This window comes from Anoplolepis gracilipes, chromosome 14 (assembly GCF_047496725.1).
Source record: "Anoplolepis gracilipes chromosome 14, ASM4749672v1, whole genome shotgun sequence".
Taxonomy (NCBI): Eukaryota; Metazoa; Arthropoda; class Insecta; order Hymenoptera; family Formicidae; genus Anoplolepis; species Anoplolepis gracilipes.
In genome coordinates, this window is record NC_132983.1 from 7,928,344 (window position 1) to 8,000,432 (window position 72,089).

Genomic DNA, 72,089 nt, shown 5'->3' on the forward strand with positions numbered 1-72,089 from the left:
ATGATGCCGCTCTCATTTCGATATATACCACCGATCGGTAATGAGTCACGCATAAAAACACCTCTAAAATACGGAATGCGCATACGTTTTGCTAGTTGAAGCAGTTGTATGTTGGTAGTTGCACCCTCTGGCATTTTTAGTGTCTCTTTTTTTTTTCTTCTTTCTCATTGAGACTCCTCGTCCGTATTTGTATGGCGCGAGATACAATCCGCGACCTTCCATGGCGCGATTGTGACGTAGCATCTCTTGAAACTGACGTTGCGTAGATTTTCCGTCGTTTACCATCTTCGCTACACCAGCCGCTCCACCAATCAGAGATCCGAGAGCACCCAACACTGGTAGAATCGGTAATACGCCTCCGCGTTTCGCTACCGGAAGTATTCGTTTTTTCCTAATCTTTTTCTTCGTCGACGACTTTTTCATCCCCATACCCATTTTCGTCTTTGCTTTCATGACCGTCCAAACGGCCGTGGCGGCTGCTCTTTCGCCAAAATTCGAATCTTTCGCGGTAATACGTTCTCGCGCCCTCGCAGCTAGTATACGATCCGCTACGTGTCGTTCGCCGAGGTCGTTGCTTCGCGAGTAAGCTAAATCGTGTTCACGACACGCGACATCCAATGGGTTGATGCCTCGATCACCTCTAGTCAATCGTTCTTGTAAACGAGTTCCCAGTCCGCAAAACTGATATCTAGGAATATGTAATTCGATAGGAAGTGCGTTTATCGCGCGATTCAACAGACCACAGCCTCTTACGGTTCCCGCTGACATTCGTAAGAATCTTTTATCATCGGCGCTGGACCGTCAATGTGCGTTTGTTGCCACGGTCGATTGTAATGTTCGAAACAGCGACGATAGGTCTGAACCTCCGAATCCGTCTTTATGTATTCCGGAAGTTTATCCCACAAACGCTCCATGTAACGACCAAACTGTTTCAATAACATAATCTTCGGTATATATCGTAACTGTTCTGAGGTAAGGTTGAGAATATCACAGTCATCCGACAGTGAAAGAAACATGTTTGATACTGAGCGGTTTCGATTTGATGCGCATCTATAAATAGGCTCTCCTCCTCTCACCCCCTCCTCAGAAAGTATTGTTAAGTCTGATTAGACAAGTCATGCGATTCGTGCTACAACCAACGGTAATTAAAATAACAAATTTTGACAATAGGCTAATGCCTGAAAAAGAAATACACAAACATGAAAAAATGTACCGAATACAATACGCGGTCTCATTTGCGGCCCTTCGAATTGTGGTAAAACTAACTTGTTGTTGATAAGCTTGATAGAAAATCCAAACGGCATACGCTTTGAAAATTTATACATAAGTTCAAAATCGCTTCAACAACCAAAATATTAATATTTGGAAAATTTACTATCATTGATAGATGAAATTGGTTACTTTACCTTCTCTAATAACAGCGATGTTATGCCATCAAGAGAGGCACTTCCGAATTCTGTTTTTATCTTTGATAACGTGGCATGCGACAAGCAAGATACGATAAGAGAGTACTTCTCAATGGGTCGACACTCAAGTGTCGATTGTTTCTATCTCTGTCAAATGTATGCCAAGATACCCAAGCATCTTATACACGACAATGCTAATCTGTTGATTTTATTTAAATAAGACTGTACAAACTTGCGACATGTGTACAACGATCATGTAAATACTGACATGTCTTACGATGATTTTAGCGCGTTGTGTCAAAAATGTTGGCAGCACAAGTATGGATTTCTAGTAATTGACAAAGACAGTTCAATGAGCAATGGACGCTACAGAAGAGGTTTTAATGAATTTGCGGTACCGTAAAACAGTCAGTTGCTATCGAAACATTGACAGAGCAACGTATACATAAAAAAAAAAAAAAAAAAAAAAAAAATAAAAAAAAAACATGAGTGATAACAGTGATCGTGAAAAGATTGCGCGAAAAATTGCACAGACGAGCGAGTCAATTCGCAAAAAATATCGCGCGTTAAAAACTGGCAAAATTGAGGAAGATGTAGCGTTGGAGAAACAGTTTAAGCCGATTAGCGAGCCTCTAAAACAGCTTGTTCAAAATACCGTCGATGTAGAATCCGACGTATCGAAAATCGAACCGTTTGGTATACTCGGAAAAGACCATGTTGAAAAGAAAAATTAAAGGTAAAAAACGATCAGGAATCTCATTGAATGATTTGAGCTCAAAGCAAAAACGATTAAACGTCTCATTAAATGATTTGCCGATAACTTCTACACCGAATCAAAGACGAACGATACCGAACACATCTACTCAGATAGAAATTGCGCAACCGCGTCAATTATCGTACGAGCAACCACCCGTCGACGAAATTTTTGAAACTACACCCGATTCGTTGGTTACAACGGTTCAACGTGAATTGCAAACGTCCAAAGGTGTAAACATATTTCGAGAGCATTTAGGTCCACTCGGACAAAAATATATACTAACTTTTATGAATCAAGATAGAGATAAAGCTATGGATTATGTGTATGGCATTAAGTTTTCTAACGATGGAATAATCCTCGATGATAAACATTTTGACGTAGACAAAAATGATAATATAATTATCAATGAAGTAAAATATACGGGAACGCCGGGTCTCTATGAATTAATTTTCAAAAAAATCCCCGACGATGAAATATACACCGAAGATGATTTGCTTAAATATAAAAATATATTACTAGCGACGAATGCGCATAAACGTGGGAACAAAGCACATAATCCAGTATTAGGGACTAAAGGATATAAGTATAAAAATGTAATTGCACCGTTATTTTCTAGCGGAAAAACTGGAAAAGGTATACTACTGCACGCTATGACTCTAAACGACAATAAGATCGACTACGTGCATTGGAACGATCCAAACGAGTTGGTAGATCATTTGCGATTACTGGATGCTTCGCGTCGAGCCGGTAACAATGCTCACGACAATGAAATGTCGATTATCGAAGAACTTCGCGAAGATGGTCTTATTATAAATTGAATGATGTCTCGACAAAACTAATCAGTCGATCAGCGTCGCGTGACACTTTACGAAGCGTCGGAAAAAAAATACCTATCAACAAATTTGGCTTATTTGATTCAAGAAATGACGCAACCGGCACAAACAGTTCTTGAGATAGATTGGTAAAAAGTTATGTGTACGAAAACGCTCTGTGTCGCGTCGTTACAGACTTCGATGGGAGGTCGCGTAAGATTCGCCGTGTAGCGCAACCTGAAGCTGACACCGATGCCGTCAACAAATTGTACGTGCAGTCCTGCGTTAAAAGATTAATGAATCGACAGAAAGAATCAGACGAGAAGCTTACTTCGCTTGAGAAGGACATGCGAGCATTACAGATTGCGCTAAACAAACTTTAACGCGGCTTTAACGGCTAACGCTAACTCAGAGACAGCTATCAACCTGAATGAGCATCAGTGAACGGGTTAGGACCGGCTATCGAACGGCTATCGAACAGCTACAAAGGATTATCGAACGGCTGCGAACAATTATCGAACAGCTACAAAGAATTACCGAACTGCTATCTAATTACAATGAGTGGTAGTGGTAGTGAACGACCTAGCAGCAGTAGTAACAACAGCCTCGAACGAGGCTATCAACATCTCAAGCAGGGCTGCGAACGAGGCTACGAACACGTTCTTAACGGCTACACTCAAGGTTACAAACAACTCAAGAACTCCTACGATCGTTCAAAAGACGTCTGTGAACGAGGCTACGAACGGGTCAAAAGCGGCTACGAACGAGTCAAAAATGACTGTGAAAAGGTTGCGAACGGGTCAAGAACGATTTTCGAATGGGTGAAGGACAGCGGTGAACAATGCAAGAACGGATTAAGAATGGGTCAGAAAACGCGAAAAAAAACGGTTATTAAAGGACGATAAACGAAAATGAATGATAAAAAAACAAACAACAAACAACCATCGAGAAAAACTGGCAAAGCAAAGAATCAACATAGTTTGGAGAGACGGCAGTTGGTAAACGAACTGCACGCGCCAGCGAGAAAAAATTTTCCGCGAAGACACGTAATAGTGCGGGGATACGATGATCTATGGCAAGCCGATATCGTCGAGATGCGTCCGTATGCTCGAGTCAACAAGGGATACAATTACATACTCACTGTTATCGATGTGTTGAGCAAGTATGCGTGGGTCGTACCGCTCAAGAGTAAAGGTGGAAGCGAGACGGCCGATGCGATTATAGAGATAATTCGAGACGATGCCAGATGCCCGAAAAATTTTCAAACCGATCAAGGAAAAGAATTTACAATGCAAATGTACAAAACCTCATGAAGAAACACAATATTAATCATTATTCAACATATTCCGTCATGAAAGCCTCGATCGTGGAAGGCTTCAATCGTACTTTGAAGAATAAAATGTGGAAAATGTTTACGCTCAATGGAAACTACAAGTGGATCGACGAACTATTGAGACTTGTTGAAGAGTACAACACGCAAAAACATCGCACTATCGGTATGAGACCTGTCGATGTTACTCCAGCCGTCGCGGAGAAACTTTTAAATACGGTGTACAGCAACGTAAAGATTGCGGCGCCGGCGAAATTTAAAATAGGCGATTTGGTGCGCGTGAGTAAATTCAAGACTTTATTCGAAAAAGGCTACACACCAAATTGGACCACCGAAGTGTTTGAAATTGTTAAGATACAGAAAACTAATTCCGTGACATATATATTAAAAGATTCGCGCGGAAATCCCGTCGCCGGTAGATTTTACGAATATGAACTACAACGCGTTGCTAATCCTGATATATATCTTGTGGAAAAGATATTTGAGGAAGAGGGGGGATGAAGTTTTTGTGAAATGGTTGGGATTCAATAGTTCACGGAATTCTTGGACATAAAAATAATGTATTGTAAAAAATAATGTATTGTAAAAATATTATATAAAGTTTACATATATATATATATATATATATATATATATATATATAATATTCAAATTTACACTTTTTACGACAGTATTCTGTAATGCCCCCATGGTAGCATATCGATACTTTTAGGTATTATATACCGTTTATCATCGTGTGGACTTAGAGCAATTTTTTTCTGCCACATGGTATATACTTTATGCATTTTTTATCTTATACTCGATTGCTGCCGCGTCATTTCAATTCCTTCGTTCAAACACTGCATGTAATCGTCAAATGTTATCGGTTTCGCGACGACGCTATTCTTGACATTTTTTACCTTTTTCGTATTCTTTTTACCATCTACTTTTAGCGCATACATTTTTGCTCTAAACCCGATAAATTCTGTCGTTATCATACCGTTGTTTTCATCCTTCATCAAACCCGGAACTTTTTTATTCATAAGCGGTATACCATACGCATTGTCTATCGCATAGTCGCTCGTGTCGAACTTGTCGATGTCTCGCTTCATATTCTCATACACGTCTTCGCACTCAATGTGATATATGAGACTATCCGTGTCGGTGTACATGACTTTACATTTTTCTTTATACATTGGAATCATGTAATCGTGATGAAATTCGTACAAACACATCTTGGATACATCAAGTATACACATACCTACATAGATTGGTTTGTAAAACTTCACCTCGAGTCTACGCAATTCCACAGCGATTAAATTTTCTGAGAAAACGCTCCGGCTATGAAAATTTGGTTTCGCGATCATTGCCTCTGCGCCGTACCTATCGTCCCATTTTGTTATAAGTTTAATATCTACGCGATTGCGCACATTTTCCATCGTTTTACCGAAAACTGCATTATTCATTAATTTGTATAAATTCTTTTCAAAATCATTTTTCGCCATTGTTCTAAATTGTGTGTTTAGTTCAATATCTGTACGTAACCATGGAGATTGCGCGAATTGTAATATGCGATGAATTTTTGTAACGCGAAGACCGTGTCGCGTACATTGCTGCAGATTGCGGTAGTGTATTACGTATCGTTTCTTATCGTATAAGGTTACGAGCAACTTGTTCTCTCGCTTGCCGGGTGGCTTGTCACGTGTCGGACAAAACGGTAAGTCAGTATTTGCGTCATGAAGATGTTGCGGGTACTCGAGATCGACTTCGAGGATATAGCTTGTAGGCGAATCGGACGCGATCGATGATAGATCAAAATTGTTTATATTGTCAACCCATTGAAAACTAGCGTAAGGCAAAGGTTGACACATTGCCCATCCGTATAAATTATTTACATCGAAATACATTAGATACGATGACGGTTTCAATGAGTCGTATGACTGCATGTACTTGTTATTAGCATGCGCATATCTGTTGGAATATTGGCTCAAACCACCGCGTATACCTCGTTCTATAAACATTACCATATCGATGTCAGTGAGCAATTCAAACTTAATGTTTGTATGCTTCAACATGGCATCCCACGTGTATCCGGGCAGAGTATAGTAATGTGCAGGGTTGAGCCCGTAACTCTTGATACAATTGTCACGAAAATTTTCAAAAACATCGGCTAATAACAAGACATCAATTTTTAAATATAGATCGCTATATTCGCCTAGCGTTCTAATGGAGAAATCAATTCCAAACAGTCTCGACGTGCGCGTAATCGCTCTCGGATACTGTGTCATCGATCAAGGAACTGTAAAATAATTCGCGCGGAGGTAAACATGTATCGTGCAATTTATCCACACAATCGATATATTTGTACGAAAAGACACTTTTTCGCGTTAACAAATCAAAGTCTTCTACACGTAAATTTTGATATTCAGATTGTAAAATTTTTAATTTATCTTTACTGAGAAAAGATGCTAATTGGTTGAGACTTGTTGTGAGAAATTTAAAAGAATCGATGAAGCGTAATTTAATGTAATTTCGTGATTTGTCTTCCGTAAGTTTAACATCTTTCGTAAATGAAATGTATCTTTCTTTAGTTATCGGAAGTAGATCGATTCTTCCTTCGAACGCTGTGGCTATTTCCTCGATTATAAAATGTGAATCGTAACTGGATAAATTGTGAAAAATAATTGGAATATAAAAGGATTCCTTATAATTTAGATTGCAATTTGAATGCGCGGAACCTCTGTACCGCCCAGTGAGGTGGTAATAATCGTGTACGCGCGTATCGTCTTCCACGAATGGTTTCTCACATATATGACATTGAGTAGCGCTATTAAACTTTTCCAATTCTTTACGCGTCAAATTTATCATGGGAAGATTTGTAGATAAAATTGTTTTCACGCGCGTTGCTAAATTTTTTAATTCTTCAGCAAACCATGCGACACATTTATTATCCCGACATGAATGATACGCGGATAACGATTTGTCGTACGAGCAATGTACATAATAAGCGATACTAAATACTTGATGCTGGTATACATTTTTTTCTGCTTCTTCTTCTTTGTCCGTCTTTCTCAAAACACATTCCAGGTCGGCATACACGACGAAAGGGATCTGCTTCTTCCTGTTATAGTTGTTAAAAGCGAACCACTTATCTTTATCGCTCGGTAATCGGATAGCGCAGTCATTCATCTTCCCGCAGTCTACAGTATGTGACTGTAGTTTCTTATTCGAATAAAAATAATGTAGACATCTATAAAAAAAAAATAGAAATAATAATTATATATATTTTAATATCTATAAAATAAGAATAATAATTATATATTTATTTTGAAGAAAAATTAATAATATTAAATATACATACCGATCGCAGATATATTTTTGCCCATTGTGTTTATTGAGTTGCGAACTCACGAGCCGGGATAAATTCTTGATCCACGCGAAATGTCCGATATCTTGCGCATCTTGAATGTAGAGCAAATTGGTGTGCTTGTTCCTCTTTTGCTCCGAAAGACGAATAGGAATAATATTTTCGTTTTCGATGGTATACACATTGATTGACATATTGTTGTTAATTTCAAACTTTTTAATTTGCTTAAGAGTCACTGGAAACTCAATGTCTTGAAGATTTAGCACATCCGTATAATGCGGGTACGATAATTCTCATTTAACCCTTCTTTCAGCGGGATACATAGCAGCAGTCACTGCCCATGCAAAACATGCATTGTCTTTGGATTGCACGTTAACTACCGCTCGCTTCATCATTCGCGGTAATATAATATGACATCCCGCACGGATAGGATTATATTTATTTGTATTTACAGTCAAATTAAGTATACGCGATAATGCCCACCCACTATCACGTTCTTGAAATTCTTCGAGAGATGCTAAAGTGGGCTCGATAAAACGTTGCTCGTACCATTCGCGTAAATCAGATGTACGAAAGAGTTCACAATTTTTTGTACTTACACTTTTATTGTCGTGCTTTTCACCCGCTACAAACTTACCGTTAAACACGGTATTCACTTTTACACTGCAATGTGTTTCGATAGCGTCGCACATGTTCGAGCACGATATCACTCGCATCTTCGAGAAACTGGCGAGGTTCGATATAATTGATATTGATTATCGCATCAGTCGATATACGGTTCTCGAACGCTGTATCAATTTCTCGCCAAAATAGTGCAGCTTGTTGCGCGCTGTGTCCGGCACCCGCGTGTACGAAACGTTTGCGCAACGCATTTTTCAGTCCTTCGAGTCGCGCGATCTTTGCAATCAACAATTGTTGATATCCGATCGATATTCGCGGTCGTTTAATTCGACTCTGCTCTTCCAACGACTTGATATAATCATCGCATCGCACCTCCCACGCAAAGTACTCCTCTACCGAATTTATCAAGGTGGATTGATGCGTTAAAACTTGCTCCATTTTTACATATAAGGTACACTCGCATAAGCTTCGACAATAATGGCGAGATGTGACTCTCTGTTCTGATTTATATCTAATCGTTATATTCTTTTCACGTTGCGAAAACGTTATTCTTTCGTGAAAACATCCGTCATTTCTATAATATCACGTCTCTTTATCTCAAACATATTTCGCGGTAATGTAATATAATATGACATCCTGTACGCACAGGATTATATTTATATTTATAGTCAAATTAAATATACATGATAATGCCTACCCACTATGCGAAACGTTATTCTTTAGGTAAACATCCGTACTGTCTGCGTTCTGTTTATGTTATCATTTAGCCAAAATTTTATCCGCACACGGCGCTCGAGAAAACACGTGGAGACGATTTTTAATAATTTTTAGCAGCCTTACATTGGCGCTTGCAAAATTACGTCAGAAATACTCCCCTCCTCATTACGTTTTGTGATATTAAAAAATTGCTCGCAGTACTTTGAATAGTTTAGTATCGCATCAGTTGTCCGTACATAAGGTTGTGCAAAAAAAATGTGCTCCACAAAAGAAACCAACAAGATGAATTTTTACATTCCGATTGAGAACGGTGAAATTCAATCAAAGAAAATGTAAGTTTCAATTATTTTTAATATTTTTTAATATATTTTAATATATTTTAATATATTTTAATATATTTTAATATTTTATATAGCGTTTCATCTCGTCATGCGGTTTGCATACTTGGGAAGAGGTATACCTTAACCCCGACATCTTACAAATATTTGGAGATTGGAATAAGCGTTAGAGCTATGTCGTATGTGGAATTGATACTTGGTGACAACCGAGGCAATCGAGTAGTATTGCCTATCTTACTCTGGCACTCATTAATGCAGAAACGTACAGACATTGAACGACATGTACAATCGACTGAAAGTCAGCCATTATGGATCTGCGATCTATCTATTCAAATGATTGTATTAAACGGATCGAGGATTGTTAAATTAACATTATCTAATAAGTCTTTGTATATGCAAACATTATTACATTTATTCGATTTTGAAGATTGTATCGATCATATGCATTCATGGTTGTGTCAAAATACACATCTTGTGAATGAAAAGTTTAAACAATTTTGTAACGTTTTGCAACGTAACGATATTACTAATGCATATGATGCTGTGAAAGCGATTCGCGAGAGTGATGTGTTCGATAGCGGATCACTCGTAGATTGCGAATTGTTGGCGTGTGCTATAAATGATATACTTTATGATACTTGTAACAAATAAAAAATAAAGAAATTATTATTAACATTAATGTTTCTCTTCATACTATTTTATTCTACGACTCTTCTTTCTCCTCCTCCTCCTCGCGCTATCTTAGTCTCAGTCAAACTAAGACGTTTACCTTTCATAGGATCATATGCACAGTATATTTAGAAAGAGATACTCTATTTAGAAAGAGATGAGATATGGGATCTTGTGTTATATATATTTGAGATAAATGCGCATGGCGCGTGGTTAGTTTTTTCTCTACGCTCTAAGAAAAAGCTTATTACGTGCTCCTGTCGCGAGTAAGTCTATACATTGTGCTCGTGTCACGAGTAAATCTGTACATTGTGCTTGTGTCTTTCAAATATGGATGAAAATAATGGAGATGATTATTTAATGATCATTTCTGACGAAGAGGAATCGGACAATGAAGTGCCACTCTTAGAACTATCTAGTGATGATGATGAAAATAATGATAATATTGGGAATATCGGTTTAGATGATATTGAAAATAATATAGACAATTCTGACGAAGAGAGATTGGACATTGAAGTACAACCCTTAGAGGACAGTGACTATGAGAGTGACGAAAGTGTTTTCGAGGAAAGAATCTATCGTGATATAGACTTACCGGAAATTAATTCGTATAATGAACTAAAAAGGATGTGCAGCATATATTTTTGTTATGCAACTACAGATGATACTTACTTCTGCGCATCATGTTTTATAAGAATGGCGTACCTTTTTGATGAGATTCGTGCTGTGCGGGAACACTCAATTAATATTTACTCATTAATTCTCAGACTATTTTGTAGCGAGTGTCGAAATCCGTTATATCAAATATTACCTTGTAATATGTGTCCGATTTGTATGATTTAAGACTTGTGTGTGAATACAACAAAAACTATTATTGTATAAAGTGTCGCACATACACCGAGGACTTATGTGTGAAAACAACAAAAACTATTATTGTTACGCATAGGTACGTGATGATGTTCCGGGGCCTGAGATTTCAAAGCGCGGTTTCCGCATGCGTTTGCGGATATATTCTATCTCCGCAGGCTATTCGGAGAGGAGCCCTTCGTAATGTAAGTATGCGCAAAATTTAAATATTTTTTAAAGTACTGATAAAAAATGTTCATTTCTGTTACAGACGCAGCTATGACGAGTTCCTCTGGCGCCTCGCTCCAACGGATTTTTAGTTTATAAATTTTATATTATAATTTTAATTCTTTTTTATATTTTACATTTTTAATTTTAAAACATACACACGCACACACACTCTTTATATGTAATACACATACACACTTTTTAAATAAACAAAATTTATATATATATTACTTATTTGCGCCTTCTTCATCTATCCCATCCTTCTTCCTCTATATTAGATAATAAGATATATAATAAGATAACATTTAATATTATAAAAATTAATATACAAAATTATCTTTTTCTCGCATACGCCTTAGCCTCCGTTTTACTTTTCCTTTGTTATCCTCCTTTCTCTCTATTCTTTATCTCGCACCCACATCTCTTTTCCTACCATCATGCTCTCCTTTTTCCTATCATTATGCACTCCCTTGTCATACACATACAGCGCCTTCCTTCTCACACGACATCATACTCTCCTTGTTCTACACTATATAGAACGCCTATAGCACCGTCTCCCTCTACCGCGTTGCGAACGCCTATAGCACCTTCTCCCTCTACCGCGTTGCGAACGTCTATAGCACCTTCTCTCTCTACCGCGTTGCGAACGCCTATCGCACTTTCTCCCTCTACCACGTTGCGAACGCCTATAGCACCTTCTCCCTCTACCGCGTTGCGACGCCTATAGCACCTTCTCCCTCTACCACGTTGCGAACGCCTATCGCACCGTCTCCCTCTACCGCGTTGCGAACGCATATCGTACCTTCTCCCTCTACCGCGTTGCGAACGCTTATCGCACCGTCTCCCTCTACCGCGTTGCAAACGCCTATCACACCGTCTCCCTTTACCACGTTGCGAACGTAATTATTTATTGCAAATATACATTATGGATAAATAGTGGGGTGAATATTTTATCTATAACAGTTGACATTCCTCTCTCTCACCATCAGACCTCCGCAGTCAGTCGGAGAGGACACTCCCTCCACGTGCGGAACCATATGTATGCCCCCCCCTCAATCAGGGGGGTATTTGGTCCACCCCCCCTCAATCAGGGGAGTATTTAGTACCCCCCCCCTCAGTACCGGGGGCGAGGTAACCTCGCCCCCGCTTACCTCATCCCCTCTCAGATCCCTGGATTAGAACTCTCTTTACCTATCTACTTATATATATTCTATATACCAAATGCCTTAAAATTAAATGTCAACAGTTCGAGTGCATATAGGAGATCGAAGATTAAAAAAGAGAGTAAATTAAAATCTTTTTAAAATAAAGTTAGAGGATTATAAATATATACGCAATACCGCAGAGTCTTTTACGTAGACCACAAGAAATTAACCAATCACAGTTGACCTTAGAGAGGAATATTGAATATCATTGATTAGACCTAACCTAACCCTTTATTGTAACCTGCTTACTTTAATTTATATTTAGTTTATGTTTATATTATTGCCTTTCTATTATGAATTAATTACAGTTGTTTATCAGAAGTCTACAAGCGAATAATTAATTACCATCTGGCACAATACGCCAGATATTCTAATTTCGTTAAACATCCCAGCATGGGATTTTGCGAATTTTTTCAAAACGAAGCAAAAACGAGCAAATCATTAAAAGATTTCTTTTCTTAATTTATCCTTCACGGTCCTAAAGTTTTAACATTTAATTTTGGGCACTCTTTACATTAGTTTCTACATATATATCGAAAAAAAGTATTTTTAAAATAAATATAAAAAATATATTTTGATTTTATTAAGAATTATTGATTAAGAGTTTATTTGTATGTACGTACATAAAAACCAGAATATTAAACAATACATTTTAAATGTCATCCGTAATACAAGAACGTGTAAGGGTTGAAATCAATACCGTGATGCAAAAGAACGGAGGGAAACTAACGATGAAAGCGTTGCAAAATTTATCATATTTAGAGAGATGTTTAAAGGAAGCGCTACGTTTGTATCCCAGCGTATTTACCATATTTCGGAAAGCTGTCGAAGATGTAAAATTACGTAATGCTTTAATTTTTTGCTCAATATATTTCTGGACATGTAACATACCACGAAGTATATATTATCGAATGTAAAATAAGTTTAAATGCTTTAACATTTTAAAAATACAATATTATGTACATTTTCTTAAAAGAAATCTTCATTTAGGTAAATTTCAATATTCTGTAATTTTATAATACGCTTTTCAGAATCATATGTCATACCTGCTGGAACGATCATGCATTTTCATATCTACGGAGTTCACAGAGATCCTAATTTTTGGCCAAATCCAGAAGTATTCGATCCGGATAGATTTTTGCCCGAGAGAATACAGAATCGTCATCCATATTCTTACATACCGTTCAACGCAGGACCGAGGAATTGTATAGGTAAATTGTTATTTTTGTTTCTGCTCGTGTCGATAATTTTTGATAGTGTCGATAAACTTTGAATTATATTATAGGTCAACGATTTGCACTGCTGGAGTTAAAGGCTACAATAGCATCTTTGGTGCACAATTTTTACTTGGAACCCGTAGATTATTTAAAAAATATGCAATTAAAGACGGATTTACTACTTTGTCCTTCTCGTACAGTTTATATGAAATTCATCCCAATTAAACGCAAATAGCCGTATAATTGACACGGATATTATATAAGTATAAGAACTTGATGAATTGCAAAAATGAAAATTATTACGCATATTATACGTTCAATATTATCAAGAAAATATACATTGTGTATGTAAGCAAGTTGCGCGATTTTTTGTTTCGGAACACACAAATGTATTCTTCATCTCTCCATACTTTTGCATGTACGCCTAAGATTTAATTAAAATTAAGAGACAAAAGTGAGTTTCAAGCAACGAATAACAAAACAGAATATGATTCTGAAGAATTTATACGAAATCAGCATTTAGTTCAAAATATTTTTAATTAATAAATTTTAATAACTCCAGAACTGATTAGATTTATAATAGATTTAATTAATACGTATATTTAATCGATAGCTCGATTAATACATCAAAAAATTTTTCCGATGGAAATAGAATAAGTATACAAATATTATACAAATTTATTCTTCTATTAGCATGTTTCAAGATATTGAAAATATTATATCCAATAAAGTGATCAAATAAATAAATGTGTATATTCTATGTTAAATATATTTTACTTTTAATTAAATTTTTATTACTTTTTGATATTTTTCTTCTCTCTATCTCCTTGACATCGTATCTTCAAATCTTTATATTTTCATTATATAAAATTTTTAATATTTCAGAAACATGTTAAAATTGTATAGTGCTCGTGTTTCTTTATTTCTATTGAACATAATTTTCAAAAGTTATAACATTATTTTTGCAGAAAGAAAAGCAAATTTAAACAATATTATATACATTTTAACACTACACTTTTGCACAACAATTTTTTTGACGCTGACTTGACATTTTGATTTATCATCGCATTGTTTTCAACGTCAGTCTTCTTTAATAATACGAACTTGACTTATCAAATTATAAATGCAAATGCAAACTTAGTTTAACAAACATTAGCTAAGATCCTTGTATTCCTATATGATATTTTGCTATCATTTCATTGCCAATGCAAGATAATGATTGTCGATACTAACCAGTGAACTTTGTTCTGGTTTAAATATGCGCACAGCAATATTAATAAATTAAGTCTGTTGATTAGATAAAAGAAAAAAATTTATTGCAATCAAAATTTTATTCTTCTCGTACTACTTATTGTATCAAAGTCGTATACGCTTATTAAGTAAAAGTCTATAATTTGTTTAAAAAAGGAGAGACAAAGTTTCTGTCAAAGAAAGTGACACAAGTGTTTCTCTCTTATTTTAATAAACTATAAATATGTTATCTAAATAAAAATAAGAAATATTACTTCTATATTAAAATAGAATTTTCAAGAAAAACAAGCACAAACGAGTATTGTTTGTAATTTTTTTTACAGATAATTCGTGGTGAGATACTAAATTGCCCAATGCACGTGTTGGACTTTCATATATTAAATCTTTGATTTACTGAAGCGATCGACAATATATACTTTTCTATGAAAATAAAAATTGGTTAAAAAAAATAAAATTGTTATGCTTGTGTATTGTTAATATCGATGTCAATATTTTTAATTTAAAAAAAATTTTAAACAATAACTGTGCAAGAATCTGGCGGTCGGATAGAGAATGACGAACGGCGTTGCGTCGGGATTAACGTCTCCTTTAATTAGATGTAAAGTTCTATACAGAGTCAATGCGCGTAAAATAAACTCCCGATAGATGGTCTTTATACAATTTAATTACGGTTGCTGTCGGTTTAACGAGACTGATAGACGCGAGTTTTCGCGGGTGCGACAGAAATTACCGCGATCTGCTAGTAACGGACTGCAGAAGGTAGTAAGAACTTCTGGATTTTCGCGATAAAATTGAGAAGTAGAATCACACACTATCACGTCGGAGCTCAAGATCAAGTGCGCGGAAATGGTCGCGCGAAGAGGTTTTATAGCAACAAAAGTTCGCGAAGATTCTTGAACTTTCTCGGCGTTTATTTTCTTGTCGGTTTAAATAATCAAAGTCATCTTTTGTCGACTGGTTGTTATTTGTTGTTGTTTGTCACCCCTTTGGGCGACCGTTTTTGATAAGATTGTCTTTCAATTTGCGTAGCGCTGGGACGCTGCGATTTGCGGAGCGTGATAGCAGAAGCGCGCGCTTATTCGTTGCGCAGCGCGGTGCGCGCGTCTTTACTATGGCGCGGCGATTACGATCGTTCTCTGGTGAGTTCGTTTTCGAACAATAACAAAATCATTTTAAATTTCAGATTATATTTTGAAATGGTTCCACAGATTTTACCTTCTCAAATAAAAATATGCATTAAAATAAATGCTTGATTTACACAGTTCAAATTGTTGTTATTTTTACATATATTATAAAGAATATATTCCTGAGTAATACAATGTTGAATTTTGTAACACTCTTTGGTTCTTGATATTTACGATTTTGAAGCTGTCATAATTTTGACAGCTCTGTATAAAAGATTATACCTCACGATTTTGTTTCTACTTAAATATATTGTATGGGAAATTGTTCTTCGAAAGTAATTATCAGTAAGAATAAAGTGAGAAAAAGCATTAGTTTAGAAGATATAACATTAAAGTTTCATAATTTTAATGCTGTTCCTTAGATATAAACTGATAATATAAACAGTGATGTTTTATCAATATTTTAGTAAACATGTGGGCGGTGATTTTAATATTAAAAATAGAAATATATTCAAGAACTGTATTTTTCTGTGATGGAAAGTATAGAGCGAGATGCAGGCGGAGTACCTTCCCTGTTCACATATTTACTTTATGAAAAATTTTGAAATATATATGTCAAGATTAATTGAGACTTAAATTTCTTTTTCCAAAAATATTATGTCAAAATTATATATTTTTAAAACAAACAGACGACACAAAATTCAAACGAGGAATGTAGCTTCTATAACATAATCTTTATAAAATAATCTTTAATCTAAATGGGATTATTTAACTTGCCTCTCAAGTATGAGACTGTGATTATTATTAACACGCCCTTGAACTAGAGATATTATAAGTATAAGCCTCAGATGTGCATTTTCAGTTCGCAAAGATTTGTTGTACTAGCACATGTATCCGCTTGAAAAGATTTGTAATTTCATTTAAAACATTTTAAACATTTGAGTGATGTTTCAATTGAACGTTGCTAGAGATAATCTATCAGGTAATTGAGTAGTACTTATTTATGTAAAGTAAAACTTTATAATATTTTATTTCAAAATTTGAATTATGGTTAATAATATAATTAGTGTAAGTACATGACTTTTATACATAATTCTTTGAATATCAAGTTGTTAATTTTGTTTAATTGTTATAATCGTATATTATATTATTTTTGCGTATATTTTTAACAATTAGATAAACAAAGGAAAAAACACTGTTAAACAATCGTGATAATTATATAATTTGTATATTGTATGAAAACACAATGTGTTTGTGTGTGTAACGTGATAATAAATTTGATAAAAATCACATAAAATTTTCGAATCAATTCCTTGTTTATGAGAAAGTGTGTGAGTGCTTAATTAAATAGCTCTGTTTATTACACATCAATTCTTTATCTTTGCTTAGCAGTAAAAATAAATTTAAAATAGATACGCACACACAATTTGTAGAACTGAACTTTAGACAGACATTATTATGTGATTGCTTAAGAGTATTTCTTACAGTTATAGAGTAAATAAAATTAATAATAATGCTAAAATAACTGATACATTTTTTTAGATAAGTAGATAAAAATAATACTTGATCTAATTTTGATACCATTAATCACTAATCAGGTTTTGCAATAGAATCTTAAAATATTATATCTTATAAATAAAAACATAATTATAAACAATAGCCAAAAAAATTTTTTTTTATTTACGCAAATGATTTCTTGTTTATTATAATAAATAATTCATCACACTATTTATAAATATTCAAAATTATAAAATATATAAGATTAATTCTAAGATTATTCTCTCTTTCTTTGTCACTCTCTTTCACTTTCTTTTTCTTTTTTTCTGTCTCTTTCTCTCTTTTTTTCTCTCCCTTTCTCTCTTATTGTTAGCATATTTAGAATATCAACGCAATTGTGACAGTTTTGCTGTGAAACAAATATTACTTTATTACAGGTGTGATTAAAAAATCATAAAAAAAGAAAGCTAAAAAAATAAAGCTAAATTAAACGATCAAGAATAATATTACTTCAGAAACCATGTTTATCACTATATTATTATTATTTATGTTTATTTTATTGGTGTATAATTATTATGTGCATCATGGAAAAGATGAACGACTTATTAATCTTATACCAGGACCACCGGGCCTTCCGATTCTTGGCAATGTATTGCAAGCCATTATTTCACGAGGCAAGTACAAAATTTTTAATCTATCTACATTAATTGACAAACACTCCGTCACTCATGCATGAAAGTAAAAGTTAAATTCATGAACTCTCTTGAAACGTACATCTTAGCACTTTTCTTTGCAATAACCATTTGCAATCTATTTTCTTAATTATCATTAGTCTGCTTTCAACGTATTGAGTAAAAGTAAAGTAACAATGAAAATAATTCCTCAAACGAAATTAAAATTAATTCCTCACCAATTTTATATTTATAATGTATTTTTCAGAAGAACAGATGAAATTGTTTATTAGATTATCCAATGACTATTATCCCATTAAGTAAAATCTGAGGTGTCTTCATACCTGTTGTGAGTATCCGTCAGCCAGATGATCTGGAGGTAATAAAAGAAATTCAATTCTCTATATTATAATTTAATTAAATTTAGAAATCTTATGTTTCACAAGAAGATTTTTGTTCATATAAAAAGTTTCCTAAAAGATGAAAGAGCAGAAGGTCGATATTTGATCGAGATTAAACGAAAATTTGAAGTACGATTAATAAATTATTTAGGTATCTAAGATTAAATAATATAATAAACTGATATTTCTCTCTTATCATATTTTCCATGATTTCAGACGATACTAAGCAGTATGAAACACATCGAAAAAAGTCGTGGATATGATTTCTTACATCCTTGGTTTGGAATAGGTTTTCTCGCAAGCACAGGTAATATAATGGCATTAACATATAAGTGTACATATTTTATTACTATAATCTGTTATTGATCTGTTTTCATCACAGAAATACAAATAAAATATTACAATATATATATATGTATATATATATATATATATATATATATATATATATATATAAATAAATGAAATCATTATCGTTCTTAATTTATATATATATGTATATATATATATATATATATATATATATATATATAGATATATATATAGATACAATAGATTATAATAGATACTGTCTAATTAATAGATTAGAGAGGTATAAGAATAAAGAACTTGATGTCATCATAGATTGCAGGGACAAATGCAATCATGCGAGTAATATAACAATTTTTTGTCAAAAAACAGAGTGTTTAATCAACATTATTATCCATCTAATTTTTAAATAAAGGATCTCAATAAACCGCTGCAAAATTGTAACAACAAAACTATATACGTGCACCACTGATATAAAATTATTTTGATAAATTACTCAAGTTTATTGTGGATTTTCTAAATACATCAGCATACTTATTATTGTGTTTACTGAGATGGCTTTTTTTTTTTTTTTTTTAATGGAGGAAAAGGCACCCCGGTTTTTGTATAGTGTAAGATTCCTACTCACTAAAACCTCCATTGTGCATACGTTACCTGCTGCAATATAATGGCATTGATTTAACGCTAGCCACGCCTCTTTATTTAAAGTGATCCGCCCTTTAGACATGTCAACTCTAATCTCTCTGCAACAATAAACAACTCTATGCTATGTATATAGATTAATATCGATATAATAAAAGAAATTATTTATTAAATTTGAAAGTAAAACAGTGTTATATATAATATTAGAATATAAATTAATAATAAACAATACTAATAATTCGAGTGGATCGCAATTTAAACTGAGTTATGATCGCGTCGCAAAGTGACCTCAACTATATTATACTTTATAAAATATTTCTTGTTCTTTTACATGCAAGCTCATTAATATAATTTACTTTTTATCTATCATTATATATTTATTTTGAAAAGAATACATTGCAAAGCAAAACCTATCCGATTTTAACACTTTGCGACGCAATTACCTCAGCTCAAATTGCGATCTAATTTGCAATGCACTATTTTCAAAACTAAAATATAATGTATAAAATTAAATTAATAGTAATAATAAATAATAGTAAATAACAATATTATTTATAATTAATAATTAATGTTTTAATATAAACAAATATATTATTTCCAAAAAAATTAAATATTGAAATTATAGAATGGGCCTCTCCAACGCCCATTCCCGTGAGAACGCAACCAATATTCTTTTATCGTCTCTCCGACATTTTCATGTTACTATATATGTTCTATACAATGACGATTGCAGATAACTTCTACCATCTTATTTTATCATTGTTTCTTTTTGCATAATGGCAGCAATAAAAGCTTACAAAGATGTGTTAAATAATGAAAAATATTAATTCGGGAAAGGCAATAATTTGTTGCTTTTTAGAATTTTAAATAAATGACGTCTCATGCATTTTACGTCACTAGAATATTTTTCATTACAAGGATTTCCTTTCAGGCTACAGTTGTAGCGAAAGCGGCAGCATAAATTCCGCAAGAAATGAAATCCCGTTGTATTATTTATACTTCTTCACAAATTATATCATATTTGTTTATCTTGGGATAACAAAGGCGAATATATTCTTTCTCTTTAACAGCCCATTTATCATACGTAGTACCAGATAGGCTGTCGTACACATGAAGTTTGGTGCCATCAAAATAAATACATCGCCAATGATCTGTGCAAGTTCCGCCAATAATTTGTAAGCTTTTATTGCTACGACTAGCTTCAATTAAGTGCGGGTATTGTAAGTATAACACACTTTGTGTTTCAAAGCAAGAAGTCAGTAGTGTTATAGTGGGGATTCTAAGCCATGGGGCGCTGAGGGGAGTGCGGGGACGGGGGTATCTGAGAGGCGCGAGGGGTCTGTTAGGGAAAGGGGGGGGGTCCTACACACGTTCGAAAGTAAATGTTTATCTTTGCAGTTGATTTTATAGCCGGGGGGTATTTTAGAAGTCATAAAACTGTTTTTTTTTTCTAGTTTTATGATTATTTTATGACCATTAGAATATTATGAAAAAAGAGATTTTAAGCGCCGACGTTCGGCAGCTTTGTACCCTTGCGGAAAATCTCCCATAAAAACTGGAGCAAAATATCTTCCATAATTTTTTAGGGAAAGAACTGCAACTGCAAGATGTTTATCTTTGTAGTTTATTTATAGCCGGGGGACATTTTAGAAACCATAAAAGTGTTTTTTTTCTTTTTTTTTTCTAATTTTTTATAATCATTTTATGACCATTAGAATATTATGGAAAAAGAGATTTTAAGCGCCGACGTTCGGCAGCTTTGTACCCTTGCGGAAAATCTCCCATAAAACTGGAGCAAAATATCTTCCATAATTTTTAGGGAAAGAACTGCAACGCATCAGCGCCATTATGGAAAAAAAAAGATTTTAATCGCCGGGGGACATTTTAGAAGCCATAAAAGTCGCGGGAAAACAATAGAAATTTTGGCCGACGCTGTGACGAACATGTCGGAACGTTTTTATAGATGCAAAGCGTTGACGTTCGGTAGGATGTGTTAAGACAGCATTAGGCGAAATATAAGAAGAATGAGAGCCCCGTCAAACCATAGTACGATTTGAAAGGGCATAGAGGAAGCTGTGGAAAAAAAAAAAATTTGAGTGGTTACTGTCAGGCATTAGAATTGTTAGTGACAGTGAATAGTGAATAAATGGAAAATATTAATTTCGAAGCGATAATAGACGAGTCGTCAGACGAAGAGCATGCGTTGTCGGACGATAATTATATTAGTGATTGCAGTAATACCGATTTTGACGACAACGTAGTAGAAAATGAACAACTCCGTGCGCAAAATCAACGTAAGATTTGCGCCATACACTTTTATTATTCAACGGGTGGTGCTCTAGCTCTCTGTGCTTCGTGTATGGACACCTTTCGAGATGACATCGGATTAATATACGAAATACGGAGACATAAAGTTACATCGCCCGAAGAGGTGGATATGCGATGGTGCAGTAGCTGTCAAATTTTATTACATATAATAATGTCGCGTAATATGTGTTATGTTTGCACACAAAAATAGAGAGAGAAAAAATGGAAAACGTGCAGCAGAAAGAACGCGACTTGTTGGAGCGTTCCCACCAAGTCACCACATTGGGTGAATATTTTGGATGGCTGCAGCATTGCGAGGAGTTTATCAAAGAGCTTGAAGAACGCAGCCGTGTCAAGCGTCCGCGACTCTCAATCGGAAATAGACAATCTTTGGTGACAAGAATTGCGCGACTCGAGGGTGCAAAAACTCGATTGCAGAGACAGTTTATACCTAGTGGTGGTGATTATAGTAGTGAAAATAACTCGGAGAGACTCATATGGCGAGAGATTGATACGGCGTTTGAGAGCCGCATCTTGACTGGTGCGGTTATAAATTATAATCACATCGAACCTCGTCAATTTTTGGAAGATGCGAGTGACATTGTGCTCGAGCACGTGCGAGACGTTATGCAAAAACATAACAGTGTGAAAGTGAATACAGTGTTTAACGGCGAGTTTGTGGCGGGCGATAAGCATGCCAATAAATCAATCAATACGAGAAACTGTGAACTCTTACATACATCCGATTTACGCGAGTGGTATGAGCGGCGAGTCGTCGAGCCAATCCTTGCATCGCTCGAAGAATTTCAGGAACGCGATAGCGGATGGGCATTATCGCGTATACTAAATTTGATTGTAAATATAAATAAATATAATCCTATGCGCGCCGGATGTTACGTGCAATTATCGCGAAAGATAATAATGAAACGAGCAGTGGTTAACGTGCAATCTAAAGACAATGCATGTTTTGCGTGGGCGGTAGTGGCTGCTCTGTATCCAGCTGAAAGATGCACACACCGACAATCATCGTACCCGCATTATACAACAGTACTAAATTTCCAAGATATTGAGTTTCCAGTCACTCTTAATCAAATTAAAAAATTTGAAATTTATAATGACATTTCAATCAACGTGTACAGTTTTGAAAACGAAAACATTGTCCCTATTCACCTTACGGAGCAAAAGAGAGACAAGCACGTCAACTTGCTCTACGTGCAAGATGCGCAAGATATCGGACATTTTGCATGGATCAAGAATCTATCTAGACTTGTTAGTATGCAACTCAGCAAACACAAGACTAAAAAATATATCTGCGATCGGTATGTATATTTAATAAAACTGTCTAAAAATATTTAAAACAAGGATATAAAAATTTTAACTTTTATTTTACAGCATGCACTATTTTCACTCGGTCGAGAAATTGCAATCACATACAGTATACTGTGGAAAGATGAACGACTGCGCTATCCGATTACCGAGCGATAAGGATAAGTGGCTCGCATTCACCAACTACAACAGGAAGGAGCGACTACTTTTCGTCGTGTACGCCGACCTGGAGTGCGTTTTGGTGAAAAAAGAAGAAGAAAATTTTTATCAACATCACCAAGTATTTAGTATGGCTTATTATGTACATTGCTCGTACGATAATTCGTTATCCGCGTATCATTCTCGTCGCGAAGCCAATTGCGTTGCATGGTTCATCGACGAACTTAAAAATTTGGCGCAACATGTAGAAAATATTTTAACAACCAATGTCCCCATGGTAAATTTAACGCAAAATGAATGGAAAGAATTTCGAAGTGCGACTTAGTGTCATATATGTGAGAAACCATTCGTAGAAGATAATACGCGCGTACGCGATCATTGTCATTTGACCGGGCGGTACAGAGGTCCCGCGCATTCAAATTGCAATCTAAATTACAAAGAATCTTTTTGCATTCCAATAGTATTTCACAATTTATCTGGTTATGATTCTCACTTTATAATCGAGGAAATAGCCACAGCGTTCGAAGGGGGAATCGATTTACTTCCGATAACAAAAGAAAAATATATTTCATTTACAAAACATGTTAAAGGTACGAAAAACAAACCGGGAAATCACATTAAATTACGTTTCATAGATTCATATAAATTTCTCACAACAAGTCTCGACAAATTGGCGTCTTTTCTGAGCAAGGATAAACTCAAAATTTTACAATTGGAATATAAAAATTTATCCGCCGAAGATTTCAATTTATTAACAAGAAAAGGTGTCTTCCCGTACGAGTACATTGACTGCGTAGATAAATTGCAAGATGTGTGTTTACCATCACGAGAATCATTTTACAGTTCCTTGACAGGTAACACAGTATCTGAGAGCGATTACGCGCACGCTGAGATTGTGTGGAAGCGATTCTCCATTCGAACGCTAGGCGAATATAGCGATCTGTATTTAAAAATCGATGTTTTGTTATTAGCAGACATTTTTGAAAATTTCCGAGAGAGTTGTATCAAGAGTTATGGGCTCGACCCCGCGTATTACTATACTCTTCCCGGTTACACGTGGGACGCCATGTTAAAGTATACGAAAATTATATTTGAATTACTCACAGACATTGACATGGTTATGTTTATCGAACGAGGTATACGCGGTGGTCTGAGTCAATGTTCCAATAGGTACGCGCGTGCTAATAACAAGTACATGCAGTCGTATGACTTATCAAAACCATCAACGTACTTGATGTATTTCGATGTTAATAATTTATACGGATGGGCAATGTGTCAACCATTGCCCTACGCCAATTTTCAGTGGGTCGATAATGTTTCCAATTTTGATGTATCATCGATCGCGCTCGATTCGTCTACAGGCTACATCCTCGAAGTCAATCTCGAGTATCCGCAGCATCTTCACGATTCGCACACTGACCTACCGTTTTGTCCGACACACGACAAACCACCCGGCAAGCGCGAGGGCAAGCTTCTCGCAACCGTATACGATAAGAAGCGTTACGTGATACACTACCGCAACCTGCAGCAATGTTCACGTCACGGTCTTCGTGTTACAAAAATTCATCGTATATTACAATTCACTCAATCTCCGTGGCTCTGTACTTATATAGAACTCAACACAAAATTTAGAACACTGGCAAAAAATGATTTTGAAAAAAATTTGTACAAACTAATGAATAATGCAGTGTTTGGCAAAACGATGGAAAATGTGCGCAATCGCGTAGATGTTAAACTTTTAACAAAATGGGACGGAAGGTACGGCGCAGAGACATTGATTGCAAAACCAAATTTTCATAGCAGAAGCATTTTTTCGGAAAATCTAATCGCTGTAGAATTACGTAAACTCGAGGTGAAATTCTACAAACCAATTTACGTAGGTATGTGTATTCTCGATATATCCAAGACATGTTTGTACGAATTTCACCACGATTATATGGTACCAATGTATCGGGAGAGATGCAAAGTCATGTACACTGATACGGATAGTCTTATATATCACATTGAGTGCGACGATGTGTACGAGAATATGAAACGCGACATCAGCAGATTTGATACAAGCGACTATGCGACAGACAATGCGTACGGTATACCGCTCGTGAATAAAAAGGTACCGGGTCTAATGAAGGATGAAAACAACGGTACCATAATGACTGAATTTGTCGGGCTTAGAGCAAAAATGTATGCGTTGCGCGTAAATGGTAAGAAGGATACGAAAAAGGTAAAAGGCGTCAAGAGTAACGTTGTTGCGAGAACGATAACGTTTGACGATTACACGCGGTGTTTGAACGATTGAAGAGATTGAAATAACGCGTAGTCAATCGTGTATAAGATCAAAATTACACAAGGTATACACCATTCGCGAAACAAAAATTGCTTTAAGTCCGTACGACGACAAGCGGTATATCGTACCTACAACTATTGATACGTTACCGTGGGGACATTATAAGATATCTTTATAAAATATAAATGTGTGCGTGATTTTTTTTTTCTTGTATGTATATTTCATATTTTATATATTGTAATGACTATTGGAAAGGACGTATTAATAAAGATTTTGTATATTTCCAATATTTCATATATTTTTTATATTGAATACATTGTATTTCTTATAAAATTAAATTACATGATCCTTATGTACCCAAGAATTGTGCGAGCTATCAAATCCCAACCATTTCACGTAAACCTCGTCACCCCTTCTGCGCAGTACTTTCTCCACGAGATACACATCTGGATAATTCGCGCGATGCAACTCGTGCTCGTAAAATGCTCCAGCGATAGATTTTTTGCGATAATCCTCGAGTAGATATGTTACGGGATTAGTATGTTGCACTTTAACAATCTTAAACACCTCGGTTGTCCAATTTGGTGTGTAACCCTTTTCGAAAAGTTTTTTGTATTTGCTAACGCGTACCAGGTCACCTACTTTAAACTTTGCAGGAGCAGCAATTTTTATACTGTTGTATACTGTATTTAAAAGTCTATCAGCGATCGTGGGAGTAACATCGATAGGTCTCATATTGATAGTGCGATGTTTTCGCGCGTTATATTCTGCAACGAGTCGGGATAGCGCGTCGATCCACTTGTAAGTTCCGTTCAGCGTAAACATCTTCCACATGTCGTTCTTCAGCGTGCGATTGAATCGCTCGACGACAGACGCCTTCAATACCGAATATGTGGAATAGTGATTAATGTTATGTTTCCGTATAAGCCGTTGCACATCGGTATTGTAAAATTCCTTCCCGTTATCAGTTTGTATGTTTTTCGGGCATCTCTTGCTATCTCGAATTATTTTGGCGATTGCATCAGCCGTCTCCCTTCCACCTTTACTCTTGAGTGGTGCAGCCCATGCATACTTGCTCAACACATCGATGACGGTGAGTATGTAGTGGTAACCTTTGTTGAAACGAGAATACGGACGCATCTCGACGATGTCGGCTTGCCACAGATCATCGTATCCCCGCACTATGACGTGTCTTCGGGGAAAATATTTTCTCGCTGGCGCATGCAGTTCGTTCACCAACTGTCGTCTCTCCAAACTATGTTGATTCTTTGCTTTGTCAGTTTTTCTCGATGTCCGTTTGTTGTTCGCATTTTTTTCACTCATTTTCGTTTATCGCTTTTAATAGCCGTTCTTGACCTGTTCTTGACCTGTTCTGACCTGTTCTTGACCTGTTCTTGGCCTGTTCTGACCTGTTCTTGACCTGTTCTGATCTGTTCTTGACTTGTTCTTGACCTGTTCTGACCTGTTCTTGACCTGTTCACCGCCGTCCTTCACCCATTCGAAAATCGTTCTTGACCCGTTCGTAGCCTTTTTCACAGTCGTTTTTAACTCGTTCGTAGCCGCTTCTGACCCGTTCGTAGCCTCGTTCACAGACGTCTTTTGACCGATCGTAGGAGTTCTTGAGTTGTTTGTAACCTTGAGTGTAGCCGTTAAGAACGTGTTCGTAGCCTCGTTCGCAGCCCTGCTTGAGATGCTGATAGCCTCGTTCGAAGCTGTTGCAGCTGCTGCTAGGTCGTTGACTGCCACTGCCACTGCCACTCATTGTAGTTTAGATAGCAGTTCGATAATTCTTTGTAGCTGTTCGATAATTGTTCGCAGCCGTTCTATAATCCTTCGTAGCTGTTCGATAACCGTTTGATAGCCGCTCCTAACCCGTTTACTGATGCTCATTTAGGTTGATAGCTGTTTCTGAATTAGCGTTAGCCGGGCGTTGAAATTCGTTTAGCACAATCTGTATTGCTCGCACGTCCTTCTCAAGCGAAATCAGCTTCTCGTCTGATTCTTTCTGTTGATTCATTAATCTTTTAACGCAGGACTCCACGTACAGTTTGTTGACGGCATCGGTGTCAGCCTCTGGTTGCGCTACACGGCAAATCTTACGTGACCTTGCATCGAAGTCTGTAACGACGCAACACAAAGCGTTTTCGTGCACATAACTTTTTACCAATCTATCCCAAGAACCGTTTGTGCCGGTTGCATCATTTCTTGGATCGAATATTCCAAATTTGTTGATAGGCATTTTTTCTGATGCTTCGTAAAGTGTCACGCAACGCTGATCGACTGATTAGTTTTGTCGAGACACCATTTAATTTATAATAATTCCTGCTTCACGAAGTTCCTCGATGATCGACTGGATCTCGTTGTCGTGAGCGTTGTGACCAGCTTGGCGCGAAGCGTTGAGCAATCGTAGCGGATCCACTAGTTCGTTGGGATCATCCCAGTACACGTAATCAATCATATTGTTGGTTAGCGTCATAGCGCGAGGCATAGATATCTCCCCTCCAGATTTTGTATTTTTCGATTCGAGCGACATCAACGGTGCAATTATATGTTTGTACTTGTACCCCCTGTTACCCTTCAAATGGCCCTGCGCATCATAATCGCGTCTATGCGCGTTCGTCACCAATAATATGCTCTTGTATTTTTCCAAATCGTTTCCCCTCGTGTAAAGTTCGTCATCGGGAATTCTCTTGAAGATCAACTCGTACAATCCTGGCGTTCCAATGTACCGCACGTCGTCTATGATAATAGAGTCATCTTTGTTGATGTTGAATTGTTTGTTGCCGAGTCGCATTTCATTCTTTCTGTCAAAATAGACTCCATACACATGATCAATCTCGTGATTTTTGTCGCCACTAAACAAAGCGCCTATGTACTTTTGCCCAAGTGGCCCAAAGTACTCCCGCAACGTTTCTTGAACTTCCGGCGTTTGTAACTTGTTTCGAACAAACGATGATTCGAGCATGTTGCCCGAGGTTTCGAAAACATCTTCGTTTACGTTTGTTGGTGCGGTTAACGGCGTAGAGGCTATCGACGGTTCATACAGTAAAACGTCCGATCGTTTCCTTTTTTTCGGTGTCGCATCTTCCTCTTTCTCTTTCTCTACCTCCTCATCTTTAGCCTCTTCCTTCTCATCCTCCTTGTATCGCTTGATTTTAATCTTTGCGCTACTCTCCGACTTATTTTTCACCGCGAACGAGTTGCCGACAATCTTTTGCAGCGGCTCGATAATAGGTTTAAAATGGGTCTTGACCGCGATATCGTCATCGATGTTACCGGTCTTCAAAGCGCGATGTTTCTTGCGGATTGATTCGCTCGTTTTCGCAATCTCCTTCGCCATCTTTTCACGCTTGCGAATATTATCGCTCCCAGCCATATCGATAGAGAGTGTTGAACGCTCGCGTTTCACCCCTTACGACAGAATGTAGGCAACGACTAATCATTTTGTGGTATCGCAAACACGTTAAATCCGTTTCTGTATCGCCCGTTTGTAAGCAAGCTATCCTTGTCTATCACGAGAAATCCATACTTTTGCTGCCAACAAGTACGACATAACTCACTGAAATCCTCGTATGACATGTCGGTATTCACGTGATCGTTGTACACGTGTTTCAAGTTGGTGCCATCCTGTTTAAACAAGATTAGCAGGTTCGCATTGTCGCGTAAAAGATGTTTCGGTATTTCTCGCGTATGTCTGGCAGAGATAGAAGCAGTCGACGTTCGAGTGGCGTCCCATTGAGAAATATTCTCTTATCGTATTTTGTTTGTCGCACGCCACGTCATCGAAAACGAAAATCGAGTTTGGACGTGCTTCGCTCGGTGGAATAACGTCACTGTTATTGGAGAATGTAAAATAGCCGATTTCATCGATCGGCGTTAACAAATTCTCCAAATATTGATATTTTGGCTGTTGCAGTGACTTTGAATACACGTACACATTTTCAAAGCGGACGCCGTGTGGGCTTTCTATCAAACTAATCAACACGTTAGTTTTACCGCAATTCGAGGGGCCGCAAACGATTGCGCGTATAGTATTCGGCAGCATCGTACCGTGTCTACGCATCTCCGCATTGTCACCCATCGAGCGTAATCTGACGTCGTAATTTGTCACGCGTATCGCGAAAGGTTGTCGCACGAATTTCATTTTCCCACTTCCGATTCGGATCGCACGCCTGTCTATTTATAGCTGCGCGGAACTACAAAATGTTCAGTAACGAAAAAATGTTTGTCCTGCTATCAAGTCCTTACGATATTCTCGATTTGAGTGCCGAACAGCTACAGTTTGTATCTAAAGCAGTTTTATTGCGAATGTGTGGCAATCACGTCCACTACGTGTGGGACAAACTTCCGGAATACATAAAGGCGGATTCGGAGGTTCAGACCTATCGTCGCTGTTTCGAACATTACAATCAACCGTGGCAACAAACGCACATTGACGGTCCAGCGCCAATGATAAAAGATTGTCGTGAATGTCAACGCAAATAAGCAGAGGTCTATTAAATCGTGCAATAAACGCGCTTCCTATCGAATTACATATTCCTGGATACCAGTTTTGCGGTCCGGGCACGCGGCTAGAAGAACGATTGGCTAGAGGTGATCGAGGTATCAACCCATTGGACGCAGCGTGTCGTGAACACGATATAGCGTACTTTCGGAGTAACGATCTTGCCGAAAGACACGCGGCGGATAGGATACTCGCCAAAAAGGCGCAAACTCGCATCACTGCGAAAGATTCGTCTCTCGGTGAGAGAGCCGCAGCCACAGCTGTCTGGACAGCGATGAAAACCAAAACGAAGTTCGGTATGGGTCTAAAGACGAAAACGAAGAAAAAGATGGTGAAAAAACGAATACTTCCGGTAGCGAAACGCGGGGGTGTATTACCGATTCTACCATTGTTGGGCGCTCTCGGATCTCTGATTGGTGGAGCGGCTGGTGTAACAAAGATGGTGAACGATGGAAAAGCTACACAACGTCAGTTTCAAGAAATGTTACGTCACAATCGTGCCATGGAAGGTCGCGGATTGTATCTCGCACCATACAAATACGGACGAGGAGTCTCAATGAAAAAGAAGAAAAAAAAAAAAACGTCAAAGAGACGCTAAAAATGCCAGAGGGCGTAACTACCAACGTACAATTGCTGCAACTAGCAAAACGTATGCACATTCCATATTTTAGAGGTGTTTTTATGCGTAACTCATTACCGATCGGTGGTATATAACGAAACGAGAGCGGGATCATAAATTTGGATAACGCTAAAGGCTCGGGTACTCACTGGGTAGCGTATGCAAAGAGGGGGAATTGTGCTATATATTTTGACAGTTTTGGCAATCTTCGACCGCCGAATGAATTGGTGCGATATTTAAATGTGACAAAAATAGAATATAATCACACATCCTATCAAACTTATAATCAAAGCATCTGTGGACAATTGTGCTTGCAGTTTCTCCGAACGGTCGATGCACGCGAATTTAAAGACATACATTGCGCTATTTAACTTAGTATTCGTTAAACAGTTTGGCCAACATGTCTATGACATTCACGCTGACTGGAAAGAGCAGCGTTCTCGCGGCAAACTACTTTCCCAACGTAGATTTAAGCGACGGTGAATACGAGCTTGGTCTAGCGGATTTTGAAAGTTATCACACGATATCGAACGTGAATTCCTCGAATAATAAATTTTACTTTGGCAAAGACGATGCGGAAATTACGATTCCCGAGGGATCGTACGAACTGCAAGCGATACATGAATTTTTGAAACATACAATTTCACGAAAACGTTCGCAACACACAGTTCGTGATGGTGATAAAAAACACACTGACGACGACGATAACTTTGAGCCTGGAGAATGGCCTATAGTGCTCCGCGCTAATTACAATACGATGAGGAGCGAGATCAAATGCGCCTACAGATTAAATTTTAGCAAGCCTAACAATATTGGATCGCTGCTAGGATTCTCGAACCGTATACTGCAGCCGCGAAAATGGTACGAGTCGGACGTGCCGATTAACATTATCAACGTGAACATTATCCGCGTCGAATGTAATGTGACCGCGGGTGCGTACAACAACGGCAAACTCGTTCATACGATACACAAATTTTCGCCGAGGGAACCACCAGGATATAAGATATCGGAAACACCGGCGCACATCATTTACCTACCGATCATCATGCGGTGCATTACGGATTTAACGTTACGCGTTGTCGACCAGGAAGGACGATTATTCGATTTTCGAGGAGAAGAGATCACCATTAGATTGCATGTACGGCGGCGGCGGTAAAATTAGCGTGTGATGCTCGTGTTGAACGGATCAAAAGACGTGAGAGACAATACAATCTTTACGACGTCAGCGACAACATCGACATTTGCTAATATCCAATCATCCGGCACTAAGAAAAAGAAATTGAACGCATCAAACGTTGCGTTTTTACAATCTTTGGGATTCGTGGTGCGAAACATTTAAACGATGACTGACATTCTCGACATCGCGGATGAGCCAATCTTTGACGATCGCATCGTCAAGATTGAGACTCACTCCTATAACCCATTCGCCAACACAACGTTCGGATACAGTGATGAGATAAGAATACCCATACAACAACAGGATCTGTATACATTGCCGTACGAGAGTTTCTATATATCGAGGGAGAATTAAAGATAAAGAAGCCAGCTGGAGGATTCAATGTGGTACTGCAAAATAATTGCGTTGCATTCATGTTTGACGAGATTCGATATGAACTCGATGGTGTGGAGATTGATCGAAATAGAAACGTGGGAATAACAAGTATGCTCAAAAACTATGTAACAATATCATCCGATAGAAGCGTGATTATGAGAAATGCTGGCTGGAGTGAGCCAACTCTTGTGGATGGACACTTTAATTTTTGCGTACCGCTCTACATGTTATTGGGATTTTGCGAGGATTACAGACGCATAGTAATTAACGCTCGTCACGAATTGATCTTAATACGATCGCGCAATGACAACAATTGTCTGCTTGGAGCTTCGACGCTGGAGCCTGTGATCAACATATTCAAGATACAATGGCGAATGCCACATGTGTTGTTGAGTGAAATTAAAAAGCTGTCTATGCTGCGCGCTCTGGAAAGCGGACGCTACCTCAGCATGGGTTTTCGCTCGTGGGATCTGTACGAGTTTCCGCTGTTGCAGCGTACAACCAAACATTCGTGGGCCATTAAGACCGCGACTCAGCTGGAGAAACCACGATACGTTATCTTTGCTCTGCAGACAGGCCAGAAGAATGTTATGTCCGAAGATGCGAGTAAATTCGACGACTGTAAATTAACAAACGTGAAACTCTATCTGAACTCGGAATGTTATCCGTACGATGACATGAATCTGGATTTCGATAAAAACAGATGGTCAATTCTGTACGACACGTACGCGCGTTTCTGCAAAAACTATTACGGATACGAGTACCTCGAACCGAGTCTCACTGTCTCACTGTTTCTACAGTACGGTCCGTTTGTGATCATCGATTGTTCTCGACAAAACGAATCGGTCAAGAGTGCAACCGTGGATGTGCGATTGGAATTTGAGTGTAAGGAGAATGTGGCTAATAATACGACTGCGTACTGTCTCATCATACACGATCGCGTAATCCAGTACAACCCGTTGACCAACGTTGTGCGCAAAATTACCTAAGTGTTTGCGACAATAATTTAGAGAGAGGGAAAGCTGAATATAAATCCGAGTGTTATGAGATGGTTGTCATTCTTCTTAACTGACGAAAAGAGATCTCATCATGTCTGTACCAACGTTTGTCGATCTGCAAGGATTTGTCGTTTCGAATAAATTCATCGCAAAGGAGGTGGCGGTGCTGAGAAGAGGAACTGTTCTCGCACACTACATTTTTCGGAGTCCTATACCATGGCATCTCCTTACAAAATCCGAAAAGTGTCCAGCTTCATGGTTGATGGCGAATCATCATGGACTACAATGGGAGGATGGAATCGTTGCGTACAGCATGGCGAAACGATTGATTACAACAGCTGTAGTTGAAGAAGAAGATGATAAAATGCAGTGTATCGTATACGTTAAAGGATGCCAGAAACGAGAATGGCTTGCTAATATGCTCGGCGACGATGCGAGAGAAAATTTAATCATTGAGACCTTGGATGCTGATTACGACGATATCGAATCTCTAAATAATCTAGATGTTAAAAATACTATACGATGTGAAAAACATGTTAAGAATTGCGCATTACAAAATGTATTCAAAATATTTAACTGGTGGTCGCAACGCCAGAAAGAATTGCAAGATTTGGAAAAATAAAATATTTAAACACTAATATGTTTTATTTCTTATTCCCCCTCCTCATTCCCTCCCTCCCTCCCTCCCTCACAAGTCATTTAAGAATTCTTTTTATCCGAGTATCGTCTCTCTCTCTCCCTTCTAAAAATTTCAGAGCACTAAAGTATTCTAGAATCTCCCACCACATTTACTACTAATCTCCCACTACTTTGAAAAACGGGATGTCATGTATATTTGATTCTTCATACGGTCAGTATTGCGTTAACCGTTCGTGAAAGTGGTCCACTTTTGAAATCTGGAAATATGTACTACGTCGAAAGAAGCAGTGGCGGCCCCAGCAGAAGCGTGAATAATTACGTACCGAATCGTTATGAAACTCCATTGTTTGAGAACAAATGTGACAAGTAAGTTTTTGTTTAACTTCTTTCTATTTTTTCACAAATTGTTTTTAAACTAATTTTTTTTTATTTTATTTTTCTACAGCATTTCGTTGAAGCGTCGTGCGATTCGTATACTAAGTAGACGATACGCATTGACAACCACGGAATTCAAATTCCTTGAAATTGGTATCAACGTGGGTACACCGAGTTACGTGGAAATTGTCATAGGAGATCATCAAGGAAAGGAACTGGTATTATCTCTCGAAACGTGGAAGGGACTCTACGAGCAACGTCGCAATATTCACGATTTACTGCGAAAGGACTCTAAAGATACCTATAATTTTATAAGCGTTGGACCGCTAACAGTGCGAGTTCATACGATTAACGATACTAAACTTATAAGTCTCGAATCTTTAAACGTACGCATGATGATGATTGAACCGACGTTACACCGTATGTTTAATCTCGATCAATGCATCGATGTAACCTTTGATCGATTGGTTAGAATCACCGAGACAGTCGATACTAAGTTTACACAATTCTCCAATATCGCGTCCACTATAACGGATAATAAAAAAGTGTCAAATGTAATATGCGCCAGCGACGCCTTCAATAAACATCAACTCGTCGATTGCGAACTGGTAGCTTTAGTTTTTAGTCACAATATATAATAAAAAAAAAAAAATATATATAAAAGAGAAGAATAAAGTTTTTTTAAATTTAAATCATGATATAATTTACTCGCACGCATTTCCCATCCGTGCTTCCTCCCACCCGTAAACAGTCCCAGTTCTCATATGTAGCTCGTTGCGGGGAATGACGTCATGCTGGGACCGCGAGAGAGTAAGCGCTAGGAAAGAAAGAGATAGCGCGAGGCGAAGGAGAGCGAGAGAGTAAGTGCTAGGAAAGAAAGAGATAGCGCGAGGTGAAGTAGAGCGAGAGAGTAAGTGCTAGGAAAAGAAAGAGATAGCGCGAGGCGAAGGAAAGCGAGAACGCAAACAGAAATTTTTTTTCTTTTTTCTTTTTTTCTTTTTATAATTTTTTTTTCTTTTTATAATTTTTTTTCTTTTTATTATTTTTTTTCTTTTTTTTTTCTTTTTATATTTTTTTTTTTTATATTAAATATTAAGTTATTATATCTAATTATATCTAGTGTATGAAGGAAGAAGGATGGGATAGATGAAGGAAGCGCAAGCAAGCAATTATATGTGTTTAACATAATTTCTTTTTTATTTAAAAAAGTGTGTTTATTTACAAAATCTGTGTGTGTGTGTGTGTGTATGTGTGTGTGTGTGTGTGTGTGTGTGTGTGTGTGTGTGTGTGTGTGTGTGAATTTAAAAATAAAAATAAAAAGAAAAAGATATAAAAAAAATATATAAAAGATTGCACGCCGATGGTCGAGGGGTACGGCACGACGACGACTGCTGCTGCGAGGCACTGGAGGGGATGACCGGGCGGTGGTAGTGGCGTCCAGGCAGGGCTCCTGCATAACAGAAAAAAAAAATTTATTAATATTTTCATAATTTGAAAAAGAATCTTACACATCAAGAATTACTTACAATTACTGATCAGAATCAGTATCAGAATCTGGATCATTGTCGATGACATGTTGTAGATACAACATGTTATCGATATGTTGACGGATTTCCCGATGGATTTCTTGTAACTGCTCAGGACATGCTTGCCGATTTCCGCCTGGTAAACAGCAATTCTCGCAAGGCTTTCCCCTTAGTCTGTTGTTTTCATTCGTCCATATATAACTTTGTAGTTTAAAGATCACTGTTGAGGAATTTTTTATGTCAAGTTCGCGATTTCGTTGAAACTCCACCACCGGATTTAATAGTTTTTCGGTCACCATTTTTCACAGCACTTAGTCCTAGCAAATGTCTACAAAAGTTTATTGCTGCGCACAAAAACGACACACACTACATGCTATTACTTGGCACAGTGAGTGTCCACAATTATTACATGAGTTCCAACCGTGATAAATATATTGTCCAGTTTCATGTTTATACACAATTTTACCTTGTGTATATGAATCTTGAACTTCAATGAAACATCCCGAACAAAATTTTTCACTATTTTCCTCGTCGTTGTCATACTTTTTTACTTCGTAATAAAATATGATGTTACACATTTCCTGCCGTTCAGTTATAATTCGTAAATCTTCACGCACTAATGGCACTACTTGTTCATTTAAATAGTCTTCCGGATCACTCTCATAATCAGAGTCATTCACTATTTCCACTTCTTCATCGCTGTCGTCGATGATAACCACATCTTCATTGTCTTCATTGTCTTCGATGACAATCACATCTTCTATATTCATTTTAGCACTAAATCGAAAGACACTCGACGACTGTTGAATACGTTTTAACGCGGAGACAGATTCTCAAATTCGAGCAGCCGAATGTTGGCGCTGGTGCGTTGCATTTTTTCCTTAAAAATTATGGAAGATGTTTCGCTCCAGTTTTATGGGAGATTTTCCGCGAGGGTACAAAGCTGCCGAACGTCGGCAGCTTAAAATCTCTTTTTCCATAATATTCTAATGGTCATAAAATGATTATAAAAAATTAGAAAAAAAAGAAAAAAAACACTTTTATGGTTTCTAAAATGTCCCCCGGCTATAAATAAACTACAAAGATAAACATCTTGCAGTTGCAGTTCTTTCCCTAAAAAATTATGGAAGATATTTTGCTCCAGTTTTTATGGGAGATTTTCCGCAAGGGTACAAAGCTGCCGAACGTCAGCGCTTAAAATCTCTTTTTTCATAATATTCTAATGGTCATAAAATGATTATAAAACTAGAAAAAAAAAACCGTTTTATGACTTCTAAAATATCCCCCGGCTATAAAATCAACTGCAAAGATAAACATCTACTTTCGAACGTGTGTAGGACCCCCCCCCCCTTTCCCTAACAGACCCCTCGCGCCTCTCAGATACCCCCGTCCCCGCACTCCCCTCAGCGCCCCATGGCTTAGAATCCCCACTATAACACTACTGAAGTCTCTCTTACAACGCGTAAAAATAGATCTAACGATTCATCATTTACTATTTATAGACAAAATATTATTCTTCACTAATGCGAGAGAAGTTATTACATCATCTAACATTTTTTTTTGTCTTTTGATGTCATCCAGTTAGATCTCGTTTTTCATTTGAATAATTAGTTATAATACAATCGTCATCTTGCTCCATTTCTGAAATAACAACAGTGGTAGTGCTTTCGATAACACTTTCCACTTTTATGTCATTTTTTTTAGCCGCTTCTTGCGCTTCGATGACATACTGAGGTTCCCGAATAGGCATATTTCTTGCTGCTCTACTATCTACTATTTCAGGAACCAAACAGTTCTCGTAGAATCGTTTAAGCAGTGGTGACATTTTTGTTTTTCAAAATCTGTCATCACGCTCGACAATCGTGTACTTTAATCCAAGGGATGTCCACACAGCAAAAATGCAATATTTTCTTTGAGTTATGTGTAGTTGTCCCTGTACTTGGAAATAGTACGCGTGTTTCTGATTCATTCGAGTGTCATCGGTTTTATCAAATATTCTATGAATATCTGAAATCTTTTTGAGCATTGCATCGATGAGATGTACATGCCGCGCCGCATAAGGACGTTTAATCTCAACGATAGTATCGTCTCCAACAATGCCTCAGGCGTCGCGGCAAGATATGGGATTGTTTCGTCTATAAATATACCACAATTATAAATTTCTATCCTTAATTCCATCTGCAATTGCTCTCGTGCCATCATCTCTTTTTCTTTATCCCACTCGACAGCCGCAGTCATCAATCAAGGAGGATAAAGAATTGCTTTTACAAGATTTTGGCACGAAGTTGCTTCTCTTCTGCTACAAACTTTTCTAAAGTTTGAAGCAGTGAGAAGACTTCGCCGTATGTTGTGCCACTTTGGGTTTTCATGCTGACCCCGTGTAGTACGTTCCAATACAGCACGATTATATTGTTGCTCTAATAACATTTCAAAATGATTACGTCTCAGCTGTTCGTACATATTATCTTGGATATCTGACCGTTCTGCATTAGGTCCATAATCTTTATCAGCTGTTATTTTAGCGGAATATTTAGATGAACAGAGAGACCTAATTTTTTCGCCGCACGTGTTCGTTGAAGTTGATTGGCATTTTTTTTATATTTCTATTTTCAATTATTTCTGTTTGTGTGGGTGGTTTTTTATCTATTGCATGACAAACAGAAGTTAAGGCTCGCGAAGTATTAAATTGTACTACGGATGCTTTAACGCGTGTCTAATAAGAACCTTTCATGGCATAATAAACGCGCTTGCCACCAATAAATTTACTTATAATTCCATTACAACTTTCAACGGAATTACTAGTAAATTGATAGAGTAAGCTATTGGCATTTTCTATAATGCGTTTCATAGCATTTTCTACTTTTTGTAATAATCTTGCACGTTGTACTTGGGGCACAAGATTTTCTTCGCCTTCTTTCTATTGTCCATTACAGAAATATTGAAGCGAAGCATAATCTTTATGTTCACCAAATACATGGCTAGGTATATTATTTAAATCTTTTATTAATTCTGAAATTTTTGTTTGCCAACTAACTTCACGATTACGGCGAAAGGTGATAGCCTTGACCACAGCGTTTCGAATTTTCATAACGCTGTGTTCAACGACCTTTTTTAATTTTGAAATATTTCTACTACCAGTACTACTTGCTTCACGTATTTTATTAAAAAGATTGCGGAGAAGATGATTCGTGCGTTCAATCTTCTGCACAACAATATTTGGATACGGTGGAAAATCTCTCAATTTTTTTAATACGTTACTATCACCGTCACCAATACATTTACTATAAATAAGGCCATGCATTTCTAAACTAAGTCGGAAGCCTTCGAGGATTATATCACTTTCCATACTGGTGGAGCTCTGATTGCTTCCCCAATTTTTATAACATAAATGTTCTTTTGCTACTGCATTAATTTTAGCTGCTCTCGCGCAGACAATACAATATTTATTTCGGACACCAACAAATAATACTTTTTTAGAATAATATCCCGATGATATTAAACAATAATAGCTGCTCCGGATGGAGAATCGTAACTACCAGTACGGTAAGATCTCTTCATCCACGAACCGTCTGTTATCACGGGTATATGCGGAATTCCGTCTATGATATCTCCTCTTTCAATTGCCAAACGTTTTTCCTTTTCGTCAGCCACGCGCATTTCTTCTTCCGCGGCGGCGGCGAAGGCTTCCGACATTTTATTATGATGCATTATATATTTTTTATTACCCATGCATGGAATATCTACAGCAGCAAGAAGTTCTTCTAGCTGCTTATGACCAGTCCCTGTCAATATAGTACCGGTTACGATACACTTATTGACATCCAATATTCTCTCATCTGTCGGTTTACTCCAAAAATCATCTGTGAAGTGACACATTCGACATTTGACAGAAAATTGGGTTTTCAGACCGCATCTTTATTCTAAATACAAGATCAGTAAAACGACATTCGCTGATCCAATGAGTGGACAATCTCTGCAATTCAGCAAAAACATGCCCCAAATCGGCGATACGTCGTCCACTAATCTCTTCAGAATACAAACGAAATGCGTCGATATAATCATCAGTATGCAAAACAATATTTTCGATATCTTCGACAACTTTGATGTTTTTAACATCGTCGACGTCTTCAACATTTTTGACGTCTTCGATATCTTCGATATTGTTTTGCATTGTATGTTCCGATTCCGTACATGCATCTACAGAATTTTCCAAAAATGTATTCAACGATTGCGGTGTGAACGTATCATTATCTACGTCATTACATTTCTCTCATCTATATATGCGTGCAGCTCGTTCGATAAATTTGCCAAATTTTGGCAAAATTCGCGAACGTCCGACAGAGATCCTACAGAATCATCATCGAAAATATCAATGACTTTTTCTGATTGAACTGCTTTTGCATCGACAGATAATTGAGGAAATGCATCTAATAAAGATAACGATGTTATCGTGATTTTATCTACATTTTTCTTATTTTTGCATGCTTATAAATGTGACGTACCTGGAACTTCCATGCATTCCGATACTTCACATTTAGGTTCTTTTTCGATGATCCTTCCACTCTCTAAGAAAGAACAACTTTTATCTAATCCATGTCGTATGAGACGCGTTTTTTTTGACGTAGACATACGTCTCATCGACGTGGGTTTATTTTTATTATATTTTGGCATACTGATATATAATATATCGTATGCCTCAATAAACTACAAACAATAACACTAAATAATAACAAAATCTTACGGACTTTCTATGTATACGCTTCACTCTACAATACACTGAAAACAAAACTAAACTGTGTATATAGTAGATATGCAGCACACACGAAATAATAATGTTGCCATTTGTTATAAACGCTCCAAAATCAACCAATTACGATACATATATTTTCATTGGTAGCGTAGTGCAACTATAACGTGGTGCAATAACGTTTACACTGTGCAAACATTATTGCATTCGCTACTCGTAACATACAGTTGGTAACATATAGCAGTGATGCTAGACCGGGTATGCGGCTCACGGCTCATATAACGCATACACAAGCGCGAGCCGTGTAGATGTGAGTTCTGCGCATACCCGACGTCACATATACACGGCGTCATACAGTGGAAAATCAACAATGGAAAATTGTGACCACGGTAAGTTATTGTTCTATTTATTTACATTTGTACATATATATATGTAGTATGTGTAATTAAAATATGTAATTGGGAATTTTAGATGTTATAATGTAAGAATATATATAGAAATTTTTTTCTAATATATATTTTTATAACCTCTGAGTTTTTACAGAGTATATTCATTTACCTATATAAATACATATATGTTATTTTTATATAAATAAATAATTATTTGTAAATAAATATAATTATTTTTTTATAGCAATACCCCAACCTGGGTACGTATTGACCGAGCACGGGCCAGCCGGCCCCCTGCCGGTCAACCACGTGCCGCCCGGCTACCTGCCGGTCAACCACGTGCCGCCTGGCTACCTGCCGATGAACCACGTGCCGCCCCCCACCTACATGCCTGGTCCCTTGGCTCCTGCCTGCATTTTTTTAATGCAGAGACCGCAAACTGTGAGTATTTTAATGATTTTTATATATTTTTATATGATTTCATATTACACAACATATTTCTCTCTTTGTTCTATATATAATATAATAAATATAAAATATTTATATATGTATATAAATATATGTAAAATATATATATATTTAATTTAATTATTATAAATAATTTCTTATTATTATCTTTATAAAAGAGTATAATTATTTTGTGTGTGTGTGTGTGTATATATATACATATATATATATATATATATATAATTATACTCTTTTATGAAAATAATAAGAAATTATACAATATATAATACAACAGAGTATGCAATATTACACAACTTATATAATAATATCCTTCCTTATTTATAATAGTTATAATATAATACAATATAACAGCTATAATAGTTATAATAAAATATAAACTTCACAAAACAGAAAGAGAGAAATTTTTTTCATGTTATATAATTATTTCTTATAAAATATTAAAATAATTATAAAATTATATTTTTAGTTTTCTCAAGCGGAAAGACGCCGGCGTTATCGCCAAAGACGCCGCGAACGGCGTCAGGCAGCGGCAGGAGCACCGGGACCAATACCAGCACCGGCACCGGCACGAGCATTGGCAGCAGCACCGGCACCGGCACCAATACCAGCACCGGCACGAGTACCGGCATCAGCACCAGCTCCGGCTCCGGGTTCAGCAAGGTGGATTCCAAGGGGAAGAAGGGGGAGAGTGAATCCTTCTTCTCGCAAAGAAGGATTCATTGTGAATTTTTTTTCATTTTAAATAAAGACAAAAATTATTATTATTTTATATATAATATATAATATAATATTAATAAATATTTTATATTTATATATATATATATATATATATATGTCTACATATTTATTTTTTCCTATTATTTCTTAATTTATTTTATTTATTTTTCTATTATTTTATTTTATTTTATTTATTTCGATTGTATTCATAATTTTCTACAATAATTTATTTTAATTACTTTTATTTCACTTGATTTTTTAAATTTCAATTATTATAATTATTTTCAATTTTTTTAAATGCGGATGTGTGTGTGCGCGCGCGTGTATGTGTGTGTATGCGTAGTATGTTAATGTCATGCACAGTATGTTAGTGTTTGCATATATACAAATATATTAAATAGGCTGCTATCATTTTGGCCGCTCGCACACTGTAAGCGTCATTCTATCTCTTTTTGACATATAGTGAGTAACAGAGATAAAATGACGCTTACAGTGTGCGAGCGCCCAACGAACGCAGCCATATAAATAATACAAGAGAGACAGAGATGACGTATATTCTATCATACGCGGTGCTACCAACTCAATTTCTTACAATTAGCTACACTTACACTTTAGGTACAGATACAATATTCTATTCGGTAATATTTTGCCTCGAAGAAGTTATATTTCTTTATAAAACTTTTTTGCTACATTCCTTGTAAAGTTTATTATCCCGCTAAAGAGCCGGATTTTGCATTTTGGTTTTTAAAAAATTTATAATAATTACAATCGGTGCACATGGTTTATACACTTCATTCACGATCAGTATACCTTATTCATGTCAACTTTATGAAACTTTATTTTAAGCCTTTTTTCCAAAAAATCGCTCTTTAGCGGACTGCGAGCAATCCTCCTGAATAAGAATATCATTGTTAAATATGATTCTTTCTTAATTTATAGCCGAAATATCGTTAAAAAGAATTTGTAGTTCCGAAGTCTCCGTATGAGGTCTCCACCGTGTCGCCTGTCAACCCTTAATCTTCAACCTATTTGTGATCTTATATAATAAACGCACTTGTAGAAGCTGCTATGGGCATCTCTTTGCAAAAATTCGGCGAATTCCAGCAACAGTACCGAAATGCGGTACACGACATAGGTGAACTGCTAGTTTATAGGTAATTTATGGATACATTTATGGATTTATAGTAATTTATAAATATAGTAAATAATTGTGTAATATATCTTAATCTTTTATGATTATAATATGTGTACATTTATATTTATGATTATAATATATTTATACATTTATTTATACATTGAAAAATAGATTAATTGTTTAACAGTCATATAAAGGTAAACAATTAATGTAAGACGTCGCCGCCGTGTTGTTTAAGCCGGCAATTAAAATATTTGCAATATCAATTAAAATATTTTGTACGCGCTCTGCTGAACATTTCATTTCAAAATAAATATTGCTATTTATTAAACAAATACTTAAAATAAAAAGAATAAGAAGAATGATATATGTAATAAAATCAATAGATAAATGATCAAAAATTAAACAAAAAAATCTATACTTAAAAAAAATAACAATCTTTTTAGAAACCCAGAGGGCACAAAACCATCTAAAAGATGACTAAAACGTAACATATTTTTGTCAAAGATATCTTTTAGCGAGAGAATATAGTCAGCGAAAAGATGACTAAAAGTTAGCTCATGACTCCGCTTGTGTCGCTGATAGGTTTGTCTATATGATGATTAAAATTGACTAAATCTAGACATTTTCAGTAATCTTTAAGACATTTTTCCAGCCTTTTTTTTAAAGATTTGATATTTTTTAGTCATCTTTTATACTTTCTTTTCGACATCTTTTTGTATTAGTTAAGGATTAGGGTTAGGTTAGGTTTAAGGATAGTGCTACAATGACTGTCGGGAGTTGGAAAGAGTTGACCAATCACAGCAGTTTAATTTAGAGAATAATCACTGTTGATTATTCTTTTCTAAATTAAACTGATTGGTCAACTCTTTCCAACTTCCGACAGTCATTGTAGAATCCTAATAAAATATAAAAATTTTATATTTAAAATTAGTAAAAAAAAATTTATTCATATAAAAAATAATTCAAAAACATATACTATATTGATATACTATAGATAATTTTTTACATGTACTATATTGATATAATGTAGATAATTTTTTAACTATAAGATATAGATAATTTATATATAATATACAGTAAAGTACCTTTTAGATGGTTTTGCGCCTTACAAGTACATACACTATACATACTATAATAGATATATATATATTATTGACAGGATTTATATCTTTCGGAAGACATATAATAGAAACTATCAGATATTCTTAAATTCTATGCAAAAGATAAAAAAAAGTAATAAAATTTTACCGCATTAATTAAAAATTAATAAACTAAGAAACTAATAACACCAGTCTTCTTGTAATGCCAAAAAATAAAAAATATAAATTTACATTATATATACATTCTTCTTTATAATTTAATGTTGATTAAATAATAATGCCAATCCATATTTGATTGATTAAAAAGAATTACACATAATATTATACATATATCTAATATACTAATATATACTAATCTAGTATAATTACGGTTTATATATATAAAGGATGGATCTATATACAGTATCAATATCTTAATAACAAAAATTTATTCATATTGATGATGTGTTATAAAACAAGCCGGTGCGGACTCTGCCATCCAAGGGTGACAGTCCCATCACTCACCGGCTTGTTGTGATGATGTGTTATAAAACAAGCCGGTGCGGACTCTGTCACCCAAGGGTGACAGTCCCAGCACCCACCGGCTTGTTGTGATGATGTGTTATAAAACAAGCCGGTGCGGACTCTGCCACCCAAGGGTGACAGTCCCAGCACCCACCGGCTTGTTGTGATGGTGTGTTATAAAACAAGCTGGTGCTGACTCTGCCACCCAAGGGTGACAGTCCCAGCATCCACCGGCTTGTGATGATGTGTTATAAAACAAGCCGATACGGACTCTGCCACCCAAGGGTAACAGTCCCAGCATCCACCAGCTTGTTGTGATGTTTTATAAAATAAGCCAGTGCAGACTCTGTCACCCAAGGGTGACAGTTCCACCAACTTGTTTTATAAAATATCAACGGTGCGGATAAATTATTATTAAAATATTGATACATACGTAAATCGCCTTCATAATGCGTTAATAATGCATACTAGAACAATTTGACTAAACTTAAACTATGATTGGACATCAATGTTATTATTAGCATTAAAATTTGTTTAAGAAAGTCCATCAGCAAAACGACTATTTGTACTGAGGTGTATATATATATATATATATATATACGATTGGTCATATTCTCTCCTCGATGTTGTTCACAGTCAAAATGGTTCCGGTATCATGCGCATTTCATTTCTCCTTTGCTGTAGCTTGCAATCTAACAGAAATTTTCGATATTTAAAAAAATCATATTGTCACACTATGTTTAATAACTTTTTTTTACATCTTTCATACCTTCCTTCAGCCTCCGTTCATCAAATCCAAATATATATGTTATTCAGATTGCTTTTTTAATTCATATCGATATCTGTCGCCCGCTCTTCTTAACCATTCAGAAAATTTGTTTTTTAAACTGTACATGTTTGATGATGAACTATACATGTTTAAAATAGTGCCTAAAAAAAGAATTTTTATTATAAAACTTTAAAAATATATACTTTATAAATATACTTTAAAAATAAGTTGTAAACAAAGGCTACGTTCAGACAGAGCAGATCACTGCGAGTGCTTAGTGATTGATCTTTAATATAATTGGTTCTTTCATTTAGATCTTCGTTGAACCTATGTGCAGAAACCAATCACGATAAAGAGTCACTACACTGATCAGCTCTGTCTGCTGAACGCAACCATTGTTTATAAAATTATGCAATTACCTAAGATAATATTTGCAAAAGCTGTATTTTTAATTTCCTCTGTCTGACGCTGGCCTTCTCATGTCAAATTTTTAGCAAACTCGTTAGTGAGAGTTGCTATTAAACAATTACGGAGATGATTTTCTGCCGATTTGCCGCCCATGATGCGAACCATTTTTTGCTATATTTTATAAAAAATATTATTTTAAATATACTTTTTTTCTTAATAAAAATAATATTACTTACAAATTGTGTTCGTAATTTTTCATGTCTATTTAATTCTTCACAAAATTTTTTGAACTCTCCATATAGTTTAATGAAAAATGAGGTAACAAATTTAAAACATTTGTATATGGAATTTGCTCATTATGATAGGCTAAAATTAAATCCAATTTTCGATTTGCAACATCCACTTTTTCAATTATCGTTTTCAAACATTTTTCTTGCGTTATTGAATATCTTTCTTCTGTTAAATTTTTCTCTTCTAAAAATAAAAATTAAAAATTAAATAACACAAAATATTTAGATGTAAAAAGTAGAAAAAAAGATATTGACTTTGGTTTTTTCTTTCACTAATATCCGTTTCATCAGGCAACGTGAGATTGTCGCGATTAATAGTATCCGAAACATGTACGCTTTTTGAGTTTTGTATTTGTAGCGTAGAATCACTTTTTTCTATTTAAAAAATATATTAAAAGTAATAAATGTAGACCAATGTTAAAAGTTGCAAAGAAATAATGTATAACAATTTTTCTTTTTAATTACCTTTTACTAAAAACCCAGATTTTCCTTTCTTAATTTTTAAATAAGAGAGATGTGCAGGATTATAATCAACTAAAAAATAAAAAAATATTAAAACAAATACATAAAATATAAAATTAATATTAGTAACGTTACATACTATTTTTTATCACAAGACCAGACTGCGTTTGCTGATAATTCGCTGGTTAATCTTTTTGAATATTAACTGTTAAAAATATATATAAATTTTAATTAAATATAAACATAAATTTTAATTTGTAAAGAGATGTAAACATATATATTGATAGAGCAAATTGTTGTGCCTCCATGAGGGGGCACAGGGTTTTTCGGGATTCGTGCAGGGAAGGCCGGGGATACGGCGGGCAGTGGCCTCTATTTATTTTAATAAAGTTCTTGTTTTTATATGTGTTTGCTTCTTCCTTTTATTATAATAAATAACAGTAGATAGACTCAATGGGTTGGTATTTTGTCACTGCTCCCAGCGAACGTTATGTCACTCGCGTTTGATATCGGTTGAAGCGAGAGAGCGGTATCTCTCGTACGCTCTGTCGCACGGGTAGTCTGATACGCGTCGACTTATCTCAGGCGCGCGTATATCTCTTAGTCATTCGTGTATGACTCTGTTGAATCTGGTTAACAGCTGCCCGTGACGATTATTACTCGTTAGGTTCTAATCAACGACTGCCCGTCGCTTCATCGCGGCGGGTGCTGAGCTTCCCTCCGAACTGCATGGTTTTTCGGAGGGGGTCCCTTAGCAACATGACCAAATATGGTTATGTTGCTGAATTCGCGTTTTAGTGCAGGCGAGGAAGTTCAAAGTCGAATTTCCTCGCTTGTACTTTTAGCAATTCGGTGACACCTTTCCGGTTTCGTGTTCGCGCTCGGTCTCGGGCGCGCGTGACTCGCTGCGTCAGCGGCTCGCGCGATTATCGCTTCGCTCGCGATGCATTCCTGCATCAATATAATTATATGTATATATATATATATATATATATATATATATATATATATATATATGTATATATTCATTAAGTCTGTAGCCTTTTCTGGTGCTATAACACCCCTCCCCCGTTGAAAAGAAAACGGAGGTACAACGTTTTCTGTTTTAGGGAATTTATTTCTTTTTCTTAAGTTTTAAGTTTCCCGATATATATATATATATATATATATACTATATGTTTTCTTTTATATTATTTTCTTATTCTAGTTTACAATTTTGTTTGTTTTCGCGTTTACAATATTTAAATATAATCGTTTTTCTTATCTAAAATCGCGTGCTTAGGCTACGTTTTAATATTGGTTTCGGGAGTCGATCGATCGGTTCGGATCGCTCTTCGTCGTATATCCTAATTAATGGTCGCTTCCTTCTTTTATTTTTGTTTCGTATGACTATGTAAAGTACAATTAATATTATTGTTATTGTTATCGTGATTGTTCCGCTTGTCGCCATTGGATATACGAATTGTTTTTTCGCGAAGAAATTTTGTTCGTTAAGAAATTTTGTTCTTTTTAAATTGTTGTCTATTTCTTCTAGTTGTAATTTTAATTTTGTCAGTTCCATTCGGTGTTGACCTATGTCTTGTATCGTGTCATTATCGTGTGTTATCGTGTTGCGTTCTCGTACCAGTGTCAAGTTATATTCAGGCAGGTACGTTTCTATATCCGTTTCATAGATTGTCTGCTTCGTCTGTATAGTCATGTCTGGAGTTATTAATTTGCATTTTCCCTTCAGCGTAATTTTCCCAGTGTTTTTAATCATTGTTTTGTATTCTTGTCGTTTGTCGTATTGTATTGTTAATTGTTGTTCTGTAGCAGTCGAGTAGAGCCATGTTTGTGGCTGTTGCAATGCGATCCATGTGGTACGCATTGATATAATGTATTTCGTCTTACAGTTACGTTGACGCTGCTGTGTATAAATTTGTATTTCGCATGGTGCATTTAAATTTACTCTATATGTCGGTGTCGCATGCTCACATGTGTATTGTGAGTTAATGTTAATACAATCTTTTAAATCTTTTTCTGTTACTATAACGTATGTTAGTTTTTCTTTGTCTACCGCAATTATTTTATTGTTAATTTCTGTTACTGCGAATATATTGTTATAACTGAATACAGGTAACGCAATTACATTCATTATGGTATAGCTCGGTTGCGCAATTAATGGGAAGATTAGAATGGTATAAATAATTGCTTTATCGCTGAATGCGCTTATTTTCGCGTATTTTTCTATAGTAAGCCAATCTTCGGTGTGTACTTGAAAAGGGAAGTACAGTCCTTGTGGCAACTGCTGTGTTGCTTCCATTAAATGTGTTATTATGCTATCTATTGGTGTTAATCTCGGATGCATTGCTCCGTTTTTTGTATATGTTAGATATTCTATAATGTTATCCGCGTCGCATATTAATTCTGCTATTACTGCGGTAATTATGGTAAAGTGTTCGTTTATCTTGCTGCGTTCTATATATTCATTTACTCGTTTCTGTAAGAGGTATTCGTTACGTTGTATTGTATTTTCGATTTTATCAATATGCCCGATAGTTGTATTTATTATTTTAATTTGATTTTGTACGGCATGCTCTATTGTTTTTTGACTGTTTTCTAATATGTTAAGTTGTTCGTTAATTCGTTTTTCGTCGTTAACGTCCATTGTGCCAAATAAAGACTTTGATAAGGAACCTATTCCGTCTATGAGTCCTCGTCGTTTATTTGTCTGTTTTTTGTATATTGTTTTAATTTGTATTATGACATTTTTTAAATATTTTGCTTCTCTTTTTGTTAGAATGTCTAGGTTCACACATGTATCTCGAAGATAATGAGTGTGAAATTTCATAGTTTTGCATAATCTTTCGGTCTGTTTTAAATATTCGTTTATTTGCTCGTATCTTTTCTAAGTTTTCGTCTAAGTTTGATAAGTCTAATTTTATTACTAGTTTCCAGTTTTCTTTTGCGTAGTGGATTTGTCCGATTTCTTCGAAGCATAACCCTGGATTATGTTTAAATTCTTGTATCTGGTATGAGAGATTCGTTTCGTCGTCTTTCGTGTGACCTTTGCTGATCCAGCAGGCGAATGTCCTGTAATATCATATTATATTTCATTTTATTATATTTTATCTCTTGGGTGTCGCTCGCCTTCTCTGACTTCGCGGGGTTCGCGCTAATCCAGCGGGTGATACGCCGGTAATATTATAATGTTGGTTTAGTCTCTCAACGACTTTTGGTTGAGGTAGATCTTTAAGATGTTGCGATTTTTGCTCCAATGGAGCCTGCCGATTTGTAGCCAGTGCGATGGATATCGGGATGGTATTCATCCCGATATCTGCCGCGATTGTTTTAGGAGTCGCCTACCGGTTGTGGGTCTACCGCCTCCGGTGGACCCCGTAGTGCGGGCGCGGAGCGCCGTTCTCCGAAGTTCCCGGGTCGCGGGGGGTACTTTGTTCCTCGACGTTACGTTCTCGGTGCCTGGTGTGAGGTTTGTGCGGGCAGTGGTGCCCGCCCTGGACTTAATGCATCCCGTCCGCGTGGAGCTGAGGAAGGTCCACGACCAGTTCGACTTCTTCGAGCTGAGATGTCGCCGGGGGGAGGAGGAGGAGGACTAGGACACGGATCCTTGAAGAAGGTGAGTACTAGTTTTCTATATATGGCTTAAGCTTGTTTACGTGTAAGCGGGTGCTTTTCCTTCCTTTCTTTACCGTGTAGTTGATATTCGAATGCTTTTCGATTATGTACGGTCCGATCCATAGAGATTCGAGTTTTTTCGATCTTCCGCGTCGTAGCGTTTCATCGTAAATGAGTATTTTATCGCCGATTTTGAACTTTGTTTCTTTTGCGGTTCGATTGTAGTGTTCCTTCGATTTCAGTTTTTTCTCTGTGAGATTATCTTTTGCAACTTGATTCGTGGCGCGTAGTCTTTCTTTTAGCTCTTGCGCGTAATCGTCATAGTTGTATGTCGGTTGTGGTGGTTTCGTTAATGCTGTCGGTATTTCGGCTTGGTGTCCGTATACTAGCTCGAAGGGCGTGTATCCTGTAGCTGTATGTGGCGTAGTGTTGTAGGTGAACATCGCGAACGGAATCCATTCGTCCCAGTCAGTCTGATCATTATTAATATAATGTCGTAGATATTCTGTTAATGTTCTGTGCGATCGTTCTAACGCGCCGTTACTTTCAGGATAATACGCGGTCGTCTAAATTTTATTTATTTTTAATAATTTACACGTATTTTTAAATATTTCGCTTAAAAAATTTGTGCCTTGATCGGTTAAAATTTTTTCCGGTATTCCGTATTCTAAAATTATTTTTGTGGTAAATTCTTTACTCACAGTGTTCGCTTCTTGATTTGGTATCGGTATTGCTTTATTAAATTTTGTCAAACTATCTTGAAAAGTTAGTAAGTATTTATTTCCGGTATTAGTTATCGTTAATGGACCGACTATATCTAATGCACATTTTTCGAACGGTTTACTCGATGTATCGGTGATAACGAGGGGTGCTTTAAATCGTCGCGATAGTTTATTTTTTTGGCAAGTGTTACATTTTTTAATGTATCGTTCGACGTCTTTCGTTAACCCGATCCAATTGTGCGTGAGGCGAATTCTGTTTATCGTCCTCTCGATACCTTGGTGTCCTCCTGTGGGTGCATCATGATATTCATATAATATTTGTTTCTTTTCATCTGCGCTATAGGCACGTGTCGCATCGTTGCTATTTTTCTCGTCCTCTTCTTTATCTCTTTCTTCGCTGCTGATATCGTCCATCTCTTCGTCTTCGGCGGTGAAAATCTTTTCTCTCTCTTGCTCGTCGTCGTCTCGCGTTACGTTGCGGCTTAGCGCATCGGCGTTCGCGTTCGCACGTCCGGCTTTATGTATTATCTCATAATCGTACTCTTCTAATTTTATTCGCCATCGAATTAATCGTGATCCTGGATCGTTCACGTTAAATAACCATATTAGAGGTTTGTGATCTGTAATGACCTTAAATTGTGTTCCGTACACGTAGGGTCTGAAATGCTTTACAGCCCATACAATAGCTAACTGTTCCTTTTCGGTAGTGCTATAGTTCTGTTCCGCGCGGTTCAGTACTCGGCTGGCGTAAGCTATCGGTCGGTCGCTGCCTATCTTTCCTTGCGATAAGACCGCTCCGATCGCGTAGTCGGATGCGTCTGTAGTTATATTAAATTGTTCAGCGAAATCTGGATATTTTAATACGGGTGCCGTTATTAATTTATTTTTAAGTACTTCGAAAGCATTTTGTTGCTCTGCGGTCCACACAAATTTTTCGGTTTTCTTTGTCAGTTTCGTTAATGGTTTAGCTATTTTCGAGAAATCTTCTATGAATCTTCGATAGTAACCGGCTAGACCTATAAATGATTGGATATCTTTCACCTTTTTTGGCGTCGGGAAATCTCTTACCGCTGTTAGTTTAGACGGGTCAGGAAATATTCCATGTTCTGATATTATATGGCCCAGGTACATTACTTCTTTGCGTAGGAATTCGCATTTATCCGGCTGTAATTTTAAATTATTAGTTCGAAGTCGTTGCAGCACTTCCTTGAGTCGCTTGTTATGATCTTCGAGGCTTGCTCCGTAAATGACGATGTCGTCTAGATAGACCAGGCATTTGAGTCCTTGTATTCCTGTCAATACAGAGTTCATTAATCTCTGAAATGTCGCCGGTGCGTTTTTCAATCCAAAGGGCATTCGGTTGAACTCGTAATGTCCATACGGAATTGAAAAAGCAGTTTTAGGTTTGTCCTTTTCGGCCAGGAGTATTTTATGATATCCAGATGCTAGATCTAATGTTGTGAAGTACTTTGCGTTTCCCAGCTGGTCCAGTATATCCGTAATATTAGGCAGAGGGAAGGAATCGCCGATCGTCAAGTCGTTGAGCTTTTGAAAGTCTATAACTATTCGAAGTTTCGGTTTACCTGATACGTCGGTCTTTTTTGGTACTACTAATAGCGGAGCATTCCACTGACTCGCGCTGGTACGAATTATTCCGTCTTCCAACATTTGTTGCACTTGTTTATTTACTTCCGTCTTATGTTTCTCCGGAAGGCGATACGGTCTTACATTTACCGTTGAGGCGTCTATGCGCGTATTTATCTCGTGTGCTACCGTCGCAGTGCACGACAGTGGTTCTCCATTCAGGTGAAATATGTCGCTATATTCATCACACATCCTTGAGAGTGCCTGTCGTTCTTCAGAGTTGAGATGCTGTGTTCGCAACAATTGTCAGATGCGCTCGTTACATGGGGTATTTTTATCGTCCGTCCCCACGGCTATTGTATAGATACCGTGCGGGTTATCTTTATCGATGTCGTCTATAGTTACAACAGGTGTACGTATCTCAATAGTCTCGTCTGTTGTGTTGATAACGCTGATTGGGCAGAGAAAGTTTTTCGGTTCTACCAGACATCTTCCTATATATATTCCAGGGGCTGTTTCTTTCGCGCGTACTATTCCCGTTTCGTTTCGATTAGTCGCGGCTTGCACGATGGTTTCACTGCGTGGTTTCAAGATAATTTTATTATATGGTTGCATCTTGAGTACATCCGTACCGATTTTTAACTCTTTATTTTTGTAATCGCAGGATACCTTTTGCTTCCTTAGGAAATCAATTCCTAGTATCCCGTCGTATTCCATGGGCAAGTCGTCTTTTACTACGTAAATTGCATGTTTAATGTCTTGTCCGGTTAGATTAATTGTTGCATGCATCTTCCCTATAGTATATACTTTGTGTCCGGTTATTCCTATTAACGCTAATTTTTTATTGTATATCAATGTTTCGCCTTTTAAATGCTTTACTTTTATTAGTGATATGGTCGCACCGGAATCGTATAGCATGTTTATGCGCCCTGTCTTTGTTTCGCGTATGGGCATCGTTACGACGTCGAGTCCTTGTTTATCTCGCGTCTGTCGTACGTGTGTCACCTGATATTCCAGCGCGCGTTTTGCCTTGCTATCGCTTCTTTCTTCTTCGTCGTTACTACGCTCGGAGTCGGAACTCTTTCCTCGCGTCTTATAACGCGTTCCTTTTGAATTATTTTGAATATCGCTCGATTTATTCGCGTTATTCGGGTTTTTTCGATCCTGTGGTTTTCCTTGCGGTCGGCCGTTTAAAGACCAACACTCGTCGCGATTATGTCCGCGCTTTTTACAATACTTGCAAAATTTTTCTACCACATTGACGCGTGGTCTTTCGGGTTTCGGCAGAGCGTATCTGCTCATTCGACAATCTCGTCCATAATGTCCTATCTTGCCGCATTTAAAACATATTGCATTAGTATCTCGAGGCGGTCGCGAGTAATTCGAGTCGAGTTTATTTTTATTTTGATAACTGTTTGTTCTCGCTCCCATCGGCTTGATAAGTTTTTCTTCCGAGCTCGCGCCGTTTATCGCCTCTTGCAATGTCGAGAAGCGTTGTGACCGTACGAGTACTTTCAAGTCGTCGCGTAGTCCGATTTGATAATTAATTAACGCTTGGTTTCTGATAGTTTGCTGAATCGTGCGTTTTTGTTCTAGAGTATGCTCTTTTCCTTCGGTCATAGAGTCATATAATTTCATAGCTACTAGATCGACTCGCTGTCCAAACGCGTAGGCGGTTTCGCTTGTTTTTTGCTTTAATGAATTAAATTCGACTTGCAAGTGTGTCGTGCTTTGTTTCGTTTGATAACAAGCTTCGAGTTGCGTCCGAAATTCATCGAAAGTGCGTATGTCGCGCGTTTCAAAATCTTGTCGCGCTCTTCCGCGTAACTTTGTATATAATATCGCCTACATAAGAGATTCTTCGTTTGCCGGATTTGTATTTTGTATTGAGTATGTGCATGAATTCAAGAAATCTTGCAACTTGTGTCGCGACATTCCGTCAAATTCCGGAATCATTTGCCTCGCTTCCTTTAACGTCAGGAAATTGGGTGCCATACTACGTCGGTTTCTAACGTCGCGATTGGTCCGTCCGTAATATATGCTTTCGGAAAGTTCTTCTCGACGGCTTGTATTTTGATCGCGTTGCTGTAGTTGAGCTACTTGCTCTGTTAAGAATTGTATTGCGTAGCGCATTTCTCTTAACATTGCGGACGTAGAGTCGTTTGTCGATTCTTCTCGCGGTTGTACCGGTTGGTTAATTGTTCGTCGCAATCGTGCGATCTCGTCGTCTACCGCGTCATTAGACACGTTTGCGGACGTAGACGCGCGGGGATTTTGAGCTTCTGCCATCTCGCGCGTTCGTGCGTAGATTTCTTCGGAATCAAAAATCTCGCTCTCGTAAGATGTCAATGAAAATTCTCGCCGGAGTGATACCTGGCTTGGAGTTCGACTAAGATACGGTCTCGTTCGTCTGGTTGAGTCGTGTAAATCGTCAGTGGGGTCAGTCGGATTATTTTCAACAAGACTCGCGTCGAAACTCGTAAATGGAAATTCGCGTTCTGTTATAACATTGCTCGGTAGCTCTGTGTCGCTATCACTCGAGTATTGGGTTTCGAGGTTCCGTCGGACACTATCGCGTATGTCTCGGAGCGCTTCTACGGCTACACTCGCGGGACTTAATTCGCAATATTTTATAGCTCGATTTGCTCGTTCGCTAAGCAACCACGACTTATTTGCTATCGGTTTTGGTACGTTTCTCCCTTCCGACATTCACGCAAATTTAATTAAAATTAATTTGGTTCGGACTTACAGTAGTAGTATCGCTCGCATATTCGCTCGCTGTCTCGGTTTCGCTGACGTTGCGTCCTTCGCTCGGCGGCTGATAAGGCTGGCGGTCGCGTTCCGGCGGCGATGCGTCGTCGATGGAGTTGTCGTAGGTCGGGCGGCTTGGCGGCTCGCGTCCTTGCTCCAATCCTGCGATGCTCTGTTTATCTCGTAGTCCGTAGTCGTCTGCTCTGCATGTAGTTTTTTCTTGGCTTCTTGATGTCCGTCAGTGTTTGCTAACTTTCTGACGTGCCTGCCTGTTTATGCACTTTTTATTTTATTGCAGGTCTTACACGACGGTCGGGGTGCCAACTCCGTGACATCCACCGGGGGTGTTCCCTGGATCCCACCGCTGCCACCAGAATTGTTGTGCCTCCGCGAAGGGGCACGGGATGTGTCGGGATCGTTTTGGGAATGTCGGGGATGCGTCGGGCGGTTTCCCCTTTTTTTTGTATTCTACTTTTCTTTTAAATGTAATCCTTTTATGCTACTAACTTCACAACATGTATAGTTCTTTTATTTCTCGCAAAATATATGATAGTTAAATTGAAGTCAATGGTGTGATATTTTGTCACTGCTCCCAGCGAACGTTAGACTACTCGCGCTTGCTATCGGTTAGAGTGAGAGAGAGGTATCTCTCGTATACACCGTCGTACCGGTAGTCTTATACGCGTCGGCTTATCTCAGGTGCGCGTATATCTCTCAGTCATGCGAGTATGACTTTGTTGAATCTGGTCAGTAGCTGCTCGTGGCGATTATTACTCGTTCGGTTCTAATTAACGACTGCCCGTCGCTTCATCGCGGCGGGTGCTGAGCTTCCCTCCGAACTGCATGGTTTTTCGGAGGGGGTCCCTTAGCAACATGACCAAATATGGTTATGTTGCTGAATTCGCGTTTTAGTGCAGGCGAGGAAGTTCAGAGTCGAATTTCCTCGCTTGTACTTTTAGCAATTCGGCGACACCTTTCCGGTGCGTTTCCGAGAGCGCTTTCCGGTTTCGCGTTCGCGCTCGGTCTCGGGCGCGCGTGGCTCGCTGCGTCAGCGGCTCGCGCGATTATCGCTTCGCTCGCGATGCATTCCTGCATCTATATAATTATATGTATATATATATATATATATATATATTTATTAAATCTGTAGCCTTTTCTGGGGCTATAACAATATATATACATATTATAGTGGAAACAGTATAAAAATTCCATATAGAATTTAAAACGAATAAAACTCTGGAAGATACTGAAAGTTAGACAGTCACTCAAATATATACAATTACTTAATTAACTCTTACTTATACAAGGTGTCTGAAATAACTTGAACGTGATAATATTCTCAAAACTTCTTTATCATTTTATTGAGGATGAATGATAATTACAATATACATATGCATAATAAACAAAATGACCATACCTATATATACGGTGGTACAATAATACACATCATACACTACATAAATCAAGTATAAACGCATAATGAACACCCAGAAATAATTACATAGATACACGCTCCTTAATAAAACACACCATAAAATTATATAACAATAGTCACCTAATATACCCGGTGATACAAATACACGCGCGTTATAAACTTATCATCTACACAATGTTTAATCAGTATCTGGCTATTATAGATATATTATCCACCCAGTAACACGCAAATACACACACCCTATAAATAATTTATATATACAGTGACGCATTAGTACGCACAAACGACGCAGTCTCAATAAACCTATTATAAACTTATTACAGGCATACTTATATATTAACATACGCATAATCAACATATCATATACACGGTAACACAATAGTTCCGAATCTTATAGCTAATTCATACATATTCCATACACATTATTTAAATTACACATTCGATCTCTCACAATATAAACTTATCAAACATTTATGCGTTTATACACACTTACACACTCTTCATCCATTCATTGTAAATATATCACGGCATATTATATGTGCATTTATACCATTATTACTTATATATACATATAGATATAAACTTTTACTACTAGTTATAATGATAACATACATATAGTTATATAATAGCTAGTTTAATGTCTGTAGACTAATTTAGACCTTGTAATTCACGAATAACATTATGCGACATTATAAATAATTGTTAATTAATAAGTTAATTAGCGAAATGCTTTTATATCTCTACAATTATTTAAATTCAACGCTATAATACAATGCGGCGATAAGTAATTAAACAGATAAGTTATCGTAACGCTAGTAATAATTGCGATATATCTAGAAATTAACGATATAAATATTATATTATAATACTAGTCCCGAAGCTTCTAGAACATACAGGAACCGTCGGATCACGTGAAAATTTCGGACAAACACCGTGACCGCTTACTATTGCCCGGCGCATGATACCCGTGACAAACAAGCTTGACCAGGATCGGACCATGTTGCGCGCGCTACAATTCAGAAGGGTGGGAGCCCTCAGCGACCACGGGTATATAAAGGGGAGCACCGTGCGCTCAGCAGTCAGTATTCGATCAGTTCATTCAGTTCACTCAGACTAACTGTCTGATCAGTTCACTCAGTTTAGTCAGTTCTATCAATTCATTCACATTCAGTAATCAGTTTTCGCCCAGACAGTTCATTCAGATCAATCAGTATTCGATCAGCTCACATTCAGTAATCAGTTCTCGCTTAGACCAGTCGTAGAGACATTCAATTCAGTATACATTCGGACATACAGTATTCATTAAATTTGCCGTACGTGCAGACAGTCATCCGTGCGACTTAATAATCGGTTATCCTTATAGCATTTGATCATACATACGCTCTTACAAATTTTCACACGGTGTAATTAATATTATATCTTCGAATCAGTGTTTTTAGCTCATTACTCGGTATTATTCACACAAAATCTTTAACTCTACTAGAGAGATTTCAAGTCTAGCATATCGCGAATATTATTAATTAGTTTCCAGTTCTTGCATTTACCGTCGTATAAATTTATTCTTGATTAATTGTTTCCACTGTCACTATTATATTTCCTTTCTCTTTTTCGATTTTCACGGAGCTCACAATACATATCGAATTTTATCTATCACTTTCAAAGACATTTTATATTAATTTTCATTCGCAGTAAATTTATCTCTATCAACAATATAAGCGTTATATCTTTTCTCCTCCAGACAATCAGATTATTATTAATGCCGCCTATCTAATATTGTTTAAACGTCCGAAACCTGTCCGCGCGTGAAATTATAGTCAAAGAAAAGTTCTATTAACTAAAGTTATAATCCTAATAATATTGTAGATCCACATTCTCGTATACACCCGTGTGACAGCGTGTTCCCCAGTGGTTCCTGTAACATATAATAATTTAGTGAAGTGAGTACGTTGTCGTTATTATTAAGATATATTCGTGTAATCATTAATCATATTGTATACGTGTAATTTACTCGAAATATACATACCCGTGTCAGTTCGCGGCCCCTGTCCATTCCGGGCGTCGGTCATCTTCTCGGTGTCAATTTTTCTCGCCGTTAATCTTTCGCGTCCACACGCCTGTAAATATCAAGACAAGCTTTCTATTCCAATTTTAATATTGAAATTATCGGGCAAATTAGTGCTATTTATCTGACGAGGTCATCCTTCCTTCACGGCTACATCGGGCTATCTCTTTCATCCTGCGGCGACACGCGCCTCTTCCAGGGCGTTCCAGTTATCCCGCGTCGGTGCGCGCCTCCTCCAGGGCGTTCTTATATTCCTTATAGTTTCTTCTTTTATTTTTTTTCTTTTCTTTTCTTTTTCTTTATCCGCTCACCTGTGGCAAGGTCCGCGACGTCCGCCTTGACATATCCGGAGCCTCAGATATCTGTAACATATAATTGAAGAGATTAATATTTTATTCGGATGTCTTCATAGGGAGTGTCATTAGACAGAGAGCGATAACCATTCTTACCTAAACCGTAATGCGCCTCCTTCAGGGCGACTCTACGTCCCTTCTAGCAGCGCGCCTCTTTCAGGGCTGTTCTGCCTTAATCCCTCATAATGCGCCTCGTTCACGGCTGGACTACCTCTATCTACATCGCGCGCCTCTCTCAGGGCGAACGACTCTCATCCCTGAGGAGCGCCTCTTTCAGGGCGTTCCGCCTTTTAGCGTGCAGCGCGCCTCTCCCAGGGCGATCTGCCTCCTCTCAGTCCACGACCCGCGACTCTCTCAGGGCGTCTGTCACAATTCCTCCGATCGCTCTTCTTGGTCTGAAACATAAAATAAATATTAAATTAAAGTAAATTCATTAAGGCTCACCCTGTCCCTACAACCCGTCAGATAAAGTCAAGTCAACTCGTTTAGCAATTTACATTAACGCGTGTACGAGTTCTTTATCACCTATCATAATAGACCCCCTTGGTTCTGTGTGTTTTTTTTCTTTCTTTCTTTTCTTTTTTTCTTCACTCGCGTTACTATCCCTAACCCCTGTCTATATCTCCCCGCGTATTCAATCATGGCATTAATTACAAATTCGCTTACCTCCTTAGCTGCGTCATGGGTCGATCACGTCGATCAGGGTGCGCTCATCAACTGAAGCGCCTCATCCGGTCCTTATATCAAGGCGGCTCTTACTTAACGGTCCAAACGGGTGTTCCTCCACCGGATAGTCGAAACCCAGCGTCCGTCGGGTATTTCACATACCCTCCAACGAGAAACCATACGGCTGAGTCCTCGGCTCCTGACGCGTTCCACGACGCTGTCACTCCACCGGCATCCAGCAGTGCGGTCGTCGTTTCCACGTACAGGCCCTTACCGCCTATCGAATACTGTCCGTGGGCCGTGTCCTCGCCGTTGATAGACTTCGGGATTACGCAACCGAGGATTCTTTCCTCTCAACCTTTCTTCGGGCGAGTACGCATCTTGCCGGCCGCCGAATTACCTATCAGTTCGCCTCCCGATACTCATCCGTAATTTAGTTGTCCATTTGTTTTGTAAAATATAAGAAAATACAACTGTATGTGTATGTTTAGTATAAAATAATAATAAATACATAAAAATTAGTAAATGTAAACAATCTGTAATCATTGTCTACTCACTCCACATCTTCCTCATTACCCATTACCCGACCGCCAGCTTTCGGTGCACCGCTACGCTGATTGTGACAGGTTTATCGCTCCGCCACCGCGATCCGCGTACACCAACCACCGCAACCGCACTTCGCTCGCGATCCAGGACGTAACATGGCCTTAAAGTAATAAAACTAAGGTCTATGTAAAGTCTCAGCTGATTTGGAACAACTTTAAAAATCGCCATTTTGGATTTTTTTATCTTTAGACTTAGAAGTTCGAAACTGGCTAAATCGTGTATAAATCTTTAAGTATAACATTGTGGAAAGTTTCGTGAAAATCGGAATTAATTTAAACAAAGTGACGGCCATTTTGTTTTTACTGGATTAACGAATCAGCGTGCAACTACTCTGGTCTTACAAAGGAACCTTCATAGATGGCGCTGTTCTAATTTCGTACCATTTCGTACATTAATTTAAGAAAAATTTCCATTTGTTTATAAGAGGCCCGCCATCTTGTTTTTACTGGTTGAGCCTAGAGGGAACGGATTAATTTCTTTTTACTCTACTTAAAGTACTGATCACGTTAACTGTGTTTCAAAGTTCTAGGTCGTTTCCTTCATTTGTTATTAAAAATAATTATTAGTAATAAATTCCTAAATTTTCGGATAGCGGTATGATTGGAGACATAACGATGTCTAACAAACGATAGTATAAGTGGAATCGATATTTGCAATTGAAACCATCAGGATAATATTAATACCTTTAAATTTTTTTATATATTTAAATAAATTTTATTAATGCATCATTATTACTGTTGACTTTAATAAAGGATGGATCTATCCTGATGCTTTCATTTGACATCTTAGGCAAGTTTTAATTAAATTAAAGTACAAGAATATTTATTTCGCATTGCTATTTTATCGAATTCTTGCCTCATAAATTATAGTTTGCAAGTATAATCCGTTATATTCTATACGGTAATCTACTTCTACTATTATTCTTTAATATTTTATAATATAATTGATAATGTAATATTGAATATTTAAGATTAATATTAGTGTGATTAATAAGAGCGTGATTATATATGTAATAAGCAAATAATAAAATAATAAAGAGATAATTATTTTTATGCAATTTGTTATAGCCCCAGAAAAGGCTACAAATTTAATAAATATATATATATATATACATACAATTATATAGATGCAGGAATGCATCGCGAGCGAAGCGATAATCGCGCGAGCCGCTGACGCAGCGAGCCACGCGCGCCCGAGACCGAGTGCGATACGCGAAACCGGAAAGCGCTCTCGGAAACGCACCGGAAAGGTGTCGCCGAATTGCTAAAAGTACAAGCGAGGAAATTCGACTTTGAACTTCCTCGCCTGCACTAAAACGCGAATTCAGCAACATAACCATATTTGGTCATGTTGCTAAGGGACCCCCTCCGAAAAACCATGCAGTCCAGGGAAGCTCAGCACCCGCCGCGACGAAGCGACGGGCAGTCGCTAATTAGAACCGAACGAGTAATAATCGCCACGAGCAACTACTGACCAGATTCAACAAAGTCATACTCGCATGACTAGGAGATATACGCGCACCTGAGATAAGCCGACGCGTATCAGACTACCGGTACGGCGGTGTATACGAGAGATACCGCTCTCTCACTCTAACTGATAGCAAGCGCGAGTAGTATAACGTTCGCTGGGAGCAGTGACAAAATAACACACCATTAATTTCAATTAAACTATCTTATATTTTTCCGAGAGATAAACGAACTGTACATGTCGTGAAGTAGAAGAATAAAACGAATTATAATTAAAAGAGAAGCAGAGTACAATAAAAACAAAGGGGGGAAACGCCCGACGCATCCCCGACATTCCCGAAACGATCCCGACAATCCCGTGCCCCTTCGCGGAGGCACAACAAATTTTTAGGCTGTGATTATTATATTATATAAGAAATTAAATTTTTGGATTCGAAAAAATGACGGAACGTCACAGAATGTTTATTGAGGTTCTTAGAATTCATATTGTATTGCGATGAAAGACAAATCAATACTCTTCCTAATCCGCTCATATTACATGTAAATGGAGCTAGATACTACTAATCAAATTCAAACAACAAGATGCGCATCATTATTGGCACAATCAGCCAAGTTCCTCACAATCATCTTCCTCACACCCTTCCGTAGAAGCTCTTCAAAAATTATATACTGTACATTATTTCAAAACTCACTTCTATCAAAAGATATATGATGCGCATACCACTTTATGCGTCACATGTTATAATAAATTAATTCCTGAATCAGTAAAGTCATATTACCAGGAAACTAAGAGACATCAGTGCGTAGATGGCACAAAATTCTACAGAAATAAATGTTAAGCATGCGAAAATCACATGGTAACTATCCAACCTATAGCTCATTGTAATCCCTGTATCAATCGGTATTTTGAATTCACTACTGTGAAATGGAGCAACTACATCACAATCCGCGATTATGAGGACCCTATATATTAGCAGTCATCGACGACTGAAAGCGAAACATATATACGCACGTGCATATAAAAATATTCGGTTAGATATAATCACAAGGTAGTAATACTAATATAAGAAAAAGAGAAAATACAATAAATAACACATAAAATACGAAAATAAAAAAAAAATAATATATAATGTATAATACAAATATATATATATATATATATATATATAAGGAATAATAGATATAAAACAATAGACAATAGAGTTATGTATAAGTGCTTAGATTAAGAAATATATATATACAAATATCATCTTTTCAGTAGGAGAATCCATTCTTTGGAGACATTGGCGACCTGAGCCTGGCCTGGTCTATAATAATAATAATAGTAATAACTTTTGAATACATATAAAATAAATATATATATATTTCTACGTAGTAATAGTAATTCATAAAATGTGTAGACCTAAACCTTATAGATATAAGCCGCCTTATATTCTGACGCATTGCCCTGGAATTTTCTCTTATCATTGTTATAATATTCAGTATATTAAATTTGAAGATAATCGATATTGCGTCACTTGCTTAATTCAACAAAATTTTCAAGCGTACGAACTTATACAATTCCACGGCATGTATAGTGGTATTTTTCAAGAAGAAAGATGTTATATTTGCGGAAATGATATAATTACCTATACTTCCGTAAAAAATGTTCTACTTGCTTCATGCATTATTTAGCGATATGTTGCGTACTCAGAGAATTAGACCCAAATAATGTAGAAAAGTTGTATGATTGCGATAATACAGAAGTAAAGATATTATTGATGTATGAATAAATGAGATGGAAATACCATAAAATAAAATAAAAAAATATATATATATTATATTCATACAAATATACATGTATAAATAATAAATTGTATCTGCTTACTTACAGAAATGATGTATCATTTAGTATTATTATTCACTGCGCAAACCTCCCTCGCCCTTCTCAGTTTTGATTGCGGAGGGCGACTTTTAAATATCACATCGGTTTCGTTGTTGGATGTGGGAGAATGCAATCTTCCGCATAAAACATCAAACTCTACGGATACTTATATCCAACTCCTTCAATTATCTGACTATAATCATGCATATATAATACAATGTAAAGTTGAAATTTCAAGAACTATATATTATTGTGGCATGCATTCACATCTTTCCATCGTGCATAACGGACGTGCTGACTATATACATGAAACCGGACACTCACAGTGCAAACGAATGTTTCGTGATGGTACTCTTTCGCTAGGAGCAAGAGTCTTAATCGACGGCATCCGAGTCAACCAAACGGCCTCCTACAGCATCACCATGGCTGGAAGCATAAGCAACGATGGGAAATGCAAAGGCACGCAGTATTCCGACCATTATGGAACATGAGACGACGTTGTCGTACAAGCTGTTGCCAGAATATCTTTGAAATCAGCCTATGTCCCCGTGAAACTAAATACTGGAAAAATAATGCTAAAATCAGGAACCATTTGCACACTTAGTGAAGGATTTTGCATCAATTCAGAGGATGGATATACCTATTGGGAACCGATGCCTACCTCTTCATGTAATTTTCATCAATACGACGTTCTATATAAAGGACCTGCTATTAAAACCACGGACGATACCAGTGAAGGAAAATCACCTATTGTATACAGCCTGACAACACAGGACATAACTATCGCTCTGACAAGAACATGGAAACAGCCACTGTGCGGATACACGCTTCTTTGTACAGAACATCCCAAACTCTTTATAATGGAAACTAAAAAGAGAGACGCTTTCGCCGAAAAAGGAACAATCTCAATTGACAATCTTGATATTTTTGCACATATGAACTCGAAGTTTGTATATGTAGAGAAACACATACGACATCAAATGACATCTCTTTACCACAATGTCATTCAACAGAAATGCGAGCTGGAAAAAGATGTAATAACTAACACCTTATCATTTGTCACATTACAGCCTGACGAATTCGCCTAACGACTAATGAAAGGACCAGGATACATGGCTGTCACTGCAGGAGAAGCAATTCATGTAATAAAATGTATTCCCGTTGACGCCATAATCCGGAGAACAAAAGAATGTTATGCCGAGCTCCCTGTAACAGTAAGGAACGCTTTACTATTTCTAACGCCAAAATCAAGGATATTCACCAAATTCAAAACTCAAAAGGAATGTAGCTTTGAACTACCAACACTCTACCGCATAGATGATCCATGGATCCAGCTCACCCCTGATCCACAAGTCATAGAATTACCTCCACAACGATTACCGTGGACCTCTTTGAGTTGGAAATACCTCACCCCAGGTCCATTAGCCATTAGTGAAATATATACTGAAAAGGATATAGAAAAGTTACGAGATCATATTATGTTTCTTGCAGAGAAACCGGCACTTCTAAATTTTATAGCTCGTGGGATGACAGGACAAGCTGTCGTACTCGGAGAAGTCTCTATATACAGTCTGTTAGATGAGGAATCACTCCAGAAAATAGCTTCAAATACTGTCTCAAGAATTTGGGGCGGATTTGTAACCTTCGGATCAGCAACGGCCGGAATTCTAGGAGTATTCCTAATTATACGACTCACTAAATTGACTATTGATACAGCAATCCATGGATACGCCCTTCACACCGTGTACGGATACAGTCTGCACCTGCTAGGCGCCGTATGGAGCTCTCTCACACACCTCTTACTTCACTTAGCATGAGGATCCGCGTATCAACGAAGAATAGAGCCAGAAGAAGATCAATTTCCCCTGGAGCCAATGAATCCCTCACCAGTAACACCGACAGCACCCAAAATCGAGTCAACTATCGTTAATGCAACAGCGGTAAATACAACCACCCCTATTCCCATTGTTTACACTGACCTTCGAGAGCGATTGAACGATATCGAACAAATCCCTTTGATAACATCGGGAATTCGTTCTTAAATAAGGAGGGGATGTGACGTGCCGCCAAAAATTTCAAATTAAAATTTTCAAAATATAAACGTACCGCTAGAAATATGAACATAAGTTATGAGATATACGTATATCTTTCAAACTCGCGCAATAAAAGATTTAATCGAGCAAAATATTATATAGCTATTAAATTGGATATAGCTTGCTTACATAGTGTTAACAAAATAATACTGACCCTTATCAGTAAAGAAAATTATATAATTGCAACCATTAGACTATTTTACCATTTGACTCTCTAAATAAAAGATGAAATTTTCTCTATTAAAATATATAGGAATATATATTACTATAATATCAAAATCGCTAAAATCCAATAAATAAATTATGCGAACGTAACAATAATACTTTTAAAACCATTATATTAGTATGTCAACACCAAATCATAATAAAAATCGCTTTATCAATTATAAATTTTGCATTTTCTTAATTATCATATTGAAAAAAAAATTAGAAAAAAAAAGAAAAAAATTATTTAGTAAAGCATACCTCAAAGGAAATGCACACATTATATATAAAAGGTTGGACAGAATTAAAAAGGGTTGAGGCCTCTCCTCCTCGATGGTGTGCCACCTTGACGTGGTGGGGAGGCTCTGTCCCGAAGCCCCGGGAAACCGGAGTGGAGGGATAGCTAAGAGCACCTTTAGCCGGATTTTCTTTTGGACCCCAGCTCGGGCAGGATGCATAGCACCGGCATGCATACCTGGGTGTCGGACGGCGTACGAATCGGTCCCTGCTACAGGCGCGACGGTCGTGGCGAAAATGATGGTGAACGTCACATAGTACGTCGGGGGCAAAAGCCCTTAAGCCGGAGCGTGACTGGGCGGGGGTTGAGGAATAACGAAGACACTACGCGAGGGCCTTAGCGTGCCCGTCTGAAGAGCGTTCTCCCTTCCGGAAAAAATCCTCTTCAGAAGAGCCGATCGGATGGAGAGACAACCAATGCTGATGGGGCTCCCCGGGTATCGATCTTGAAGTGAGGCTTATGCGTCGCAAATCCCAACAAGACAAGAAGCGAGCGTTCGGGGCACGGCTTCTTGGGGGGAGGCGGACCTACGGGTGCCGACGAGCCTCCTGGGACAGTCGGGGTTTCCGGGCCATCTCGGTGTCGGGGGATCCGCCGGCTCTTCGGGGGCGGCAGGTTTCGCTGGCATCGCTTTAGTCGTTGTAGGGTAGATTGTCACCCTACGATGCAGGGTTCGGGTAGAACCTCGACCTGTTGGCTTGACAGCAGGGCGAGGCATCAGGGGGTCGCTCCCGCCTGATTCGGGTTTTGGTGGTGGGTGATAAAGGGATTTTCGGCTGGATTCGAGTCTCAAAGTCACCAAACACCGCAACAGGGGTCCTCTTTTCCCTGTATAGGAATCTCGAAAGACGAATCGGTTAACAGGACGCCCGATGTAGGTTGAAGGACCGCAATCCCGATGCTATACACGGTACGCATAGGGGTCCGCCTTCCCCCTCGTATAAAAACGCGGAGGCGGAAACACGGGTTAGGAAGCCCGATGTAGGTTGAAGGACATTACCGTTCCGATGCTACACATGGTTCGAGCAGGGGTGCGCCTACCCCTTGTACAAAACACGGAGGCGTTCGGGGCAGGATGTTGATCGACAATGCAATAACATCCTGTGAAATGGCTGGTGTCTGACCGGGGGAGACCGGTTCGCGCTGAATTGGGGCGTCGTTGCACAGAAGACCCCTTCGGGCCAACTGCCGTTGGGGCTAGTACGTGTCTCAATTCCTTCCCTAGGAACTCGTCCAAGAGAAAGGGCTCTGCTGGATCGGAGACTGGAAGCTGGAACCTGTTATTAGTGGAACCCAGGAGAGGTTCTGCGAAACCAAGGCCCTGTGGAAGGTTCTCGTCAAGGCGGGGACCCATGAAGTGCGGCTGGACCGCCAATACAGAAGTCCGCCTAGTGGTGATTCGTCTTGGCCACTATAATAACCGAAAGACGCACGCGAATGGCTACCCTCCGAGGATAGACACCGGAGGCAAGGACGTGAGCCAGGGGTGTCACCCGGGGGATGCCAAAGAGGTGGCTGGCCCGGGCGAGTTTAGGGCCAAAAGGGATGTCGCCCCGATCTGGTCAAACGGCACGGCCTGCACCACCGTGTACGCGGCTGAACCACTATGGGGCCATCTATCGGCCCCTGTTCCACAGGGGATGCATCCCCGCGACGACTCGCCACCTTGCCGTGGTGGGGGGGCTCACCTGGAGGTTGATCCCGGTGTGGTTGTCGGGTCTTAGGACCCACAACCCCCGGATGATCCCAAAGGGTGCTAAGAGCGAATCAAAAAATGGATGGGTAAGAAACGGAGAATTATCTCCACCGTTTCAGATACGATGGGCCGGCGGGAGAGGGGGAGATCGTCCACGTTCCCCCCTCGTCGTCATTATGCGAGGGGCCACCCGGGGGTTTGAAGGCGTGACCCCCGGGGGCACAGGCTATCGCCTGGTTGAATACGGTTCGAGAGAACCTGGAATAGAACCTACTCCAAGCTCTCGAAGCTCCAAGCGGTCTGATGAATGGGAGGGAGACCACTGGCTGGTCGATAAGTTGGAGGACCTTTTGATGGAGCACCTGCAGGTCCTGGATCAACTCTTTGAGGATGACGTTGACCTGCAGGAGTTCCTGAAGGGGTCCTCTACTTATATGCACGCCTCCACCCAGGTGGAGGTGTCCGTGAGGAGAGTGGGGGTGCAGGTGCGGCCTGCCCCCCAAAGATTGTGGACGTGGGGTTCAGATTGCGCCTGTCCTCCCAAAATTTAGATCAACCTGGAGATCCTCAAGGCTGCGGGGACTCCGCACCCATGTATGGATGCGGAATTCCTCCGCAGCCTTGTTAGAGATGAGGTGAAGACCGCATTAGCCGAAGGGCTGGGCGGTCTTCACCAAACGCTCAGGACATGTCATCGCCTACCTTCCTCCGTCCCTGGAGAAGGGGCCGCCGCGCTGCCCTCTTGGGCAGTGGTAACGGCTAAGGGGGCGGAGGAAGGAGTAAGGGGGAGAGTCTGGTCCCGGAGAAATCCCCCCCCGTTAAAAGGGGAAAGAGATCTCCGGGCCGGACTTCTTTCTCTCCTGCGAAGGAGAGGAAGAAGAGGGGAGGGGGCGGCATCGGTGGCCCCCTGAGGTGTTTTAAATGTCTCAGGGGGGGACACATCGGTGCCGCCTGCAGGTCCGAGGTGTTCCAAGGCAACCGGTGCTACCGGTGCGGCGTCCCCGGACACCTCGGATGGGGGTGTTGGGGGACACCCAGATGCGCACTGTGCGCTGATCTGGGTGTTCCCTCCGACCACGTCCTGGGCGGGGACGTTCAGTGTTCCTCTCCTCCTATGGAGGGGAGGAAGAGGGGGAAAAGGAGAGGGGATCCCTCACCGGGTGCGGAGAAGGTGTCTCTCCCGGTGAAGATGGCCCCGGAGGTTGCGAGGGCCCCTGGTGCAGAGAGTGGGGGGATGTTGTTTTAACACCCCCCTCCCCAGGGGTAGCTGAGGAAGCCTCCTTTATGAAGGTCGAGGTATGTCCCCGCCCAGGGGAAAAACCCCCTCATAGTTGAGGAGGATGTGGAGGAGTAGGAAGAAGTAAGACGTAGTCTTCCCCCCCTCTCCCCCACGGGGCAGTAAACTCGGGGGGGTCTTTGACCCCCCTTGCCTTAAAATGGCTTTTCATCAGGCCATTAGTGGGGGGAAGTGAGAATTAGTTCACACCTCACCCCAGGGGCCAAGGGGGGGTGGGTGCGGGAACACCCACTACCCATTGCACCTTGGCCGCAGGGAAGGCGGCGGGGTTGCGTGGTGGTCCCGCAACGCCGTTGTTGATGCGTCGCTTGAGGTTCTACTCAGTGGCGTATCAAAAGGTAGGAACCTCCCCCAACCATCTGGGGGAGGCAGGCGAGAGTGGATCCTGGTAGAATGCGAAAGCGACCCCAGGGCCCACCCGCCAACCGCTGAGAGTACCACCGTGAGATTTTAGTAGGTATACCCCGATAAATAAGGGAGAGTCCCACATACCCCCGGGTAGTTCCCGCTCCTCGGGGGATGCGTAACGCATTTTCTCACGTAAAAAAAAAAAAAAAAAGGGTTGAAGTCTCTCCCTTCTCGTCGTGCGCCACCTTGTCGTGGTGAGGAGGCTTAACCCTGAAATCCGATGGAACACCCACACGGCCTTGGCCAGTTGGGTGAACCTCCGGGGTGGAAGGGGAACTAAGAGCGCACAGTACCCTTAAAAAGGGTACAAGGGGAGACCCAGCGACTCCCTCAGGGACGGCGCCCAGCCTTCGGGGTGGTTTAAAGTGCCGTCCCAATCGCTGGTGAGGGTAGGCGGCCCTGAGTACAATCGCTCGGTGGCGCGGCACCGTTGGGGGAGGTTTGTTCCTTGCCCGCGACACGGCTGGGTGCTCCCGGCCCTATGAAGGTGCTGAGTGTGTGAGTGCTCTCGCCGCCCAGCGTCCCTCGGGGGGATGTGGATGCCGGCTTCGACCGGTGTCCCACTGTGGGGAAGGCTCCTCCCTCATGGACAAGCGGCTTAGGGGTGATGTACCCTTAAATGCGCGGTCTCGAGGAGGAGCCTGAGCGGGCTGATGATGTCCCGGAACTCCCGAGCCCATCGGGCCGGACGGGCCGTTATGGTTCCGGAACTCCCGGGCCTACCGGGTTGGGTCGTCCCGAGCCGCTCGGACTTATTTCGATATCGGGATCGGGACGGCGGAGGGATCGGCGCGGGTCGTGGACGGGCATAGCCCGGCGACTCGGGGTCGGTCTAGCTGCCAGGGCCGCTCGGACTTATTCCGAGGTCAGGACTTGGCAGCGAGTGTGGGTGCCACCGACGGTGCATCGCGACCGTTTCCCCTTCTGAAGCAATGCACCGCCAGTGCCCTCTCCGAGGATTATATCGGAGAGGGCGATAACACGGTACGCTGGCTGCCATGGCGGTTAAGACTGGGCCGGGGAGCGGCGACCCAGTCCCAACCGTCCATGGGGCCTCCTGGTTGGCACCACCCGCTGTGGTGTCCCGGAGGCCGGGAACCCCCGAAAGCCCGTGGAGGCGTTAAAACCTCCACGGGGAAGTAAGGAGCTGCGGACCAGTGCCGGGGATGCTCATCTCCCGGCCCGTGTCGTATGCTACCCCCTCGGGGGAACTCGGAGTCCCGTCGTGGAGTTTTGCCGGTCATGTTTCGGGACACTCTGTGGCGGGTGAGGGTACACCCTGGGTGGCGGAACCACAGCGGGCCGTGGGATCAATCACAAATGAGTTGCGCACAAAGACAAATAGACATGATGGTCGAGAAGGTGATATTGGCGGGCGCCGAAGGACGGGAATACGTCGGATGACAATTTAGTCATCGGGAACCCGGCCGGAAAGGAGAAGCACACTGTATCCAAAGTGGAGACAGTGGATCCTCCCATAAAATTGAGGAGGAAGCCAGGTCCCAGGTCCAAAAGAAGGCCTCATGATCAAACGGGACCTCGAAAAAGGCCAGACCACTCTTCCAGAGATTCGTCCCCAGAAACCCAGCGTACGGCTGGGACGAAGCGATTCAGGGAGAGTGCGACCAAGAGAGGATCGATGAGGTGCATCTCCTCATCGGAGAACAACGAGGTTTATGGGGGATCAGACACCATCTCCATCTCCTTTAACCCTTTCTCTCCGCTCCGCCTTGTCCCGTCCTCTTCGGTAGAAGGAGCTGCGACATCTTCCCCTTGGGGACGCAAGAGACCCAGAGTGGCGGTAAAGAATAGGGTTAAGAGGGGGAAGGTTAGCCGGCCAAGAGGGCGCCCAATCAAAACGGGCGAATACTCGAAGCTGGCTAGCGCGAAACAGGAACTCGCGGTGGCGCGCCAGAAAGAGTTGCGCGTTGAAGCGGAGGTGCACTTCTTCGAGTCCGATCGCAGGAGAATGGAGACTCGCCTACAATTGAAGAAAGAGTGGGGACTAAAAATAGCTGGCCTCCCCCCAGTTGCGAAGAGATAAAGGAGGCCAGAAGGCAAATAGTCCTGAGGGAGTTGACCGACAGCGTGGAAGTTGTCAAGAAGTGGCCAAAAAATCTGGCAACTTAAAGGGCACCTTTCAAAAGGCCCTCCAGAATGCGGCCAACTCCATAAAAGACTCGGCCATGGAGCTTGGCTCTCTTGTGGCAAGCGAGGAAGTAAGGAGACTAGAGGCAGAAGTCAACGACCTTAAGAGTCGGTTCTCCCACCTCCAAGAAAAGCTGGAAAAGAGGGAGGGGG

At 38.8% G+C, this 72,089-nt stretch overlaps 3 protein-coding genes and 1 pseudogene across 5 annotated transcripts; 3 read left to right on the plus strand and 1 right to left on the minus strand.

The window, feature by feature from the left end:
- Positions 1-4,967: 4,967 nt before the first annotated feature.
- On the minus strand, positions 4,968-5,603 carry LOC140673503 (uncharacterized; annotated as a pseudogene).
- Positions 5,604-12,845: 7,242 nt separating this feature from the next.
- On the plus strand, positions 12,846-14,076 carry LOC140673504 (cytochrome P450 4C1-like). The gene is made up of 3 exons (XM_072906480.1): positions 12,846-13,118; positions 13,307-13,486; positions 13,561-14,076. Exons 1-3 carry the CDS (start codon positions 12,932-12,934, stop codon positions 13,725-13,727), a joined length of 534 nt encoding a protein of 177 aa, XP_072762581.1. The 5' UTR covers positions 12,846-12,931; the 3' UTR covers positions 13,728-14,076.
- A 4,240-nt stretch (positions 14,077-18,316) lies between these two features.
- On the plus strand, positions 18,317-23,381 carry LOC140673188 (uncharacterized). Of its 3 annotated transcripts, XM_072905917.1 has the most exons (3): positions 18,317-18,384; positions 18,653-18,743; positions 21,207-23,381. In XM_072905917.1, the coding sequence occupies exon 3, from the start codon at positions 21,917-21,919 to the stop codon at positions 23,048-23,050; it is 1,134 nt and encodes a 377-aa protein (XP_072762018.1). In that variant the 5' UTR covers positions 18,317-18,384; positions 18,653-18,743; positions 21,207-21,916; the 3' UTR covers positions 23,051-23,381. The 3 variants fall into 3 exon arrangements, with proteins under 3 accessions (XP_072762018.1, XP_072762017.1, XP_072762016.1); XM_072905916.1 differs by lacking the exon at positions 18,317-18,384 and having other exon boundaries at positions 18,576-18,743; XM_072905915.1 differs by lacking the exons at positions 18,317-18,384; positions 18,653-18,743 and having other exon boundaries at positions 20,815-23,381.
- Positions 23,382-33,886: 10,505 nt separating this feature from the next.
- Positions 33,887-35,157, plus strand: LOC140673189 (uncharacterized). The gene is made up of 2 exons (XM_072905918.1): positions 33,887-34,141; positions 34,221-35,157. The coding sequence occupies exons 1-2, from the start codon at positions 34,041-34,043 to the stop codon at positions 34,786-34,788; spliced, it is 669 nt and encodes a 222-aa protein (XP_072762019.1). The 5' UTR covers positions 33,887-34,040; the 3' UTR covers positions 34,789-35,157.
- The last annotated feature ends 36,932 nt before the right edge of the window (positions 35,158-72,089 follow it).

Coding starts and splice junctions, on each gene's coding strand:
- LOC140673504 (XM_072906480.1), top strand. CDS start 12,932: ATGTCATCCGTAATACAAGAACGTGTAAGGGTTGAAATCAATACCGTG. Junction 13,119..13,306: donor TGTCGAAGATGTAAAATTAC/GTAATGCTTTAA, acceptor TACGCTTTTCAG/AATCATATGTCATACCTGCT. Junction 13,487..13,560: donor AGGACCGAGGAATTGTATAG/GTAAATTGTTAT, acceptor ATTATATTATAG/GTCAACGATTTGCACTGCTG.
- LOC140673188 (XM_072905917.1), top strand. CDS start 21,917: ATGGAAAACGTGCAGCAGAAAGAACGCGACTTGTTGGAGCGTTCCCAC.
- LOC140673189 (XM_072905918.1), top strand. CDS start 34,041: ATGTACTACGTCGAAAGAAGCAGTGGCGGCCCCAGCAGAAGCGTGAAT. Junction 34,142..34,220: donor TTTGAGAACAAATGTGACAA/GTAAGTTTTTGT, acceptor ATTTTTCTACAG/CATTTCGTTGAAGCGTCGTG.